This window comes from Lactuca serriola, chromosome 8 (assembly GCF_051521515.1).
Source record: "Lactuca serriola cultivar US96UC23 chromosome 8, Lser_US96UC23_V15, whole genome shotgun sequence".
Classification (NCBI taxonomy): domain Eukaryota; kingdom Viridiplantae; phylum Streptophyta; class Magnoliopsida; order Asterales; family Asteraceae; genus Lactuca; species Lactuca serriola.
This window is the reverse complement of record NC_136415.1, coordinates 29,151,575-29,223,663: the sequence shown is the minus strand read 5'-3', so window position 1 is coordinate 29,223,663 and position 72,089 is coordinate 29,151,575. Positions and strand designations below refer to the sequence as shown.

General features: G+C 39.0%; 3 protein-coding genes and 1 long non-coding RNA gene across 5 annotated transcripts; 3 read left to right on the top strand and 1 right to left on the bottom strand.

The window, feature by feature from the left end:
- The first annotated feature begins 9,121 nt into the window (after nucleotides 1-9,121).
- Nucleotides 9,122-10,408, top strand: LOC145066752 (uncharacterized). Its single transcript, XM_079014026.1, has one exon. The coding sequence runs from the start codon at nucleotides 9,122-9,124 to the stop codon at nucleotides 10,406-10,408; it is 1,287 nt and encodes a 428-aa protein (XP_078870152.1).
- A 23,127-nt stretch (nucleotides 10,409-33,535) lies between these two features.
- Nucleotides 33,536-37,476, top strand: LOC145066117 (uncharacterized). 2 transcript variants are annotated; one of them, XM_079013300.1, is made up of 8 exons: nucleotides 33,536-35,349; nucleotides 35,450-35,568; nucleotides 35,659-35,701; nucleotides 35,798-36,144; nucleotides 36,229-36,553; nucleotides 36,624-36,792; nucleotides 36,884-36,986; nucleotides 37,098-37,476. In XM_079013300.1, the coding sequence occupies exons 1-8, from the start codon at nucleotides 34,177-34,179 to the stop codon at nucleotides 37,213-37,215; spliced, it is 2,397 nt and encodes a 798-aa protein (XP_078869426.1). In that variant the 5' UTR covers nucleotides 33,536-34,176; the 3' UTR covers nucleotides 37,216-37,476. The 2 variants fall into 2 exon arrangements, with proteins under 2 accessions (XP_078869426.1, XP_078869425.1); XM_079013299.1 differs by having other exon boundaries at nucleotides 35,659-36,144.
- A 721-nt stretch (nucleotides 37,477-38,197) lies between these two features.
- Nucleotides 38,198-42,765, bottom strand: LOC145066116 (uncharacterized). Its single transcript, XM_079013298.1, has 8 exons — nucleotides 42,451-42,765; nucleotides 41,842-42,039; nucleotides 41,613-41,735; nucleotides 41,426-41,463; nucleotides 41,191-41,329; nucleotides 38,963-41,077; nucleotides 38,764-38,876; nucleotides 38,198-38,689 (listed from the first exon to the last, which is right to left on the bottom strand). Exons 1-8 carry the CDS (start codon nucleotides 42,577-42,579, stop codon nucleotides 38,458-38,460), a joined length of 3,087 nt encoding a protein of 1,028 aa, XP_078869424.1. The 5' UTR covers nucleotides 42,580-42,765; the 3' UTR covers nucleotides 38,198-38,457.
- Nucleotides 42,766-67,727: 24,962 nt separating this feature from the next.
- Nucleotides 67,728-69,644, top strand: LOC145069788 (uncharacterized). Its single transcript, XR_013689680.1, has 3 exons — nucleotides 67,728-68,065; nucleotides 68,374-68,465; nucleotides 68,592-69,644. It is a non-coding gene; the product is annotated as an uncharacterized LOC145069788 (long non-coding RNA).
- Nucleotides 69,645-72,089: the final 2,445 nt, after the last annotated feature.

Here is a 72,089-nt window from a genome sequence, read left to right as displayed (position 1 = left end):
GATTGTCAATGTTCAGGTGTTGAAGCCTTTTGCCGTGGGGAGATTCACAAACGTCAAGTTCAAGCTTATCCGTGGATCTGCAAGAACTGCTCACATGATATCTCTGGCGGATTTGCCCAATCTGAACCCTCATGATTGGATAGTCTTGTACAATATCCTGCTGACAAACGAAGCCGAATATGGTCCCCTCTTAGACCATGTCAAAAGGATGCTGGCATGCTACATCATGGAGGTGGCCCTAATGGATCAGGAGGTTGCCACAGTTTTTAAGAAGAAACTGAAAGTCAAACCTGTGGGATCGGCCAGTGATCTAAATCAAATGCAAATGGGCAAGATAGATTCGAGGCGAAACTCTGTGATGTTCACTAGAGCCGAAGGACAGAAATGTCTCTTCGCTTTAGCTGACAAACATCTTTACACCACAACTTTCTTGGAGCACGTCCTATCAATCGTCAAGCGGTGTAAAGACAATTCGGCTGATGATATCAAGTACTTCAATGATATGATCAATTGGTACATCCGGTTTAGACAGACCATCCTTTCCATAACCAAGTGTCTGTTTAGTACCGTGAAGAAGAAGGTACCAGCTTCAGCCGCCGGCCCAAGCAAGAAGTGAAGGTCTCGCTCCAAATTGACGCAAAGGGGGAGATTGTTGGGCTGTAAATAGTTTTATTTATGTTGCGTCTTTTGGGCTCGTAAATTAGCCTTGTATTCTCCGGTTTGGGCCTGTCCAACCGAGAGCCTTTTATGTATAGTATTTAAGTTAATGCTTGCATGCATATTAGGTTAAGATTCTAGAGATTATCGATATAGCGATTTATCAAGGGAACAATATTTTCCAGTAATCGTTCTTGTAATCTTCCAATCCTTTACAGTTGATGTTCTTAATCGAGCTCTTCTAAGGATTTTATTTAATCATTCGACACGTTTGATTCAAGCTGTTTGTTCTTATTTTTGCGTTCTGCCTTGTTATTAATATTGTGTTCTTGCTGTTTCATATTCATATACTTGTTCAAGATCTAATCGATCTTCATAGATTAAAAGTTAGTTTTAATCCTATCAGGTCTTTTTGACCTCATGCATGATTTAAGACCCTTGGAAATATCTTAATGGGTTGTAAAGGATTGGTGGGAGCATATGGAGCATGCAAAGGCATAAATTTGCCAACTTTATGCCTTAGGACGTCTTAATGGACTCAAATCTAAAGTTGGACATTGAAACCCCAAATATTAAGCACTTAATGGTCAAATGTGCACATCATGCTTGTACGATGTGCGTAAATTCACGTACACAACGCATACTGCTTGAAGGGATAGTACGTTGAGCGTACTGGAGGGGTACATAGGGCGTACGCACTCTAGTTGGGTTTTGGGCTTCGAGTGGGATTGTAAGCCCTTTGGGCCTTATTCAGTTCTGGGTCTGGTCATATTTTGCATTAGTGGTCCGATTTATATGTTTTGGGCCAGGGTTGTTTTGGTTGGGCCTTACTGGGCCAAGTGGCCCATTAATAAATTTGGACATGGATTTCGGGCCCATTAGCAAAGGGAAGAACCATTTGAGGAGTTGGGTCCAATTTGGAAAATTGGGCCATTAGTAGGCTTTTATGGATTTTACATTTTTGGGCCTTGTTGGTTTTGGGCTTGGGACTTAGTTATGAATGTTGTTGGGCCAGGGGTAAGATGGTCAATTTACCCCAAGTATGGATTATGGATCATGGTTTGGGACCCAATTGCTAATTGGGCATTATTTTAGTATTAACAGCTCAGGGAGTTGTTAGGGAAACAACTAAGGATTTCTTGCAGGGAGTTTCAGCATTCGAGGTGAGTCTCCTCACCATACTAATGGGTCAAAGGCACCAAGGCCAACCCATTACATGTTATGTGGAATGTTATCCATTAAATGATATGTAGTATGCTAGTTGATTATGTGTTGTATGGTATGCTAGCCATTATGTGATATGTGGCATGCTAGTTGATTATGCGTTATGTGGTATGCTAGTTGTCTATATGATACTTGCATGGAAGACCGTAGGGTAGCCCATGACACTTAGATATCAGACCATGTGGGGGAGCTCATGGCATTCCAGGTAAAGCCATGGGGGAGCCCATGACACTTGGATGTCAGACCATGTGGGGGAGCCCATGGCTTTATAGGTAAAGACCAATGGGGGGGGAGCCCATGACACATAGGTGTAAGACCTTGGGGGAGCCCACGACATCCTTATATGTTAATATACATAGCTTATGTGATTGATATGGATTATGTGATTATGTGGATTATGTGGGGTACGCTCTGGGGAACTCACTAAGTTTCACACTTACAATTTTGTTATGGTTTCAGGTATCATCGGTTTGGAAAGGAAGGGTCCGGCTTGATCGCAACACGCACACCCGTGTTTTCCGCATTATGTGATTTTGGGACGTAACTCTGATAAATGTTTTAATTAAGAAATGTTTTTGAATGATTGGATAAAGTAAAATGTGTTTTTGACTATAATGAAAAAGGAAAATTTTACCCTGGATTTTTGGGTCGTTACAAGTTGGTATCAGATCATTGGTTTGAGGGATTCGAACATACTTTTGGGTGTGTCTAAACTCAAACTGAGGATCTGTAAAGTTTCAAAAAGAAAAATGTTTTCAAGGAAAAAGTTTTCTAAGACAAGAAAGGATGTGGTGCATGCAATCAACCGAGCTCAAGTAAGTTTCCCCAGAATACCCATATATGTTATATGTTATGACTTGATTTATGAATTTGTGAATCACATGCTAGTTAGGGCTAGGAGAGATGCCTTTATACGTTGTATGAGCTGGTAGACTTGCATACTATTGTTGATTAGTCAGCGATAGATTGGCCTGATATGTGATGCTTGTAGCCGTGGGGATACTGGATGCAATGTTGGAATGGGAATGATTATTGGTATTGGTAACTGCTAAGTGTTTGCTTTAAAAACTGTATACGGTTAGGATCTTATAGCCTTAGAATAATTGATTTGGCCTTATTTCCTGTTCCTTGTCTGGATGTGGTCCTAGGGTGGAGTCTATTATTCGACAATCTATTAGATCATATTATGTGTATAATTTGCATGCATAAGGTAGCCGACAGTGAGGGTGGACTTGGATAGCATGAGTTGTGGCATGTGGGGTGAACGTCCTATGATAGTTCGTTGGACCAGAGTGCTACTGTACGAATGCTGCTTGCTTTGTGGAACTCTTGAATGATGGGAGTCGGCTACTAAGTGAATATGACGATATTCAGGAGGTGGATGGCTGGCATCATGAGGAGTTCTTCAGCAGTTGATGGGAGGGTGAGGTTGGGAACCTAGGATATGCTCCAGTGAGTTAGTGGGGCGGTTCGGTGAGGTTGGGAGCTTAGGAGTTGCTTCGGTGGGTATCGTGTTGCTGTTTAGCGGATATTTTGTGCATCAGTGGAGTATGTGACTTAAAGGATTCGGGAGAATTACTGAGGAAAGTATGGATAGGTGTGGAAGGTAGTATTGGGCCCGTACTACTGAAAGCACAGGATCCATACTCGAATCGGTGAGAGTCTTGGATAATCTAAAAAGCTTATGGGAAGGAGAATCTTGGTTATGCTTTGATAGTGAGAATAGTTTCTTTGCAAGATGAGGATGAGCACACATGGGAAGGAACAGGATTTGGTCCCGGCTTCAGTGGTGACCCAGTTAGTGGAAGGAATGATAGGGGATTTGGGTTTGTGTTGGACTAAGGAGATGGAAAGTGTTTTCTGCACTAGTCCCTACCCCTTAGGATCTAGGGTTCGATTCGCCTTGGATCTCTTGTATCGGGTAACATTGATTCATTGTGCGATATATTGTGCTTTTGGGATTGGAGACTATGTCTTGGGAGTAGTTTGTAGCCTGGTTTATAGCAGAGGTTACTTCAGCTACTGCAGTTCAGCCGTGGGCGATTGAGTTGGTGAGTGTATCAGGGTGCGAGACCCTGAATGATATGATTTCTAGAGCACGAGGGCGATAGATCGATTTTGGGTACCACATGAAGAGAGGTTCAGGTCATGTGCATTTAGTGGAGGGTCTCGAGAAGAGACTCATGACTTCTGAACAGCGTTTGAGAGGCCAGCAGGGCTAGAGTCAGTACGACACGTGCGTGAAACCGTATGATGGAGTTATCGCTCCAAGAGTATGGGTTGCTACACGTATAGTAGGATTGATTGTGTCGGAAGGTGACGTTGTGAGTGGGTGCTCGACTTTGGGCATGTCCGATCTGATGGATCGACGATAATGTTTTGGACAATTGTGGTGAGGTGAGAGTGTTGCGAAATTGCGGGGTAGCTCGTAGCATTTACTAGTCCTTAGACAATGGTAAGATGGGGGTAGATTTGTATTCGCCTTCAAATTTATTTGGTAAAAGGGTGTCTTGGGAAATGTTTAGGATCATCCGATTGGTTAAGCTTACAAGAGTATTTTTCAGGATATCCAGAGCCAAGTGATCATTGTGTTTGGCTAGCAATGGGGAGCCTGTGTTGTTCGGGGCAGGATTTAGGCGGGTCATGTATATTGATGGGAATGGATTGGGGGTCCATAAGGTGTAAGAGGTGGAAGAGCATTGTCGAGCCCAAGTGGGGGATAAACAAGTGGCTGCTTAGGCCTAGTTTGTGTTGGTGGGAGTTCAAGAAACTCCCAATCGCCGGTCGGCATCACCTTGATCATGCATAGTAAACAGTGGGAATCCATAGGGGTGACCTAAACTTCTGATGGGATATAGGATTCGGCTTGAGAGGTGCAACATTGTGATAGCTGAGTGTGGTAAGGCAATGGGTGGTAAGCATGGTTGCATGGAAGTAGTGTTAGGCCGCGATAGGATCATAACATTAACCAGTTCGAAGTAGACTATTTATGTGATGGTCACAAGCATGGAAGGGAGATCAGCTCGTGCTTTGGACACACCGGCCAGGGTTGGCAAGGAATTACTCTCTGTTCCAGGAAGAGGATCTTTGGAGTCCGTGGGCGAGCCCGGAAGATCATGGGAATTCAGGATGGAACTGGTAGAAACTGTTGAGTCAAGGGTTTGGATATTGAGTTACACGATCATGTGGATAGTCAATATGTGACGCAGAAGGGTTTAGGTTGGGTAGCCTTGATATTTGATCTCTTGGGAACCTGGTGGTTGGAGCAGGTGTGAGACTGGTAGTCTCGGGGACTGACTTAAGGGTAGTTATTTATTGGTCAAGTAAGGGATGTCGGGAAGTTATGGTGCATTATGCAAATGCGGATTCAGGGATCTCAGGGTAGGAGCGGATTATCAAGTTGGTTTCAGGTAAGATCCCGAATTGGAGTTTGCGCGTGTTTCGTGTGAGATTTTTGTTCCAGTGGAATAAGGATTGAGATATTTATACGTTGAGGGCATCCGTTACTTAGACTTCGGGATCTAAGCGTGATATTATTTTAAGCATCTGGAGTCAGCAGTGTTGTTGACATGCGGGAGGTGTTTGGTTGGTCTTCAGGAGTTGTGTCACTTTTGTAAATGGTTAGTTGTGATACACTAGCATTGGTAAGCGTTGGTCGTCAGCATATCGATCATTGGAATGTAAAAATGATTGGGAAAACCTCAAATTTTATGTGCCGAGAGGACTTAGTTGAATTTAAGTGGGGGAGAACCTCTTAGGTGTCAGGGAAGGAAGCAAGTGTGAAACTAGGATGCGTTTCACACCCCCATCGGGGGTAGAAAGGGCGGTCCACGAGATTGTTTGAATGGAGGATTGTGGGAGTTGGGAGTTAGGGAAAGCTTCCCAACAACTAAGATCACGTATGCTCAGTGTAATAGCAGACTCTTGGGAAAAGAGGTTGGAATTTCAATCAGGACTTGAGTTCATTCGGGTGTTAGACCGTGTGCGTGCTCAACGGTGGGAAATGTTGTAAGGCTACGGAGTAGCCGTAGCACTCACTAACGGCCAGATAATATGGAAAGTGTTGTACATTTGCAGGGTAGCCGTGGCATTCACAGGATTCGTTCATATGACTTAGGCCAGGGTGGGCTAGTCCACATGGTTGTGAGTAGGTTATAATATAATTGGAATCAGGAAACGGTAGGTCGAAGGAAACCGGGCATGATGTAAGACTACAGTTATTATGGTATCATTCACCTTTCTGCGTTTGATTCAGTGGCGACAGATTGTCCACCTATCCTGATCAGATGGATCAAAAGGATTGCAGGAGCCATGAATGGTGGTATAGATAGGGCAATATTGTTAGACGATGTGTCCTTCAGAGGTTACGTGGGGCGAATGTAAGGTTGCTTGTTGGCTCAGCAATCTGGCAGGAATCCGATATTTCGGATAGTGGCAGGCAAGATTAGGATCTAGGGAAGTCATGGTTGTTATGAAAAGTATCAAGTGGTAGCAAGAAGAGTCGAAGTGGGTTCAGTGACTTGGGATTCGTGTGTGGAGTTGCTTGTATTCAGGGTATATGCTAAGTTGTTTGCAGTTGGATTAAATAATCTCAGAGTGGTTGACTAGACTCTGTTGCGTAACTCTCGTCTGAGTCTAACCGTTGCAGGGATGAGTCTCCTACTCAAAGGATTATTTGAGCCTCCTTTCGAGTTGAGCGTTCTACAGTCGCAATTGATCAATAACCTTGTTCCTTTGTAAGCCTCAAGGTGTTATGGGTGGAAAGTATTTTATTTAGGCTGGTTTTCTTAAGGAATAAGTTCGATGATGGTTCAGTGTGGGCAGTTGTCGGGAAGCTAGGTCAATTTGAAGTTTCGAGTTCAGAAGGATAGAGGTGGTTTTATGCAAAAGGGTTTAGGCGGTCCTAGCTAGGTGCCCGGTGTAGCACCGGCAACACCTAGCTTCCGCCCACGAAGTAGAAAAAAATTTTAATTTTTACGTATTGTGCCACTATGTAAAAAAAAATCGTGCAACTACTAAAAAAATTGTGCAACTACATAAACTACTAAAAAATTGTGCAACTACATAAAAAAATATTGTCACTCTTTCGGGAATCACCAAACGAAAAAAAAATAATAACGAGCCAAATGTTTTATTCAATTATTATCTAATAGTCTAATTGTCCAAAGACTAAAGCCCTAAAGCCCAAAATAAAACTTAATTGGATAAATTAGCAATTGGTCTAATTGCTTGTAAAAAAGATAACCCAATCCTAATTGTAATTGTTGATCGGTACAAAGAAAGAAAAAAAACACACACACGATTACATACACAGACGACTCGACTTCCTAGCTTCAACTTCCAAAATTCATTCGATGACCGATGTGCGATCATGCGATCAATAGCCTCGACAATAGACATTCATTGAGTTGTGACCTCACAATCCTTGGACCTTGATCGATTTCATTCATTGATCGATTTCAACATTAGTCAATCACTCAATCTCTTGAAGCAAGTATCGATCAAGTTCCCTCTTCTTTGAATTTCTACTGTTTTGGTTAATAAAATCCACTTCAAAGCCCTACACTACAATGAAGCAAGTAAGTTTTACCAATTCATTTAGATATTTGAAATTGATATGCTTTTTTGAAGTTATTGATTGACTTGGGTGAAATTGATTTGTTTTGTTGAAGTTATATTGTTTGCTTAGGTTATGTTGCTATGTTTTTTATTGAATTGATTGTTTGATTAGGTGAAATTGATATGTTTTATTGAATTTATTGCTTGATTAGGTGAAAGCAACTTGTTTTATTGAAGTTATTGTTTGATTAGGTGTAATTGTTATATTTTTATTGAATTTATTGTTTGATTAGGTGAAAGCAACTTGTTTTATTGAAGTCATTGTTATGTTTTTATAGGTTAAACTAAGTGGTTTTTTTTACCAAAAGACAAAGACCTAATCCTAATGAAAGTGGTGAAGAATGTTGCCAAATACCAATCACCAATCAATCAATCCCTTCTGTTTCTAATCCTAATGCAACTCCACAAACACCAATCACCAATCAATCAATCCCTTCCGTTTCTAATGCAACTCCACAAACACCAATCACCAATCAATCAGTCCCTTTCGTTTCTAATGCAAATCCACAAACACAATGCTCTAACCAACCTAATGATAATGTTGACTTGAAAGATCTACCCAAGGACCCGGCGGATAGGCCATTGATTACAAGTTACAAACCAAATATAAGAGATGATGTAAGAAGAGAATATTTGCTTCAAGGACCGTGTCAAGTAATGGCACATAAGTTTCCTAAAAAAATAGGTGATAGATTTAGAAGATTCGTTCCTTCATGGTTTGATGACTTTGATTGGTTGGAACTTGGAATATAGTGTGAAAAAGAATAGTGCATATTGTTTATATTGTTATTTGTGTGGGGACCTCATGGGACAAAAAGGAGGGAGAGATGCATTAGTTTCCCAAGGTTTTGATACTTGGAATAAAAAAGATGCATTTCAGACTCATGTGAGTGGTGTTGATAGTTTTCACAACAAAGCAAAAGAAAAGTGTGAGTTTTTAATGAGGGAAAAACAAGCTATCAATGTAGTCTTGAGGAGGCAAACCAAAACAGAGGATCATAAATATAAAGCTCAATTACATGTTTCTATTATTATTGTTATACTTTTATTGAAAACGGGTTTACCGTTTCGTGGTCATGATGAGTCGGTTAACTCAGAAAATAGAGGGCTATACATTGAAGTGTTAAAAGCCATTCGAGAGACTAGTGAAGATATTTTCAACAATACTTTAGAAAATGCTCCTAAAAACAATCAACTAATTTCCCCTAAAGTTCAAAAAGAACTTGTGCAATGTTATGCACAATAAGTACTTTTAGTATTCGTGAAGAGATTGGTCAAGATGTTTTTGCTTTACTAGTTGATGAATCTAGTGATGTTTCAAAAAGGAACAAATGGCTATTGTTTTGCGTTATGTCGATACTCTTGGCTTTGTGAAATAAAGATTCATAGGTCTAGTGCACGTGAAGGATACATCTTCTTTGACACTCAAAAACGCCTTAAATGAAGTACTTACAAGTAATAAGTTGAGTTTTAGTCAGGTAATTTATTCTCTACTTTTTTGTTATTTCAATTTAATTTATATATATATATATATATATATATATATATATATATATATATATATATAAATTGTTTTAAATTTTAATAGTTAAGAGGACAAGGTTATGATGGGGCTAGCAATATGCGAGGGGAATTCAATGGTTTGAAAGCTTTGATATTACAAGAGAATGACACGGATTTTTATGTACTTTGCTTTGCACACCAACTTCAATTAGTAGTTGTGGCTGTAGCAAAGAAGCATGATGGTGTTAGTGACTTTTTTGAGCAAATTTCGTTGGTGGTTAATGTAATTTGTGCATCGTGTAAAAGGAAAGACTTACTACGAGAGCAAGCAAGAGAAATGGTGCAAAAAGGCTTGTGTAGTGGTGAAATTGAAACCAGAAGAGGGTTAAATCAAGAGACTACACTTGTTCGAGCGGGAGAAACAAGATGGGGTTCACATTTCAACACACTCACAATTTTGATAAAGTTGTTTGTAGATGTTCTTGTAGTTTTAGATTTTGTGAAAGAGGAGGGAGGGTCATTGGCAAACCGTCAACAAGCATCTGGAATCTTAGCATATTTTAAATCATATGAGTTTGTGTTTTACTTACATATGATGTATGACATTTTACACCTCACGGGTACATTGTCAAAGCAACTTCAAAGAAAAGATCTAGACATTTTAGAAGCGGCTTCGATGGTTAGAGGGACAATGGAGGCATTGCAATCTTTTAGAAACATAGGGTTTGCTAGCATTTTGCCAAAAGTATCCTCTTTTTGTCAAACACGTGAAATTGATACTTTGGATATGGAAGAGTTGTATATTGGTGCGAGAAACCGTAGGACTACAAAGACTAATAGGTTTCATTTTGAGGTTGAAATCTTCAAAACAGTGGTAGATATGCAACTTACAGAATATCGAGATCGATTTAGTGAAACAAGCACTCAATTACTAGAATACATAGGTACTTCGAGCCCTTGTGATTCATTTGCACAATTTGACAAATCAAAGTTATTGAAGTTGGGTAAGTTATACAAGTATGACTTTGATGATTCATATATGATAGACCTTGAAGGACAACTTGATATACTTTATCACTCTTGCATCAAAGATGAGCGCTTCATTAGTTTGAAAGGAATTTCCGACCTTTCTCGTTTGATGGTTAGTACGGGGAAGCATCGGTCTTATCCTTTGGTTTATAAGCTATTAAAGTTGGCTTTGATATTACCCGTAGCGACCGCAAGTGTAGAAAGATGTTTTTCAAAGATGAAGCTCTTGAAGACCGACTTGTGTAACAAAATTGGCGATGAATTTTTGAACGACGCATTGCTTTGTAATGTCGAGACCGAAGCACTTGCGAAAGTTGAGAATGAAAAAGTAATGGAGCGGTTTCAAAAGATGTCTGCACGAAGAGGACAAATTTAAATTTTAATAGATCGTTGTTATATTATGTTTAACCAGAAAAAAATTGTATTAGATGTTTTATATTATGTTTGACCGATTTTTTTTAATGTTTTATATTATGTGTGACGGGAAAAAAATTGTGCAACCCCTACTACTAATTTCTGCATTTACCCCCGGTTTAAGGTTCGTTCCTTTTTAGGTTGGTAAGTCCTTTTAGGGTTGGTATCGGTTGCCTTGGGAAGAATGTATTTATTCCGGATTGTGGAGGTATGACTAGATCGTTGGATGTGCTGGGGAAGGTAAAGACGAATTTCGAGGACGAAATCTAATTCAAGTGGGGGAGAGTTGTAACACTCCAAATCTGGTAGTTACTTCTTATACCCTTGAAATGAAAATTGGGGCATAATGGTCCCTTCATACGTTAGGCATACTCTTGGAGTACGCTTAGCGTACTAAGGATGGATGATAGCGGAGGGTTAGCACGTACGCGGGGCATACGTGACAAATATGCAAAACCCTAATTCTCGGACTTGACACCTATTTAAGCATCCTTAAGTCATTGGGACTAAACCCTAACCAGCCTCTAGAGCTTCATTTCGTCCCTTTACCTTAATTTTCCTTTGAGAGTGTGATTTTGGAGCATAGAAGTGCGTTGGTGGCCATTTTGGATCTTATTCAAGAAAAAGAAGTTGGTAAGCAAGCTTGGGGTGACATTGGGCTTCAAGATCCTGCATGCAGTTCACCTTGAGGAACTTATGGAGGTATAAAGTCATAATCTTGCCATATCATTCATTAGATTGAGTTAGGGTTTGCTATATTTTCCCCTTTTGTGTTGATGCATCATCTCTTGGGAGTTTGAGCAACTCTAGAGCTTATGAAGAGTACATTTGAGGTCCCCTGGTTCATTAGTACGATAAAAATGTAATCCTGATGGGTCTTTTTCACCTCATGCATGAGTTAAGACCCCTGAAAAGGTCTTAATGGGTTGTACAGGATTGTTGGGAGCATATGGAGCATGCAAAGGCATAAATTTGCCAACTTTATGCCTTATGACGTCTTAGGACTCAGATCTAAAGTTGGACGTTGAAATCCCAAGTATTAAGCACTTAATGGTCAAATGTGCACATCATGGTTGTACGCCGTGCGTAAATTCACGTACACAACGCGTACTGCTTGAGGGATAGTACGATGAGCGTACTGGAGGGGTACGCATGGCGTACGCACTTCGGTTGGGTTTTGGGCTTCGTGTGGGATTGTAAGCCCTTTGGGCCTTATTCAGTTATGGGTCTGGTCATATTTTGCGTTAGTGGTCCGATTTATATGTTTTGGGTCATGGTTGTTTTGGTTGGGCCTTATTGGGCCAAGTGGCCCATTAATAAATTTGGACATGGATTTCGGGCCCATTAGCAAAGGGAAGACTCTTGGGCCATTATGAAAGGACTTGGGCGAAGAATGTGTTTGGGCTTAAAGGGAAGGCCCGATTGAGGAGTTGGGCTAAATTTGGAAAATTGGGCCATTAGTAGGTTTTTATGGATTTTACAGTTTTGAGCCTTGTCAGTTTTGGACTTGGGACTTAGTTATGAATCTTGTTAGGCCAGGGGTAAAATGGGTAATTAACCCCCAAGTATGGATTATGGATCATGGTTTGGGACCCAATTGCTAATTGGGCGATATTTTAGTATTGACAGCTCGAGGAGTTGTCAGGGCAGCGGCTAAGGATTTCTTGCAGGGAGTTTTCAGCATTCTAGGTGAGTCTCCTCACCATACCAATGGGTCAAAGGCACCAAGGCCGACCTATTATGTGTTATGTGGTATGCTAGCCATTATGTGATATGCAGTATGCTAGTTGATTATGTGTTATGTGGAATGCTAGTTGTCTTTGTGATACTTGCATGGAAGACCATGGGGGAGCCCATGGAACTTGGATATCAGACCATGTGGGGGAGCCCATGGCATTCCAGGTAAAGACCATAGGGGGAGCCCATGACACTTAGATGTCAGACAATGTGGGGGAGCCAATGGCTTTCCAGGTAAAGACCATTGGGGAGCCCATGACGCATAGGTGTAAGAAGACCTTGGGGGAGCCCACGACATCCTTATATGTTTATATGCATGGATTATGTGATTAATATGGATTACGTGATTATGTGGATTATGTAGGGTATGCGATGGGGAACTCACTAAGCTTCGTGCTTACAGTTTTGTTATGGTTTTTGGTATCATCAGTTTGGAAAGGAAGGGTTCGGCTTGATCACAGCGCAGACACCCGTGTTTTCCGCATTATGTGATTTTGGGCTGATAAATGTTTTAATTAAGCAATGTTTTTGAATGACTGGATGAAGTAACATTTGTGTTTGACTATAATGAAAAATGAAAATTTTACCCTATATTTTTGGGTCGTTACAACATGTGTTTGTACCTTTTGTATTTGATACATTTGGATTTCTTGCGCCAAAGGCGGTGGAGCTCCTCAACAGATTCAAACGGGTCATGCATTCTAATGTTATATCTCCGAGATCCACACATGTTGTTTTCAAAAGAATTAATTTTGCCATCCAGAAAGGGCTAGCAGCGTGGCTTGTTGCCCGTTTTCCTTCCATCGATGTGTATTGAACTATATGTGATACATTAATTGAAAAGGAGAAAATCAGTTGGTATGCATGGAAAAAAAGGAAATCCATACATATGTGTTTAGTTATATGTGACTTATTACTCAAAGTATGTGTTATCATGTGTATTACATATGATCTGTATAATGGGTGAGCATTATGATTACTCACCAAGACTTAGGCTTAAAGTTGTTACTTTTTATTTTTAGTTGCAGGTCCTTCGGGTTTGGAGGGCATGGAGCTGACATTATTGTGAAATTTGTACATTCTCGGAGGGGCATGATATCTAGCTACACGTTCTTTATTACGTTATAGTTTTCAAATTACGAAATATCTTCTGCAATTTTATTATGTTTGTGCTAATATGATGTGAAAAAGATAACCTTGTATTTTACTAATGATTATGAATAAAACCTTTTGGTAAAACATATACTCTGGTTTTTCAAAATTTAAGGTTGGATTTCTGAGATGTTACACATTTAGATCAACAAAACTTTTATTTAGATTTTGTTGAAATCGTGATTTCAAATGATGGAAAGGAAATGTTTATTTGTTAGTAACCTTGATGAATCAATTGAAAATGAATTGGATGTTTTAGAGTGATTTAATAATTATATGGAATCTAAACTTTTATTTTTGTGTCCATGCCTCATTTGAGGTTGTTATTATTGTAAGTTAATAATTTGGCCATAAAATCCATCTAAAGTGGTTAAATCTTCATTACATCTAAAGGAATAATTGATGAATTACCTTTTGGTAATGATTTGCATATGTATATAACAACTTTGAACAATATTTGACAACACCTAAGTTGTTTATGCATGTTTTGAGTTGTGATGAAGGTGACTCAGTCGAGTCGCTTTGCTCTGTTAGTTTTGTGACATCCCCAATTTTCACGACAATTTTTTATGCTTGTTTAATTCAAAGTATAAAACTTAATGTGAAGTTTGTTCCCAAAACATATTATATTTTCGAAGAAACATTTTTCATTTATTTATAAAACAATACATATACATAAGCATAAACTTGTTTTATCAGGCCTTATAATAATTTATTATACTATGGCCTAATAACTCCTCAAATCACCCATCATCCTTGTGTCTTTGTATCATTACCTGTGATACAAATAAACTAAATGGGTAAGACTTGAAAGCCTGGTAAGAACATAGGGTTTTCAACCCACGATAATTAAGTTCTTTAATTATATATTTCATATCTTGTTATTCTCACGTATTGAACCGAAACTAATGATCTCAAGGGACCTACCCCGAGGATCATCATTAGCAACGGATAGACAATACTGCTTGGGGATTCCCTTAGCGATATATGTCAGTAAGACAACCATGGGGGACAAAGTACATCAAATGAACAGTAGTTCATTAACACCTACAGGTTGCGAGCCTACCAGCGTTCCACTGGACTGTTTAGAATAGTTCGTGGTTGTTATATATACTTTACTAGATGATTGGTTCATCAATGGTCAAGGCCTCTCAACACCATCTCCTCATTTCATATTTCATCACCTATCACTACCATATATATATATATATATATATATATATACACATACAACACAGATGATAGGCACACACAACATTTAATTATCTAGATACTTTATATTTATGTGTAAGTTAAAAGTAACTATGCACTCACTTGTTAAAGTGGATGACTAGAAAGTTGGGCAGTGCTTCGTTTCAAAACTTAACTTTTCATTTGATGTAACCAAGGTTCATATCACTAAGTCTTAGTTTAATATCCCTGGTGACTAATGATAGTCTCGATTCCTCAACAATCCTAGTGTCTACATCAATATCTATTAAGTAAGGAGCAACCGGGTAAGATCATATCGGATGTAGGGTCCGTTTAGTATACAAAGTATACTATTTGGAAATCTCACTTTAAACACCTCACTAAATCTAGCCTATACATCATCCCTGGAAGTAGATCAATCAGTATAATGATTTGGAATCACTGATAAATCTTATTTATAAATTCAGAACAATGACTATGAATATAAATATAAGTCACACCGAAAGTAATACAAGTGTAGCTAAACTTACAAAGATTTTCCTAACAAAAGTATGGAAATTGTGTTGGCGGAACTCCGACTTGATAGCTTCTAATTACCGGGTACTCAGGGACCTCAGAGCTTGCCAAAATACCCTAAATACTAAAGAACTTTAGGGCAAAATGGAGAGAAATTTGAGAGAAAATGTTTAGAAGGGTGTGGGGAAACAAACGAGCTTGAAATCGTATTTATAGGTTGAAAATAGGCGAGGCGGGGCGCATTGCGCCTTGGCTCTGGTTAGTAGCTCTCCTCCTGACATGTGGAGTTGGTCTATTGGTTCGATATTGCAGCTTCTAGAAGTGCGTGCCTCACTTTTTGCGTGTGGCGTCGCCTAAGTTGGTATTTGTTTTATCTAAAACATCACAACCTACCAAATTCAAATGTACAAGAGTATGACACTTTTACTCTTACATTTGACAAGTGTTTTAAATCTTTCTTTAAGATATGTCACTCAACTTACAGTCTTGGAGTATGACTCTAAGACTTTTTTTGGAATGAAGTATGACTCATCTTCTTGATTTAACCATTTTAGCAATTCTTGATTCCTCTTCTTAGCCATATGAATGCACTAAGATGTCATTAGAGGACCAATTGTGACATGGTTTCTTAATTATTAAGATGAACACAAAACATGATACTAACGTTCTCTCCCATCTTTTCAGATTTGAGAAACTTTTATCCTTCTGCCTAATTTGATTCTTCTCATTCAGTATGCCATACATTGAAAATTTTCCAATGTATCAGAATTACACTTAAACTTGTAAGTGTAACCATATTTACTAAACTTTAGTAAATCATGACGAATAGTCTAATAGATATTTTGTGGTGGACTTGATCAGTGCACAAGAATGTGTACTCGATCCCTTAGCCCTTCACTTGACTCACATATACATGTGAACAAGGAAATAGTCTTAATTTTTCCAACGCTGAAAGTTCTCATTCATCATACTGTACAACTTGTATGATTCCAAGTTTCTATCCAACTGAAAACTTGGATGATGAGAAGCTTTCCTTATTTGGTAAATTTAGACACTACCACAGATGCAAGAGTCAAATTCATATTTTCAATATTGCTAGAAACATACAAACATCAAGTTTTCATAAATGTCATTGCAAGGAGATTTAAAATAAAGTAAAACAAACTTTTATTTATTTATAAAATGTGGAAAAACTTTCCCTTACAATGCAACTTTAAATGAAAACTATGCTATTACATGTTTCCTAGCAATCTATCATAACTCCTAAGAGTGGCTCAAGAATCTGATCTTCAATCAAGCGATAGAAATCCATCTTCGCAGTCAGATTCAACGTACTCTTTCTTTAAGTTTCCTTCACTTTTCCTTTGATTCTTAAAAGATCAACATGTGACCCAGTCACATCATGTAATAAGAATCTCAAAATAGAAACTTAACCGAGTTAGATAATATACTTTACCTGAAGTAGAGTCAAACTTATTGACTTTACCAGCCTTATGATCTTTCAGGTAAATTTGGCAGCTTCGCAATCAATACCCCTTCCTTTGGCAAAACATATGGACTGTTTGGGAATGGTGCAGTGGACTATCTCAGACTTGTCGTTCTCTTTACCATTTGGTTAACAGAGTTGACTATGGTCAATCCATTTCCTTGGGAAGAGAAGGCTTTTCTAGATATCCAATGTTTCCATTGTCAATGTCCATTGGGAACTTGATCTCCTAGTCAATTTTGCTTTACTAATCCTCAAATCATTTCTGATTTAGCAGCACCAAGCAAATAGATAAGATCATTAAGGGTCATGTCATAGTCTGTTTCATAGTAATCCCAAAGGAACTCACTATGTGACTTAGAAAGTGATTGAACATCTAACTTTCTAAAGAATTTGACACCCAACTCTCCCGACTTGTCAATATGTGACTTCATCTCCAAGATGTGAGCACACATAGACCTTGCTTGCCATTAGGGCCCGAGTGACCTTGAACTTGTGGGTTAGGGAAAATAATTGGAGGAAGTGGAGGAGGTGAAGTTTCAAGAGACTTGGTAAGATCATAAATGTCTGAACCAGACATCTTTTTGGGAGATATTCAAGATAGTTGATTTAAAGTCCTTAATATAACACCTAATATGAAATATTAAGGCTAGGACCCAACACAATATTTTATAACTTGGAAGAGGGATGCCGTAGTCAAAGCTATAGAACATTTGAAGGTAGGTGAATGACGATTCACCAATTTCCACCATGAAAACGAAATGATTTAATTAGGTTTTACTTGGATTTGAAACTCCTAGATCTTTTGAGATTCATTTAACTGTTCAATGACATGTTTCAATCTCGAGTGTGTCCTTCAGGTTTTGTGACTGGGATGCCGAGGATCACAAAACAAGGTGTGAAGTAACCATGCAAATTATTTGGTACCCTTAATATTTACCCTCAATAGATGTGCCCATTAACCACATGCGCTCCACCGATGCTATGATAAATATTAAGTTACCCTTTGCCTACCTTGTTAAATCAAGCTAGTGTGCTAGTTAACCATACACGCTCCACTAACCGACTTAAGCAAAGTGCAAAGTGTAATTTCATGGATTAGCACCTTATTCATATTTTCCTAAAGTAACTAACATTGGGAATTATAAAAACATTTTAGTTACTTTATATTTATCATTAATACTTTTAATGAAGGGAGAGTTATAGTCCTTGTCCTACCTGTTTGGCTAACAACCCTCCACCAGTCAAGGAAGCGGTGGGTGAGAGTGGACACCCATTAAACTGCCATTTTATAGGCAGTAACCTTATACCCCCCTTATAGACCGGCTTCGTGAATGAGGCCTACTAATGGTAAGACGGCTTGCTCTTATACGTATATATAAGTATTATTAACTTATAATATTATAAAGTATAAGGGTTCAATTTTAACTTTTAAAATTCTAAGGGTTTAACTTGGAATTAAAGTATTCATAAGGGAAAACTTTTCAAATTCCAAAACTTGAGGTCAAGTTTTGAAACTATTCAAAACTATTCAATTCCATAACTTATGTGTTTAAAGTAGTTTTAATTCTAAAAACTCTTCAAGTTCCATAACTTGGGGAAAAGTTATGGAAGACTTTAAACTATTAAAAGAATGTGACTCTTCCTTATTCATAAGTTATGGAAATCTTTATGAGATTTATGGATCTTAAATGTGACTTTTCATATAACTTGAGGACAAGTTACAAAAACACATTTTAGAACCAACTCTTAGATTAATTTGGATTGAAAACAAAAATTTCACATAACTTTCCTATTAATCTAAGCAACTCATAAGAACAAGATAATTCAAATCAAAATTTTTCATGTAATTAGCATAATACTTAAACTAATACAAAACATGAATCTATTGATAATTATCTTTGAAATTGGATTAGCATGAACATTACCACATCAAAAACAGGTTTATAAGTTGAAAAACAGCTTAGGGTAATGTTTCTAGTCCAATTCCAGCCAAAATAGTCGAAGATATGCTGTCGGGGGGTCCAACTCGACGAGTTGGATCGTTTTTAACACTTTTAAGGCATGGACTCGCCGAGTCCGTTGTCCAGACAACAAAAAACTTCGATTTTAAGCAGATTTTGCATGTATAACAAGAAAACAAGCCTAGGCTCTGATACCACTGTTGGGTTATGAGCATTCTAACACTTCTAAGTGCATATACAACCCTAAATACCTTGGATCTATGTTTTCTCTATTATACATGAAAATATGAATATTCCAAGGTATTACCCTAACTAGCATACAATCCCTTGATACTTGGGTAATAAAATGGATATAATACATACCTTGTTGATGTACCTTGACTCCATGAAGCTCGAGAGCGTAGTGCCCCAAGTGTGACACCTTAAATGGTTCACACAACATCACCAACTCATGGAATAACCATGAGGAGAAGACACTCCATGCTCAAATCGGCTAGCCCTCACATATATATCATTGGTGCCAATTTCTTGAGCTAAAGGGGTCTTTATATAGTGTGGCCATTAGGGTTACACCATGTAACTCATGACTTTACCCATTCCTTATGCTCCATGGGTTTTAACCTCCATGGAGTATCCATGGATCACCACATGGGTTAAACCCAACATAAGGAATCTTGGATCATAAGCCCACATATATAAGAACGAATGATTTACACAATCAATCCCCGTATATTTAATTAGTCTCTTTTTGATCACTAAATTAAGTCCAAATTTAGTCTTGATCAATACTAATTAAATAACATGATTTCATATTAATATATTAGAACTTATAATATATTAATATGTCACACATGTCCTCTTCTCACAAATGGTCTATCCAAATGTTCTGATGCCATGCAACCCAAATGGACCATGCCGAGTCGGGTCAAGTACATACCAATTATAGTTATGGACTTAGACAATAACCAACAAGCTTTAGATTTGAATAATTGTTGCTAGTCGTCAGAAATGACATGAAACATTATTTCTTTTCATGGTTTGTATAAACAAGGTTTTAGATTTTCAATTAATAATGAAACTGGTTCTATTAATGCTTTCTTTAATGGTACTTTCTATTTTGAAGCATTGCCTTGTAATGGAATATATGAAATTGTGATGGTTATAGACAACTTAGAAAATGATGTGTTGCATATCGATTCTTCCAATGGTTTGAACAAATCATGTTTGTGGCATTGTCGTCTTGGACATGTCAACAAGAAACGCATAGCCCAAATCCAAAAGGATCGAGTTTTGGAGTTATTCGACCTTAGGGACGATGACACGTGCGAGTCTTGTTTACTTGGAAAGATGGCTAAGTCACCCTTCGCTGGTACTTGTGAAAGGGTTGAGGGTTTATTGGATCTCATACATATCGATGTATGTGGGCCCTTCAGATCCACCACAAGGGATGCGAGCCGCTTTTATGTGACTTTCACCGATGATTATAGCAGATATGGGTATATCTACTTAATCAAGCATAAGTCAGAAACCATTGAAAAGTTCAAAGAGTTTAAGCAAGAAATGGATAATCAGCTGGGCAGGAAAATTAAGATGCTCCGATCCGATCGAGGATGTGAGTACCTTAGTATTGAATTCCACGACTACCTCAAGGAATGCATAATTGTTTTGCAATTGACGCCGCCTATGCACCGCAGTTGAATGGTGTGGATGAGAGGCGCAATTGAACCTTGTCGAACATGGTTCGTTCCATGATGAGTCGAGCTTCGCTACGTATCTCATTTTGGGGGCATGCCTTAGAGACTGCCGTCTATATCCTTAATCTAGTACCGACTAAGAAGGTTGCCAAAACACCTCACGAGATGTGGACATGGAAAGCTCCCTCATTGGCACATCTCAAGGTTTGGGATTGCGAGGCTTTCGTAAGATGAGAACTCACAACAAGCTTGAATCTCATAGCGAGCGAAGTATTTTCATCGGCTACCCACAGAAGTCCTTTGGATATCTCTTATATAGACCGAGTGACAATGTTGTCTTCATTGCGAGGATAGGGGTTTTTTGAGAGTAAGAACTCATATGCCAAGAGGACAGTGGGAGGCAAATTGATCTTAAAGAGCTTCAAGAATCAAGTGATGAAGGAACATCTAACACTAGCGATCAAACCGAGGAGGAAACTCCTGTTGAACCGATTGATGAGTCCTTACCTCTTAGACGTTGTAGTAGAGTTAGTGTTCCACCTATGTTGTATGCTTTCCATATAACAAGTGAAGGTGATACGTTTATCAGTGATAACACACTAATAAATTTGGATGAACCTAACACCTACAAGGAAGCCATGGCAGGCCTAGAGTCTGCGAAATGGAAAGAGGCAATGGACAACGAGATCCAGTCCATGTATGACAATCAAGTTTGGAACTTGGTTGAAAATGTGCCAGGTCGTAAGATGGTCGGGTGCAATTGGATCTTCAAGAAGAATATATACCGACATGGATGGGAAAGTACACACGTATAAGGCGTGATTGGTTGCGAAGGGCTTTACTCAAACTCCCGGAGTTGACTGTGATAAGACCTTCTCACTAGTAGCGAAGATTAAATCTATAAGGGTTATGCTAGCCATAGCTGTGTTTCATGATTATGAAATATGGAAGATGGATGTCAAAACCGCTTTCTTTAATGGAAAGTTGGCTGAAGATGTTTACATGAGTCAGCCAGAGGGTTTTGTCAATGCAGAGCACCCTAATAGAGTGTGTAAGTTTGAGAAATCCATTTATGGATTGAAACAAGCATCTCGCAGATGGAATTTTTGTTTCGATGAGAAAGTCAGAGAGTTTGGTTTTTCGAGAAGCGATGACGAGTCCTACGTATATATCAAAGCTAGTGGGAATACAGTTAGCTTTCTTGTATTGTATGTAGACAACATGTTGTTCATAGGAAACGACGTCACAACCCTGCAGGAGGTTAAATCCTGTCTTGGGAAGTGCTTCGCTATGAAGGACCTCGGAGAAGCTGCTTATATTCTTGGGATAAGGATATTGAGAAATAAGAGTAAAAGACTAATATGACTTAGTCAAAGTACTTACTTGGATAAAGTGTTGAAACGTTTTAGCATGGAGAATTCCATTAAGAGGGAGTTATCAATCCAAAGCAATACCAAGTTGAGTAGTACTCAAAGTCTGAGTACCGAATCCGAGATAGCAGAGATGAGCCGAGTACCTTATGCTTCCGCAATTGGCTCAATCATGTATGCTATGACGTGTACTCGCCCTGATGTGGCATTCGCTTTGAGCATGGTTAGTAGATATCAAGGGAACCCTGTTAGAGCACATTGGACCGCAGTAAAGAACATTCTCAAGTACCTATGAAGGACTAAGGAATGGTTACTTATCCTCGGTGGGAGTGATGATTTGAGAGTGCGAGGGTATAATGATGCCATTTTTCAGACCGGCCGAGATAATTTTCGCTCTCAGTCAGGCTGGGTCTTTACCCTAAATGGAGGAGCAGTGACTTGGAAAAGTTCCAAGCAGGAGACCGTAGCTGATTCAACATGCGAATCAGAGTACATAGCAGCGAGCGCAACGTCAAAGGATGCAATATGGCTAAAGAGCTTCATCGGAGACCTTGGAGTTATACTGACCATAAAGGAGCCTATGGAGATTTTCTGCGATAAAGAAGGTGCGACTGCCTTGACCAAGGAACCGAGGGATCATGGCAAATCCAGGCATACTGACAGGAAATATCATTTCATTAGACATCGGGTAGAAGAGGGACTCCTCGTAGTAAAGAGGGTATCGTTAGAAGAGAACCCATCAGATCCCCTTACGAAGGGACTGGGTAGGGCTAATCACTTGTAGCACGTTATGAGCATTGGGCTGAAGGACGATATTAGTTTTAGTGATTAGATAGCTTTTAGAATCTTATAATAGATAAATTGTAATTAACATTTGATGATTAAATAAAGGAGTTTTATTTATAAGTAAATTTACCATCTTGTGTTAATTATTTACTATTGTTTCACTTTGCATGTTTTGACTTCCTAAATAATAAGATTATTTAAACTATCCACATTCGATCATATGTTGGTGTAACATCTGGACTCCCAGGTATTATTTTATTCTTTTATCTTTTTGTGTGTGGTGAGGAGACTCGGCGAGTTGGAGTCTAAACTCGCCGAGTAGGATCGCAGTTTTGCACGCGGGTTCGCGTCTGGACTCGGCGAGTCCAAGGGTGGACTCGACCCACACTGTTTAATGAAACCCTAATTTCCAGGGTTTGAGACCTATTTAAAGGGGCTTATGGCCGTCATTTGCGGCCACCAACCCCAGAGAGAAACCCTAAAGAGATCTTGAGCGTTTTGGGAGAGAGGGGAGGCCATTGTTAACTTTTGAAGCATTGTTTGGCAAGGAAAAGGAGATTCTAGCTAAGAGGAAGCAAGGGAGGTGGACATTCTTCGAATTTGGAGCTCAGAGCATCACTTTGGAGGTAACATATTGGTTCCCTTTTCTGTTTTTATGATGAACATGGAGGTTTAGGGTTTCTTGACCCCTTTATTGGTTAGATTTGATGTCCATTTCGTCCCTATTTGTGATGAGGCTTGGAATGGGATCCATAGAGGTCTAGAGAAGCTTTATTCCTCAAGCTTTATGAGGATTCATGGGAGTTTTGACCATGGGTTATGAAATATGGGGCTAAAACATCATATAGGAGCAAATAGATGTTGTTTGAGCATCAAGGTTTGGACTTTACGTGATTATCATGCTTGGGGAGGCCAGATCTATGATTGAATGGAACAGATCTGACCTCAGAAGTGGTTTTGAGTTTATGCATGGCATGAACTCGCCAAGTCTAAAGAACAGACTCGGCGAGTAGTATGAAGTTTGCCCGTAATCACTCAGTGAGTGGACTTGTCGAGTTGAGGGAACGACTCAGTGAGTCAGTGTGAGTCAGGGGGTCTGAGTTCAAGCCGGAACTCAACGAGTTGTTCTTGAGACTCGGCGAGTTGAGTCGTGGTGGCCCCACGATTCATGCCAGGTGGAACTCATCGAGTCAGGGAGGTACTCGGCGTGTCAAGAAAGGATCTAAGAGAGTCAGTGGGCACGTGTAGACTCGCCGAGTCGCCCTAGTGCACTCGCCGAGTCCGGTCAAAGTTGACCGTTGACCTTGTTGACTTTTAGGGTTGAGTACAGTTGTATTTATGAGTGTATTACTTTATGTGATTAGGCGGAGGCTAGATCACACTTATTCCGAGTCAGATATTTATCGAGACATCGAGGTGAGTCTTCTCACTATACATTACCTAGAGTGGTATATTGTGCAGACCAGAGGGTCTTATGTGTTATGTATGAGATTATTTGTTATGTGTTATGTGTATGTTGTATGTTGTTATAGACCGGACCGAAGGGTCCAACGATACAGACCGGGCCGGAGGGCCCAACGAGCTATGACCGGACCAGAGGGTCCAACGAGCTACGGGACTGGAGGGTCCCGCTGAGACACATCGACCGGAGGGTCGTATTATAGCCTTGAGTGGCGTATGTGTTGTATGCGGTATTTTGGGGAACTCACTAAGCATTTATGCTTACAGTTGTTGTGTGATGTGTTTCAGGTACCAGTGATGAGCGCGGGAAGGCGCCGACATGAGTCGTACACACATGAGGAGTTTATGTTTTGGGATTCTGGGGAAATGTTTTTGTGATAAATACATTTGATACAATATGTTGGTGTTATTTTGTGAATAATTGAATGTTTTGAAAATGAAAAATTTGTTTTAAAATTCACGTTGTTACAAGTTGGTATGAGAGCATTGGTTTGAGGGATTCGGATGCATCTTCGGGCGCATCTGAACTCAAACTGAGGATTTGAGAATTTTTTTTTGCTAATGAAGTAAAACTTTTGAGAAGAGTAAAAAGAGTTTTGAGACAAACAGAGCAGAGCCGTGTGTACGATTAGCCAGCGCCCGAACGGTGAATCCCCCAAAAGTACCCTTACATTATATGTTATGATATATGTTATGTTATGCATGCTAGAATAGGCTAGGTATACATATTAGGACTAGAGTGGCCTGATTTATGATGCCTTAGCCTAGGAGATTTCTGATGCTGGGATGCTTGAGAGCGAGTAGATAGCAGTTAGGAGCTCATGAGAGTAGAGTACTTGTAATCCAAGATCCAAGGAGGAGGACTTGGAGTGAATACTGATGCGGTGTGGTCAGTAGTATTGGGCCCGTACTACTGAAGACACCGGATCAGTAGACATTCCAGGTAAGAATCTTTTGGACAACGGAGGACAAGTAGGGTCGCGTCATCGAGTATTAGAATGCTCGATCGAGTCTCTGGTATTTTTTTGTTGTATTTCAGAGGCATCATGGTTGGGACTCGACACATACCTGAGAGCAGTGGTGTCAGCGACGAGGAGATACCTCGATTGATTCATGGGGAGGTGGCTGCTGCCATCCGGGCGGAGATTCCTGAGATGTTTGGGGACATCAAGACCATGTTGATTGAGACCTTTGATGAGCGGTATATGGCGCTGACTGAGGCTGCTGCAGCTGCAGCTACTGCTGCTGTTGCTGCTGCCAGACCTCAGGGGGGTGACTCTTTGTTGTTCCGGGAGTTCAGCAACACGAAGCCACCAGAGTTCGATGGGACGCAGGACCTGATGTGCCGCTATGAGGTGGATCTCCGACATCGAGGGATGTTTCTATACGTGTTCTTATCCAGAGCACTTGAGGGTTCGGTTCGCTTTGAACCAGCTCCGTCTGGGAGCGAAGGATTGGTCGAAGTTCGTGATGGCGAACTTCACTTTGGCTGAGATTTCCGAGGTGACCTGGGAGAGGTTCACCATCATGTTCAGAGATGAGTATGTTCCCCCGGTGGAGAGGGAACGGTTGATCCAGGAGTTCTTGATCCTCAAGCGGGGTCCCGATTCTGTGACGGTGATCACTAGGAAGTTTCATGAGAGGGCGATGTTTTGCCCTGAGCAGGTGTCTTCTGATCAGGCTCGCATGAGCCATTATCTGGTTGTTCTGAGGAGGGATATTCGGGAGTTCGTGGTGAACTCGACATACCGGACATTTGCTGAGCTTCAGGCAAATCCCGGAAGAGGGAGATAGAGTTGGAGACTCAGGCCAGGGAGGAGGCCGAGTCGCAGAGGGTGCATCGGCGACCGGCTCAGTCCCAGCCGGCAGCCAAGTGGGCTAGACCCGCTGATTCGAGATCTGGAAGCGCAAAGGGCCGCACTTGTGGGAAGTGCGGTAAGAGCCACGAGGGGTCATGCAGGGCAGGGGTGTGCTACAAGTGCGGGAAGGAGGGGCACATCGCGAGGGATTGCCCCAAGGGATTTTCGGTTTGCTTCCATTGCAACCAGACCGGCCATCGGAAGGCCGAATGCCCGCAACTTCTTCAGGGATCCGCGCAGGGATCTGCACCTGCTGCTAGGACTACCGAGGTTCGGCCGGTGAAGGCCGAGGTCCCGAAGGCTCGTGGGAGAGCATTTCAGTTGACCACGGAGGAGGTCCGTGCGGCGCCCGATGTTGTGGCTGGTATGTATCCTCTTTTCATATTTTATTTGAGTTGAGTTTTATGCTTATATGATCATATGCGAAGGTACATTTCTTGTGAATTATGTGCCTGCTTTGGTGTTATTTGACTCGGGTGCGAGTCGGTCGTTTGTTTCCATAGCATTTAGTCAGCATATTAGTACCTGTCGAGAGGCATTGGATCGGCCTCTGCGAATTTCCATAGCTAATGAGCGAGTTGTATATGCTTCGGATGTGATTCGAGGATGTGTCCTTGAGATCTTCGGTGTGGAGTTTCCGATAGACCTGGTCCCGATCGCGATGGGGGACGTGTGTGTGATAGTGTGTATGGATTGGTTAAGCCGTTATGGAGCTGTGATAGACTGCAAGCGTCAATTGGTGACGATTCGAGACCCTAGTGGGGGAGTTCTTACGGTGTACGGCGAGGGTACACGCACGGAGTCAACATTTTGTTCGGCCGCAAGGGCGAGGCAGAGTCTACAGCAGGGCTGTAGGGGATTTGTGGCATATGTGATGGATGCGAGGTTTGGTTCAGAGGGACCGAAGTCAGTGGATGAGGTCCCGATAGTGCATGAGTTTCCGGATGTGTTTCCAGAGGAGTTGTCGGGTGTGCCTCCGGAGAGGCAGGTAGAGTTTGGTATTGATTTGGTTCCGGGAGTTGCGCCTATCGCCAAGGCACCTTATCGCCTTGCGCCTTCAGAGATGCAGGAGCTATCCTCGTAGCTCCAGGAGCTGTTGAGGAAAGGGTTTATCAGGCCGAGCAGTTCGCCATGAGGGGCGCCCGTTCTTTTTGTCAAAAAGAAGGACGGTTCGCACCAGATGTGCATTGATTATCGTGAATTGAATAAGCTAATGGTCAAGAACCGTTACCCATTGCCGAGGATCGATGATTTGTTCGTTCAGTTGTAGGGAGCATCTTGGTTCTCCAAGATCGATTTGAGGTCTGGGTATCATCAGGTGAGGATGCGGGAGGAGGACGTCCCGAAGACAGCATTCCGGACTCGTTATGGGCATTACGAGTTTGTGGTGATGCCTTTCGGACTCACCAACGCACCAGCGGTGTTCATGGATCTCATGAACAGGGTGTGCATACCAATGTTGGACCGCTCGGTGATCGTGTTCATCGACGACATTCTGGTGTATTCGAGATCCAGAGAGCAGCATGAGGAGCATTTGAGGGAGATCCTCGGAGTTCTGAGAGCGGAGAGGCTTTATGCCAAGTTCTCCAAATGTGAGTTATGGTTACGAGAGGTCCAGTTTTTTGGGCATCTCGTTAACAGAAGGGGATATTGGTTGACCCGGCCAAGATTGAGGCGGTTATGAGGTGGGAGGTGCCGAGATCACCCACCGAGATCAGGAGTTTTCTGGGATTGGCCGGCTATTATCGGAGATTTATTAAGGATTTCTCCAAGATCGATGTGCCACTCACCAAGTTGACCCGAAAGGGTGTTGCGTTTTCTTGGGGTCCGGAGCAGCAGATCTCGTTCGAGACACTTCGCAGGAAGTTATGCGAAGCCCCAGTGTTAGCCCTTCCGGAAGGGATGAAGGATTTTGTGGTTTATTGTGACGCATCGATATCCGGATTGGGAGCGGTGCTTATGCAGAGGGGGCATGTGATAGCATATGCATCAAGGCAGCTTAAGCCTCATGAGTCGAGATATCCCACTCACGATTTGGAGCTGGGAGCGGTAGTGTTCGCTCTCAAGATCTGGCGACACTACCTGTACGGGGTTCGGTGTACGATATACACGGACCACAAGAGCTTGAAGTATTTGATGGATCAGCCCAACCTAAATATGCGACAGAGGAGGTGGTTGGACGTGGTCAAGGATTATGATTGTGAGATCCTGTACCACCCGGGCAAGGCTAATGTTGTCGCCGATGCACTGAGCCGTAGGGCGGAGAGCGCCCCATTGCGAGATGTGTGTTTGAGAATGACGGTGATGACCCCGGTTTTGGATGCTATTCGTAGGGCCCAGGCTGAGGCTGTGCAGCCTGAGAGCCAAAAAAGGGAACGAGTTGTCGGGCTGGTATCGGAGTTCGTTACCGATAGCTGGGGGCTTATGACATTTCAGGGTCGGATTTGGGTACCGTCCGTGGGCGGGATGCGTACCATTTTGATGGAGGAGGCTCATCGATCGAAATTCTTGATCCATCCCGGGGCCACTAAGATGTTTTTGGACCTGAAAAAGGATTATTGGTGGCCCTGTATGAAAAGGGATGTCGCATGGTTTGTAGAGAGATGCTTGACCTGTCGCAGGGTTAAGGCCGAGCATCAGCGTCCACATGGTAAGTTGCAGCCATTGGAGATTACCGAGTGGAAATGGGAACAGATTGCCATGGACTTCATCACCAAATTGCCAAGAACTGCGAGGGGTGTCGATGCAATTTGGATGATTGTGGACAGGTTGACGAAGAGTGCTCACTTCCTGGCCATCAGTGAGAGCTCTTCCGTGGAGAAGTTGGCAGAGATGTACGTGAGAGAGGTGGTATCGCGGCATGGAGTGCCGATCTCGATTGTCTCAGATCGAGATGTATGTTTCACTTCCAGATCCTGGAAGAAGTTTCATGAGGAATTGGGTACGAAGCTGCATTTTAGTACCGCATACCACCCACAGACCGACGGGCAGAGTGAGCGGACAATTCAGACGCTCGAGGACATGCTCCAAGCATGTGTGTTGGACTTCGGCGGAAGTTGGGACACGTATTTGCCCTTGGCAGAGTTCTCTTACAACAACAGCCATCATTCGAGCATTGGCATGCCGCCCTTTGAGTTGTTGTATGGGAGGAGGTGTCGGACCCCTATTTGCTGGGGAAAGGTAGGGCAGCGTGTAATGGGTAGTATCGATATTGTGCTTCAGACGACAGAGCAGATCCAGCAGGTCAGACAGAGGTTGTTGACCGCTCAGATTCGTCAGAAGAGTTATGCGGACAGACGACGGTCCGAGCTTGAGTTTCAGGTCGGCGACTTTGTGCTCCTGAAGGTCTCTCCTTGGAAAGGAGTGATCCGATTCAGTAAGAGGGGCAAGTTGGGGCCCCGATTTATTGGTCATTTCAGGGTAATAGCGAGGGTAGGTAGGGTAGTCTATCGTTTGGAGTTGCCAGCAGAGTTGGGTCAGATTCACGACACTTTCCACGTGTCGCAGTTGCGAAAGTGTATAGCCGACGAGTCGGCAGTAGTGCCACTAGAGGATATTCAGGTGGATGCGAGCCTGAATTATGTTGAGAGACCAATGGCGATCAGGGATCGGAAGATCAAGGTCATGAGGAATAAAGAGGTGCCACTAGTGCAGGTCCAGTGGCAGCATCGGAAAGGGTCAGAGTTGACTTGGGAGCCGAAGCGTGAAATGCGTGAGCAGCATCCAGAGTTATTTGTAGAATGAGACTTCGAGGGCGAAGTCTGATTCTAGTGGGGGAGAATTATAACATCCAGACTCCCATGTATTATTTTATTCTTTTATCTTTTTGGGTGTGGTGAGGTGACTCGGCGAGTTGGAGTCTAAACTCGCCGAGTAGGATCGCGGTTTTGCACGCGGGTTCGAGTCTGGACTCGGCGAGTCCATGCTGTTTAATGAAACCCTAATTTCCAGGGTTTGAGACCTATTTAAAGGGGCTTATGGCCGTCATTTGCGGCCACCAACCCCAGAGAGAAACCCTAAAGAGATCTTGAGCGTTTTGGGAGAGAGAGGAGGCCATTGTTAACTTTTGAAGCATTGTTTGGCAAGGCAAAGGAGATTCTAGCTAAGAGGAAGCAAGGGAGGTGGACATTCTTCGAATTTGGAGCTCAAAGCATCACTTTGGAGGTAACATTTTGGCTCCCTTTTCTGTTGTTATGATGAACATGGAGGTTTAGGGTTTCTTGACCCCTTTATTGGTTAGATTTGATGTCCATTTCGTCCTTATTTGTGATGAGGCTTGGAATGGGATCCATAGAGGTCTAGAGAAGCTTTATTCCTCAAGATTTATGAGGATTCATGGGAGTTTTGACCATGGGTTATGAAATATGGGGCTAAAACATCATATAGGAGCAAATAGATGTTGTTTGAGCATCAAGGTTTGGACTTTACGTGATTATCATGATTGGGGAGGCCAGATCTATGATTGAATGGAACAGATCTGACCTCATAAGTGGTTTTGAGTTTATGCATGGCATGAACTCGCCGAGTCTAAAGAACAGACTCGGCGAGTAGTATGAAGTTTGCCCGTAATCACTCAGTGAGTGGACTTGTCGAGTTGAGGGAACGACTCGGTGAGTCAGTGTGAGTCAGGGGGTCTGAGTTCAAGCCGAAACTCACCGAGTTGTTCTTGAGACTCGGCGAGTTGAGTCGTGGTGGCCCCACGATTCATGCCAGGTGGAACTCGTCGATTCAGGGAGGTACTCGACGTGTCAAGAAAGGATCTAAGAGAGTCAGTGGGCATGTGTAGACTCGCCGAGTCGCCCTAGTGCACTTGCCGAGTCCGGTCAAAGTTGACCGTTGACCTTGTTGACTTTTAGGGTTGAGTACAGTTGTATTTATGAGTGTATTACTTTATGTGATTAGGAGGAGGCTAGATCACACTTATTCCGAGTCAGATATTTATCGAGACATCGAGGTGAGTCTTCTCACTATACATTACCTAGAGTGGTATATTGTGCAGACCAGAGGGTCTTATGTGTTATGTATGAGATTATTTGTTATGTGTTATGTGTATGTTGTATGTTGTTATAGACCGGACCGAAGGGTCCAACGATACAGACCGGGCCGGAGGGCCCAACGAGCTATGACCGGACCAGAGGGTCCAACGAGCTATGGGACTGGAGGGTCCCGCTGAGACACATCGACCGGAGGGTCGTATTATAGCCTTGAGTGGCGTATGTGTTGTATGCGGTATTTTGGGGAACTCACTAAGCATTTATGCTTACAGTTGTTGTGTGATGTGTTTCAGGTACCAGTGATGAGCGCGGGAAGGCACCGACATGAGTCGTACACACATGAGGAGTTTATGTTTTGGGATTCTGGGGAAATGTTTTTGTGATAAATACATTTGATACAATATGTTGGTGTTATTTTGTGAATAATTAAATGTTTTGAAAATGAAAAATTTGTTTTAAAATTTATGTTGTTACAGTTGGAAGTAAGTATGAATCAAGATTGTCATGAATTGGCTTGTAGATTGTATAAGTGTTTAGGCATAGCAAAAGTTTGCTACAACGTTCATGAGTGCTTCTGAAATATGATTTGAGTATTGGACTAAACCCGCGCTCACATGAATCACTTCATGGAATTTAATCACGAGTGATTGTGAGACGATAATATCATATAGTCTTTAAACCTATATATATGAGTTGTTGTTTATGAGTTGGTTGTGCATTGATAATACGTAAACGCATCAGTAACTTGATGTTATAAAACATATTGTTGTGTATGATTTAATGAGTAAATAATATAAGCATATACGTCGAAGTTTATCTGTTCCTTTTATCCTACGAGGTTAAAAGTGATATCTTGGGCCCCTCAATGATTTTGTTTTGACTTATGTGTCGGGCCCGGTCAGGACTAAGTTGATGTGTTCAATTAAGTTCTATGTCAGACAAATCAGAGATCGAGAAACAAACTGCTGGACAATAAGTATGACTATGTTCCATGTGATTGTCCACACGATATCTTGAGAACGGAGGACTATATGATCCCTTATCTAAAGGACGTGTCAGAGTTCGACAGCGGCTTTAGAGAGCTACGATTGCTAATCGGATTTTGAAGTTGTACTTACATTTATAGTTATTAGACTTATCCAAGTGGGAGACCGTTGGATTAAGTGTCCAAGCCCATAACTATATTTGATATATACTTGACCCAATAGTAGCATGGTCCTTTTGGGTTGCCTTCACCAAAGCAACTTGACTGGAAGAATAATGAAGAAAGAGGATAAATGTGATTTATTAATATATTATGTGAATAATATATTAAAAGAGAAATTATATTATTTAATTAACATTGGTCAATAATTAATTTAGAATTAGTTTTGTGGTCAAAAGATGTTAATTGAACTAAGGGGACTGATATTGTAATTATGTGATAATTGCTAAATGGGATGTGGATCCCTAGGTCAAGGGATGGACGAAATCCTTGTGGAAGCCCATTAGATTTCGTCCATAGGGTATTCTAGAAAGATCATATGGGCTGCTTAGAGCCTAAGCAACCGGATTAGGTCTTTGACTAAAACCCTAATTCTTCAGCTATATAAAGACCCCTTGGCATCATATTTTTTCGGCTACCAGAAACCCTAAAAGGATCCCTAGAGCCGAAATTAGCCTCCTCCTCCTCTCTCTAACATTCTCCAATTGCTTGTGGTGTTTGTGATCGATTAGAGGTATTACATTCGTGATACTAAGCTCTCAAGGCAAGGATCTTTAAGCTACAATTGAAAGGTAACATTCTTATTTGTATTATTTATGTTGATTTTGATTTCTATATGATAGATTTAGGGTTTGCAAGCTTTGGATGATTATTGCATGTACTTTAGAAAAACCTAGATCCAAAGCTTTAGGGTTTGCGTGTGCACCATAGGATTGATATTTTGCTCATAACCCAACATATATATCATCAGTTATGCATTTGTGGCGATTAAATTGAACTAATCAACAGTTTGCACAAAGCCACTAGAAACTTACTCGTTGTGAGTAGCAGAAGCACCAACCGGAGACATTTCTTTATGTTATTTTTTTGTGCTCGTAGTTGAAAAAAAACAAGTGCATAGGTCGTGGAATAACACAACGCTATTGGGTCGTTGAAGCTTTAAAAATGCTTCGAAGGATGTGGGCCGGAGACAACGACTACTAGCAACTTCAACTGGGGAAAGACAACCAAGCCAACAATGGAAAAGACGGATAAGTGGCAACTTTGTGAAAATGAATAGCACTTTTAATCTAGGGCAGAGGCGATGGGTACGACAACCGACTAAAAACAATTTTTCCCCACAAGTAGGACGTAGATGCAGTAAAGACATAAAGCAGGATTTGGAAGAAACATATTGACGAAGACGACAGTGCAAAAACACATGGATGGAAGACGCAATCCACTGCAAAGCACCCGATTAGAGAAAGATATCAAAATTTCCATTTGAAGATGATGGTGGTGCTCTAAATTCAAGCCGACTCCAAACCATCTGGTATTGAAGCTGCAGCTAAACCACTAAATGGCAACTCAATTCTTGACATTGTTCATAAGCCTGAACAATTAATATGTATAATAATAAGTTTTCAAAATCAAACTTTTATTAAAAATTAATATATATATATATATATATATATATATATATATATATATATATATATATATATATATATATTTTTGTTGGATTTGTGTCTAAAAAATCTATTGAGGTGGCAAAATTTATATGGTTGTTGTGTGAAAAAATATCCCCCAAATGTTTTTGCTAATCATCCTATTGAATGTGTCATGAATTATGCATAAATTACAAGTAATAGTGGGTCACCCGGATTAGGTTGTCAATTCAGCAATTCTGATGCACAAAGATCGGGTTTAGGTTTTTAGTTCATCTCAAAACCAAAAACCAAAAACCAAAAACCAAAAACAATCACTCACTTGGAAACAAAACAAGATTGATTATGTAAACCCAAAATTCTCTCCCTGTTATTTCTTTATTTAATCTTTGCAAAAACTATTACTTTTTTGCTCTGAATCTGTCGTGGGGTTCCTCTTAATCGAGTCGAAATTCCTTTTCTCTGGTCCAACAGAATTTTAGGGTTGTGTTTTTTCCCGCACACACTAACTAATATATTGAAAAAAAAGCGCACTCATAGCTTCAGAGGTACGTCTTTCCCTCTTTCCCAATCTGTAGTTTGGATTTTGCTGTAAGTTTATTGATTGATTCATAGGTTATTGTTTCATAGTTCGTTTTCTTTTTACCTTCTTTGAATTATGGTGGATCTCGATTTCATTTCTTTGAATTTCCTATTGAGTCGTCTCGTTTACGATGAAAACCACAATTTTGATCTGGTGTTATTAATCTGACTGAATTGCGTTCCGTAAATCGGATCAATCGTTGATCTCGAGGAGAGGATAGGGTTTGATTGTGTTTACAAACGATTGGTGAATTTTGTCCTAGTGGGTGTTTGTTGGTGAATTGAGGTGGGTAGGGTTAGTGAGAAGATGACTGATGTTCGACCACAACTGCTACAGAAGCCTGAAAGCACCACCGATGCCTGTTCAGATTTTGAGAACGACGGTTCTGATTTCGAGAGGGGATTGGAAGAACTGATGAGAGGGCATTTGGATGATTGTATGTCATTCGCATCATGCAGCTCTCCTCATGGGGACGATGATGAAAGCGAAGGTGGTGATCAGCTAGTGAGAAGAAGAAGAAGGTCAGATCTTGAAGGCGATGATCTGGCTGAAACTTCTGCTGCTAGAAGACGACAATCACGCATCTTAAGCAGATGGGCTGCAAGACAAGCACAAGAGATGATCACCACAATAGAAAGGAGAAACCGTGAGTCTGAATTAATGGCACTTGCAGGTTTGCATACAGTTTCCATGCTTGATTCCTCCTTCTTAAGCGAGTCTCAATCCCCTACCTCAAGGAGACAAGGCAACATTGAAAGACCAAGCACCCAAGCTTCCTCTATCCTCCAAATGTGGAGAGAATTGGAAGATGAACATGTTCTAAATCGTGCTCGTGAAAGAGTAAGAGAAAGACTCAGACAACATGCAAGTGTGGATTCCAATACCATTACCAACATGTCAGAAGGTCAAGAAGCAAGTGAACATCAAGGCAGTTTGGAAGAAGATGTTACAGAAAGTGAGAATGATTACAGAGCTTGGTCTAATGATCAAATGGAAGCTCAAAACGAACTCCAAGAAACTGAAACTTCAAGCCGTGAACAGTCTCCTGATTTAGGAGACAACGAAAGAGAGAGAGAAAGAGAAAGAGTTAGGCATATAGTTCAGGGATGGAGGGAGACAGGTGTCACTGATCATAATGCATCTAATGGTGTAAGAGCAGAATGGCTTGGTGAAACTGAGCGTGAAAGGGTGAGGATCGTGCGTGAGTGGGTCCAGATGACTAGTCAACAGAGGGGCCCACGTCCACGTGGCATTCATAGGGAAGAACAACAACAACAACAACACGTAGCTAGTCGTGAGACTGTTGTTGACCATGATGAAGGTCAACCGGAGCATATCAGAAGGGACATGTTGAGGTTGCGTGGAAGACAAGCTTTACTTGATTTACTTGTGAGGGTAGAAAGGGAAAGACAGAGAGAACTTGAGGGTTTAACAGAGTATCGTGCTGTTTCTGATTTTGCTCATCGCAACCGAATTCAGGTCACTTTATGACAGTTTTTTTAGTGCACTTTTTTTTTTTTTTTTTAATACTTTTTACTTTTTGTTGTATTGAAAATTGAGATTGTGTTGATGATATCAGTCACTACTAAGAGGGAGATTTTTGAGAAACGAGAGGCCTGTGGAGGAGGAGAGGCTTCCATCAATGGCAGCAAGTGAGTTAGTCCAGCTCAGACAACGCCACACTGTCTCTGGTCTTAGGTATACATTTTAAAGAAATCTTTTGAATTGTGATTATTTGATATCATATATATAGAAATATAATTTTTGTTTTTTTTTTAATATAATTAGGGAAGGGTTTCGATCAAGACTAGAACACATTGTTCGAGGGCAAGTAAGCAGCCAATCTGAAAATTCATCTAACGATAACACTAACAGTAACACCATTGATTTTATAAGTAGTGATGCAATTGCAAACACCACTCAACAGGAGATTGAACATGAACATGAAAACAATCAACAGACTCGAATTCAAGAAACCAACATTCATCAAGTTTCAAATCAGAATCTGGAAAGTATAACTGTTGCAGCAGCTCTACTCCAAACCACAAATCAACAAACAAACATCAATGAAAATGAAGGTCAAGATTGGGATAACCAAGGTGTCAGTAATGACAATGATCAAATTTTTCAAGAAAACAATTCAGGTAATCAAGAAACGGTTTCTGATATTATTCCAAGAACACGGCGTACAGTTCCTGTTAGAAGATCCAACAGATTTCACGCACCTGAAGATGATAACGTGTACAGTATGGAATTAAGAGAACTTTTAAGCAGGTAATTAATATAAACTATAAACCTTCTTTTCAACATTTCAACAATTTAAATAACAAATTGTTTTTTTTTTAAATTATATTATAGGAGAAGTGTTTCTAATCTTCTTCGAAGTGGTTTTCGGGAAAGTTTAGACCATTTGATTCAATCATATGTGGAAAGGCAAAGCAGAGCACCAATCGATTGGGATCTTCACAGAAACATGTCACCAGAAGTAGGTGATCAACAACAACAACAGGGTGGTCTTGGTCTTAGAGATGAAGACAATGAAAACCAAAATGAAGCCACCACCGCCACCATTGGTAGCAGACCATCACCATCACCGCCAGTTCCACCGCCAGTACCGGTTTGGCACCACCATGATTTGAATCATTCTAATTGGTCCCGCCACGGCATCCACCGATCTGAACTCGTAAGCATTTTTGTGAATTGTGATTTATATCTTTCATTTCAGTTTTTAATATTTTTTGTTACGTATATAGGAATGGGAGATGATTAATGATTTGAGAGCTGACATGGCGAGATTGCAACAAGGTATGAGTCACATGCAGAGGATGCTGGAGGCTTGCATGGATATGCAACTTGAGTTGCAACGTTCGGTCAGGCAGGAAGTGTCTGCTGCTTTGAATCGGTCAGCGGGCGGGCAGCAAGGTACACAAACTTTTTTATTATTATATTATTGTTATTGTTATGTAATGAAAAGTGAAGGATAAAGGAAAATAAGGAAAATGTTTTTTTGTAGGTGTTGATGGAGGGAGTTCTGAAGATGGGTCGAAGTGGGTCCATGTGAAAAAAGGAACTTGCTGTGTTTGTTGTGATAGCCAAATTGATTCACTGTTGTACAGGTAGTGTTACATTATTAAGTAAAAAAAGAAACAGTTGATACTTTTATATATAGATATATTATATTATATATATAGGTGTGTGGATTAAGCAAGTGATGATGTGATGTGCAGATGTGGACATATGTGCACGTGTTCCAAGTGTGCAAATGAGTTGGTAAGAGGAGGAGGGAAATGTCCCTTGTGCCGGGCACCCATTGTTGAGGTAATCCGAGCTTACTCCATACTCTAAAAAACATTTATAAAACTGACCCAAGAAGAAGAAAGAAGAAGAAGATTTGGATCATCTACTCTACTTGAATTGAAGTAGGTTTTTTCATGTTCTTCTTCGTGTTCTCTCTCGTATGTAAAGTGTTGATTTTTTTTTCTTTGTAATTTATTACATGTTGGATGCTATGCATTTGTAAAAAACTCAAGGACAGTTGGCGCGTTTTGATTCGTCGGTGTCACGTAAATAAAATTCAACAGGAATATTTTTTTCTGTTTTTTAGTATGTTTCCAGTTCTGTTTTCTTATGCATTTGGTGTTTGATGTCGCTATCGTAGTGGTTGAGATATAGCAATCATACATCACACAATTTGATTGTGGCATCAAAATATCAATTACTTGTATTGCAAGACTTGTCAAGTTATACTCAAGGTCATTTATATCTTCTTATCTTTTTTTTTCTTATTGTTTTATTTGACCATTTAAGCCTCTTCCATTAACAACAATTATCAAATTACTACAAGCGTCTTAACTTTGACCAATAAAATGGTATAATGGTCAAAACACATTTGTTTATTTTTTGGGCCACTTGAAATTAAATATTTGTTTTGTACCGTTGTACGTTTATTCAATCTCAACAAGAGTTTACAAAATGAAAACTTCAATCAAATGACGTCTAACTTCACACAAATGAATAAGATTGAAACCCAATGCTTATTTTAAAAAATCAATACTCTACTCCCAAGTCCTAACTACTTTTCAAATGAAAATTCCATAAAAACTATTACAAAGATATTCTGTGAGGAAAAACCATTGATTATTAATAATTTATTCATTTTAACCTACCAACATTAGTTAACATGTTACAAATACTTATATGGACACATTCCTGTGTCAGAAAAAAGTCTAGTCCAAAACAGAAATCCAAACTAAAAAACACTCGAAACATGTGTATCTTACTTATACAATGTTGAAGGAAGGTTGAGATTGGTCTGTAACAATCTAAGTAAAGATCAACAAATGTTCAATAAGATATACCTTAAGTTGAACTGGCACATGGTCCTCTTCTCTCAAAAACAAAAACAAAAAAAGAAAAGAGACATGATATTGCCTACCTCACCAATTTTCTATTTACTCATGTTCTTTCCATCAATGACATATAATAAAATCAGTTTTCTTCCTCGTATAGAATAGAACAGATGACCATGAGTTGTTGATGCAATTTCATGAAAATAATAATAAGTAGAGAATTAAAAAAAGGAAGATTTTAGGAAAACCAGCTCCTTGTGGGACCAATGTTCTTTAACTTCAAGACAAGGTCTTCACGTTGAGCTTCTACTTCTGCATATTTGAGGCTCATGTTGAGGTAACGTTCTTGAAGTTCATTTAACTCGGCCTTAAGTGAATCATTATGCTTATGTTCCTCCTTCATTCCTTCATCTTTAACCTTCAACTCCATCAGAATATCCGATTCACGCGCTTCTTTCTCAGACAACAAACTGAAATTTCATCACATAAGCATCACTGACAAAAATCAATTAAAAAAACAATTTTCATGATTATAATAACATACCTCGTAAGCTGTATTTTATACATTTTATTGGCCTCCAAAGCCTCATCAAGTGCAAGCTCCAGTGATTGGATTCTAGATGATGACTCGTCATCAACTGTACCACCTTCCACATCCTGTCAAGGGGAAAAAAAGTCAAAAAGTCAACTTCTTGACATGACTTTGTTATGACTAAAAAGAAGAAAGAATCTGAGATTTGGACCTCAGCAGTTAGATTTCTTTCAAACTTCTTATGTTTGAGCTCCTCCAACTCAATCACTGCCTTCTGCATGCTAAAGGATTTCTCAAGTAACAAAGTTTTCTCTTTCTTTAATTCCTCATAATCTCCAGACATCATTTCTAATGAAGCTTCAAGTCTCTCATTCTCATGTTTCACATCATTAAGCGAGTTCTTAAGGGCCACAATCTCATCCAGCAACTCTGTAATTTTCTGCAATTGGACCTCAGCATTTGAATTTTCTTCTGTAAATTGCACATGTAAACTTTCAAGTTTTGAATCAAACATTTTCTCTTTTGACATGATCTCATGGAGCATTGTTGATAAATTTTCTTCTAAGTCATCCAAATTCTTTGATAACTTCAAGAAATTATCTTCTGACTCTCTCAATTTTTCTTCCACATTTGTGCAGTGATTATGCAGCTCTAATTTTTGCTGTCTTAACTCACTATTAGACTTTTGAAGTAAACTACACTCTTCCAGAAGGTTCTCTGTAGTAGCTTGTAATTTGGGATTTTCTTTTTTAAGATTCTCACATTCTTCTTGAGCTTCCAACCACCGTTTTTTCATATCCTCCACTTCATTTTCCAGTCTTTTGATTTCAATAACATGCGATTCTGAATGCTCTGTTTCTACACAAGTTGACTCTTTAGCATCGGTCAAACTTTTCTCCAACTGACTGTTGACTATTTGCAACTCAGACAATTGAGCCTCAAAGTCTTGTAGGCGATTACATTGAGACTGAATCTCCTCTTCCTTAAGCAAACATTCTGATTTAAGCTCTTCAATCTCAGAGGTTTTGGTGAATAATTCTTTATTCAGATCCTCAACTTTGGATTTTAACTCTATTATCAAATTGTCAAGTTTGCCATTGATGTCTTTTCCACTGTATTCCACTTCAGAAGCACCATTTGTTGAGAAATCTTTGCCTGATTCTTTAAGTTTAAAGAGGAGTTCAAGATTTTCATCAGTAAGCTCATTACAATCTCTTTCAAGCTCAAGAATCTTATCCTTTAAAGCTCTAACTTCTTCAATGAGATCAGGAGTTTCTATTGTCTGTGACTCGGTTTCCTTCAGAACTGGTAATTTTGCAGCAAGAGCTTCTGATAATTTTGCTTCCAAATTCAAGATTTGTTTGTCTTTCAAACTTAATTTCTTTGTCCATTCTGAGTCAATGTCCAATAAAGTTTGAGTCTTGAGGTCTCTTTCTAGTTCTATTTCTCTGTTTTTTTCCTCAAGGGTCTCCTCCAAATGAAGGATTCTACTTTCCAACTTTTCTTGTGATTCCTGAAATTTCTGTAGTTCAAGCTCAAGTCTACAGTTGTCTTCTGTTGTGATTCTTGACACTTCTACCCCTGTATGCTCTTCTCCATTGTCTTCATCAACTGCTGATTGTTCTGATGCCTCGAGACTATTTATCTCCAATTTCTGTTTTTCTATTTGTTCTTCCAGTTCCTGGAGGATAGAAACTAGCTCAAGATTTGATTCTTGAGTTTTATTCAATTGTATACTCAAATTATTATTCAAATCTTTCTGAAATTTTATTTCTTCTTCAAGTTCTGCTTGGATACCGTTTTTATCTTGAACCTGAGCTTTTAGATTATCAGCATCCCTATCTTTCACTTCTGATTCACCTAGGAGAATTTTCAGGTGTTTGATTTCGTTTTTCAGATCATTACATTCTGTTTGTAATGCAGAAAGCTCCATAGTCACATTTTCCAGGTTCCTTGTTTGATCACTAGTCACCTTCCTTGATAATTCAAGATCAACCATTAACTTTCTAGCATTTCTTTCCCATGTTCTTGCTTCTGCACGAAGTTCTTCTGTTGCCACATCATCATCCAGAGCATATTCAGAGGATCTAAAAGTTCTTAATGGTGATGCGGGGATATTATGTGAAACTTTCCCAGAATCTTGTCTTCGATTCAGAAGATTCTTTCCAGAACTAGGAGAATTATAAACATTGACCATGGTATTGGTAGTTGACCCTGGTTTTCCAATCAAATCGATTGCAGCATCACTTAGATTACTATGAGAGCCAAAAGAATCCTCCATTGAATCAAAGCTGTTATGTGATCTCACTGTTGCAAAGCTTGTCTCCTGTTGAACAAACAAAAGGTATCCTTAGATGCACAAGGATGTCAAGGACAAATTATGATTCTAGCTATAGTTTAAGAGCAAAAAACCTTTTAGTAGAGTTAGGTGAGAAATACCCTGCTACCAAGTGAATTAGATGTATCCCGAATGCTATTGCTTGTTGAAGTTCCTATAGGTTTGGTGTCAAAACCATTTGGTGCATCAGATATGTTATCTAGATCACTGCTGTCTGCAAAAGAGTTGGTGTCACTCCATCTGTGTTCATGAAACATGCAGCAAGTAACAAGTTACACCCTCTGTAAGGACTGGAAGAAAAAACATGAAGATTGATTCTCTTGTTCAGGATCAAACCTTGAATTAGGTCGAGGAGTTAAGCACTGAATAGCGACCTGCAAACAGAGAATCCAAATTCTTCCTTCTAAGAGAGCACAATGTCACAAAAGCACATAAAAGTAGTAACTATACACAATTGAAATCCAGAAAAAGTGTTACTCCATAACTTTCAAAAGTAAAGCTTTGTAGCATCTGCTTGACTGACCTGTAAAATTGTCCCATGATCACACTTCTTTAGAGGTAGTGCAACAGGAAGAGAAGTTTCAGAACTCATGTAACTTGACAAATTAACAGTAGCCTCTCCAAGGATGCCAGATCTAGTTGACCCCTATCAGAAGGAAATAACAAGTGATTAGTAGTGAAATAACTAGACCATAGCAAATAAATGGCTCATGTGTAAACATGAACGAAATGAGTGAAGATAGGCATCATACCTTTAAAATAAGAAGCTTATAAAGGCATTGCTGAAGCTCTTTTGAAGCATCATCATGAGAGAGCCAAATGGATTCTGACAAGGTCTCTGTCCATCGACAATTTCCATTGCATACAGATGCTTTACCTGTTTTGGCAACGGTTTTATCTGTTTCTATGGAGATGAGAGAGATTGAAAGCTTATCCCATCCTGAGGGTACCTGAATATACAAAACAACAATGAACATGAATCCTTCGCAAACAAGAAATATTGGTTACAACTAAAACTGACAGCTACTTGATATCTAGCATGAGCCATCATGTCATTACATACTCACTTCAGTCATCATATCATTTTATCTGGAAATAGGTTTGAGTAATTGATATAACAAATTTATCTACATACGTCGACATGTTTCCTAATCAAGCACTTATCGTTTCAAATATCTCTCCACTTTGAAAGCTGAAACACAACAAATAAATAGACCGCAGAGATATACATCAAAATCTTCACTACTAACTTTACGGAACTTGCTAAACCTTACATATCTTCCTGAAGCTTAGACAATCCATCTAAAGTAACTAAGAGAAACAGATACCAGTTGTGTGTATTAAAAACGAAAGAGATAGACCTGAAGAGCTTGAAGACTAGAGAACTTGAAATCGAGTTTTTCGCCTGATTTAAAATCAACAGATGAAGCGGAGGAGGAATTCCGCTTGTGAAACCTATTCATCATCTTCTGCTTCATCATCTCCTTCATTCTGATACTCTTGAGTCCTTAATAATTATTTGATCCTGATTTAGATTGAAAAACCCCTTTTACATGAGAGAGGAGAGAGAGGATGTTAGCTGTATTTCAGTTGCGGCTCCCAAGTAGTAGTGCTGCTCCAAATTTTTTATTCTTCGTCTTTTCCTTCGATAGACATTACTTCCCGGACAAATTCTACACTTCGTAAATTCTTATTTAAGAGAATGTTTGGTTATTATTGATCACAGATAAAACAAGATATAGAAATTTGTGAAATACTATTATTGATATGATTATTAACATATAAAGGAATAAAATTTGTTAAAAATAGGAGTTCAAATAGTATTGTATTTATTGTGAAATAAATAAAAAGGTAGTTATAAATATATTCTTTCTATATTTTTGTTGCCCATTCTTCACGTTGTTCAAATTCCATTTTTGGCAATTAATATCATCGTTGACGCAATAATTTGTTTGTCCCAACTCTTTATTTTTCTACTTTCCAAAAGTTTTTTTCATTAAGTAGATTTCCCTAGGCTATAATGCTTTGCTATTGATTTTAAGAACTTGATTTTTATGCTCTTCAATCATAATAATTAATCTAGTAATAGCATATCTGTTTTTCCTTTTAAGTGCTACCTTCTCAAATACCCCGCTAATTAGAAAAACATATTTAATGAATAATAAATAAGACGAGAGCAATAATGATCCTTGTGATATTTGATTTTCTATTTGATTTTCTTTGGATTTAGTCCAAAATAATTAATTTGCATTGGTCCAAAATCATATATTTTTTATGATTTTTGTTCCGTTTCTGTCCCTTCTCAAACTTGATTTTTTTTTTTAATTTTATCCATACCAAACTTAAGATACTACTATGCACGTAAATAATTATCTTTTAATATTCTTTATGTTTTTATTAATAGAGTTAAAAGGTAAATTAAACAAATTGTCCCTCTTGCATGTGTTAAAAGACACGTTCAATCATTATTTTAAAAAATTAATTCGGATCATCCTTATATCGTTAAAACTTACATGTTTTGTCTTTGCTATATATAAAATGAATATATTGCCCCTTTTTATTATTTTATTAAAAAAAAGGCCCATTTCACCGTCTACTATCATCCCACCTACCCATTCAATTCTTAACCATTCTTTATTTTCTACCGGTGAAACATTATCAACGACCCCCTTAAGCTTTTCCGACGATCCCATCTCCACCATCACTGAACTCATCAGGCAAAGGATGAATTGTGCAAATTTAAACTAATGAGGGACGAAACATGCAAACTGAAAACAAACGAGGGACAGTACGAGTCAATTTTTGAAAACAAGAATCAAACATGTTTTTGACACCAACACGAGAGACGATTCATGTAATTGACTGTTGTTATCATTAAAAAGGATTATGGTCTCTTTCTAAAACCAGCAACCAAAATCTATAGCACCATCATCGTCGCATGTTGCTTACTCTTTACTGTATATCTAATATGGTGTGCCTTTAGAAATTCATGCCCCAAGAATACATAAAATTGTTAATTTCATTTTCCTTCATTCGTTATAACCCATGCCCTTAATCTAATAGTCTCACCGAAAAGAAAGCAATGAGAACCAATTGACGGTTTAACTTACTTTTCTCCCCACTTTGAAGTTGCTTTCCATCGAACCAATTGAAGCTTTAAGGTTTTACTTCCATTTGCTCTACAAGAAGCATCTAAATTGTGCATGTAAGTGCAACTCCAGCATGGTTCTAGCTCATCGTACCACACCAGAAAAACAAGTGTTTCCTACCATACAACCTACCATACACACTCTTCACTTATCATCATTAGAGTTGTTAAAAAATTTAGGGTTTGTGGTGACACTAAAATCATCAACAATCCTCCCCCATTTTAGTGTAACCCTTGAACAAACATAACCTTATCAAAGAAATCAAAATAGTACATAATGAAAATATCGAAACGATTGAATTTCCACTTAGTATTATACATTTGCAAATACTCAAGAATCAGGGTGTTCTAAGAATTGAACCCATCAACCCATTTGAATACCAAAAAGTAAAATACAAACTAGTTTATTGAATTTCTAGCAAAATACAACTTGACAATATTATAAAGTCGTGTGACCCAATCCTCTCATGATCGTATCAAGGTCAAGTCCACAACCTCTTGAAATGCGGCTACACTTCACAATCATGTAGGTAACCCCTTTCCATGTATCTGTACATACATTTATCAAAGGATTTATTAATAAGTTAAACTTCAACCTGGCTAACTTGCAGAAGCGAACACATACCTGGGATGAATACTTCATGTGTTTCAATCCATAAGTATTAGTTTTCCACATTGAATTCAACTCCCAACATTATATTAGGAAGGAATTGAGTGTCTCGTCATTATAGAATTAAATGGACTTTAATCTCATCCTGATTACAGACTTGTGCACTAAGTCTCTTGTCAGACCTTTAGTCAAGTGATCTGCCAATTTTTGTTGCGATTTCACAAACTCAACCGAAATCACACCATTCATGACTAGTTCTCTAATCATACTATGTCTAACACCTAGGTGTCTAGACTTGCCATTATAAACCTGACTATATGCCTTAGCCAAAGTGGTTGCACTATCACAAAGGATAGAAATAGGTGCTATCGGTTTAGACCACAAAGGAATCTCATAGACTAAAATCCTTAGCCACTCTGCTTCTTTACCAGCAGTTGGTAACGCAACAAATTCAAATTCCGTTGTTGAGTTTGTAATGCAAGATTGCTTATTGGAAGCTCAAGAGATGACACATCCCCCAAGCAAGAATACCCAACCATAAGTTGAGGAATGGTCCTCCATGTTGGTTATCCAACTTGCATCCGAATGACCTTCTAAAACCAAAGGACTTCCCAAATAACTCAAACCATAATTCATGATTCCCTTAAGATACTTAAACACTATATTTACTGCTTTCCAATGTTAATCAATGGGATTACTAGTGTACCTGCTCAATTTACCCACAACAAAAGCAATATCAGGTCTGGTACTTGTCATGACATACATCAAACTACCAATAGTCTCAGAGCATTCCAATTGTGAAATGGGAACACCATTATTTGGCATTAGTTTATGATAGCTTTATTTTATTACTTCTTTCCGTAGTTTATTTTTAGTCAAAACCATCCCATTTTAGTTAATCATCATGCATATTTTCTCTTTTTGTTATTTTTCTCCTTTACCGGGTACTTTCCAGTCTTTTGAGCTTATTTGCAGGATTTATCGAAGACTTTTTGTTATTGGTGGCTTAGAAGGGTGCGAGACCTATAGATCTTGTGGTTTGCTTATGGATTTGGAGTGGTGCGATTGGGCTTGGTGCTTGCATAAAGAAGAAATCAATTTGGACCTAATTTGTGAGCAAGGATGATGATGAGACGATGGGAATCGAGCTACAAGAAAATTTAAGGAGTATTGGGTCAATCATTAGAAGGCTTTGGAATGCCACAAATGGGCCCTAAAGAGTTATGATTGTGGGCTGAAGTTGAAGAATTGAAGATTGGGCTAGAATGCATGATTAATGGCCCAAGTCTCACATTCAGCGTGACCCATGCGGTCCGCGTGGACTCTTACGCGGTCCGTGTGAATTGTTCTGAGCTGATTTCGGGTTTGACTTGTTGACTCTAATTGTGGAAGTTTGGTGGGTGGCTTTTGGCACTTTTTTGAATCCGGAAATCAGCCCCCTTTTGCTGGAGATTGGAGCCGTTATTGAGGGGGATGACTTGAAGAACAAACACCATATTCTCTCTCAAAAGCCTTGGAAGATTTGAAGAATTTTTGGAATAATAGTGTAATTTCCTTTCATCTTGCATCAAAGACAATGTTTGGTACCACTAAACTATATTGTTTTTCTTTTACTTTGGCCATGCTTGGCTAAGCTTTCATTTGGTTGATTAGGATTTAACCCATGGATGATTATTTGCTTTTAAGACTTATCATTACATTGTGTTTGAAGTTTATGGGAATATTTTCTAGTTAAACAACTTGTTGTGTATATTTATCTTTGATCATGAGCTTGGATGAATGAATGCTTGTATTTGCTGACTAATTTCTTGGTTAAGTAATGGACCTTCAAATTAGTAATCAACAAATGGTTTATATGTTTGTTTTCATTTCATTTAGACCATGGAAATATTTCCTCCATAATGATAATGTAAGCATTTGATTATCTTGTGGACTTGGTAACTCTTACAACTTAAAGCTAATTGATTTTCACAAGGTTTTATGCTTCATTGATTTTGTGACTTCAATTAAGGAAATGTGTTTAGAGCTCCTCTAACCATTTTAATTTCTAAGAAGAGTTGAGGCAATTTGTGCTTATGAATTGCTATAGCCAAGTTAAACCAATTCACAAGTGTTATTCCATTAAGTCTAATGATAAGTCAATCATAGCATCCATGAAGTGTACCCCAAAATCAACCAATTCCACTTCTTTGAATTTAATCAAATCTTGTACTTGTTTACTTGTCATATTTTCATTCTAGCTAGTTTTAATTTTTGTCAAACAATCGAAAGATTAACCCCCCCCCCCTTTTTTTTTTACTTTTAGCTTTATTTTGCAAGTATTTTACAAAGAGATTTACATAGAGATTTAAATTGAACCAATCTCCGTGGATATGATCCCTTTACCACTATACACTATGTTAGTGTAAAAGATTTAGGGTTATTAATTTTGTTGGCCTCGATAACCACCAAATTTTGGCGTCGTTGTCGGGGATTGGTTTATTTTTAATCAATTTGTTTCTCTATGCCCAGATCTCAGCGTACAGGTGACTTGATTTACAATCCAAAAATCGAAAAAGAAGCAAGGAGTTTGGCGAAGGAAAAGCGAATTGAACGTGGTCAAACTTCTAATCCTCACGGGGGTCCGGAGGTTGAACCCACTTCATCAAGTGATACGGAACTCGATTCTAGTCCCGACCCTCGCCAAGAAATTCCCGAAACACAACCCCTACAACAAAATCCACCCATTATTGAACCAATTGCAATGGCGGACGGATGAGAAGTTCCCGAAAGAACTTTGAGGCAAATGATGGAGACCGGTGTTACACAAACTCCAACCGGTATCAATTACTCGGTTTTGGAAGGAGGTTCGGAGTTGAAGTCAAGTTTAGTCCATCACCTCCCAACTTTTCATGGATTGGAGAACGAAGACCCGCATAAGCATTTGAAGATGTTCCACATTATTTGCACTAGTATGCAGCCACAAGGGTCAACCGATGACCAAATCAAGCTAAGGGCATTCCCCTTTTCGTTGGCCGATAGAGCAAAAGATTGATTATTCTATCTTCCATCGGGGTCGATCAACTCATGGACCGACATGGCAAGAGCTTTCCTTGATAAGTTCTATCCCGCTTCAAGAGTCTTAAGCCTTAGAAATGAGATTTGTGGAATCCGCCAAGGTCAAAATGAGACTTTTCATGATTATTAGGAGAGGTTCAACAACTTGTGCCATTGTTGCTCACAACACCAAATCCCGTAACAACTCCTCATTCAACACTTCTATGAGGGATTGCTACCAATGGAGAGAAGACTAGTTGATGCCTCAAGTGGTGGAGATGTCTTTAGTAAAACTCCACAACAAACAAGACAACTCTTCAACACCATAGCCGCAAATTCACAACATTTTGGCCCTCGTCAAGATATGAAGAGAGAAACTCAACAAAAAGTCAACGAGGTGGGAACATCAAATCTCGAGTCTCAAATCAAAGATCTAACCTCCGTTGTCCAAAAGCTAGCCATGGGACAAACTCCACAAGTGATGGTTTGTGGAATATGTGCAACAATGGGACATCCTACGGATATGTGCCCCATTCTTCAAGAAGATGTGGAACATGTAAATGCTACAGGGGAGTTCCAAAACTATCACAACAAGCCATCCGGTTACCAAAATGCATATAATTCAAGTTGGAAGCCAAATCCCAACATGAGCTACAACCCAAGACCATTGCCTCAAAATGCATTGGTTAGACCGTCCTATCCACCACCACAACCTCATTACCAACATCAATAACCACACTATCAACCCAAACCACACCCTCCACATCATCATCAACAACCTCCTTAATCTCAATCAAGTAGCTCCAGAATGTCTCTTGAAGACATTGTCAAATCCCTAGCCACTAGTACCCAACAATTCCAAAAAGAGACAAGGACTAGTATCTCCAACCTTGAAGCACAAATTGGAGATATAGTTACATCCATAAGCAAGTTGGAATCTCGTGGTAAACTCCCTTCTCAAACCGAAAAGAACCCAAATGTCAATGTGGTGACCTTAAGAAGTGGCAAACAAACCGGAGAAAATAGTTCGAAGAAGAAGCCAAGGGAAGAAGAGGAAGAAATAGAGATCATTCCCGTTGAAGAACCTATAATCAAGAACGATGCATAAGTCGAAGCCCCAAAGAAGACTGCTCCTCTAGTGCCACCAATAGCCATTCAACCACCATTCCTTTCCCGATTTGCAACTTCAAAGAAGAATATGGAGGATAAAGAGATCTTGGACACCTTCCGAAAGGTGGAAGTAAACATTCCTTTACTTGATGCAATCAAGCAAATTCCGAGATATGCAAAATTATTGAAGGAACTTTGCACCAACAAGAGAAAGTTGAAATGAAATGAGAAAATCTCGATAAATGAAAATGCATACGCGGTTTTACAAAGGAATCTTCCACCCAAGTGTAAAGATCCTGGAATGTTCACGGTTCCTTGCAAGATTGGAGATGTCACTTTTAGTAGTGCTATGCTTGATCTTGGCGCCTCTATCAATGTCATGCCCTACTCGGTGTATGAATCATTGAATGTCGGACCCTTAAGTGAAACCAGTGTCATAATATCTCTTGCGGATAAATCAAGTGTCTTTCCTAGAGGTGTTTTGGAAGATGTCCTAGTGCAAGTAAACCAATTGGTCTTCCCGGTGGATTTCTATGTGATTGACCTAGATGAACAAGTATCCTCAAAATCGGGTATAATCTTACTTGGGAGACTATTCTTGAAGACGGCTAGAACAAAGATTGATGTGTATGCGGGAAGCTTAACAATGGAATTTGATGGTGAAACAATAAGTTTTAACATTTATGATGCTATAAGGTATCCTAGTGATGTTTCATCTTTGTGCTTTATAGATGTTTTCGGACCATTAACTCAAGAATTGTTCGATTTGTGTGATGATGACATGTTGGAGATGGTTTTGAGCAAGGGGTTTGATTGTGCAAAATTAGCCATGAAATTGAAGCTCTACTCGCTAGACCCCGAAATTGAAAGATTAGTCAACAATTTGGAGATCAAGAAGACCACCCAATTTAGTGTGAAGCAAATTGAATTACCTCAAACTCACACGAGATTGCCACCCTCCCTTGTCCAACCGCCAGAATTAGAATTGAAGGTCCTTCCTCAACATTTGAAGTATGCGTACTTGGGAGACAACGAGACTCTTTCGGTCATCATTTCAACTCACCTAACCAAGTGTGAAGAAGAACAGCTCCTCAAGGTGTTGAGGGAACATAAAGAAGCAATGGGTTGGACAATTGTGAATATCAAGGGTTTGAGTCCCTCCACTTGTATGCACAAAATCTTAATGGAGGATGAATGTAAGCTGAGTAGAGATGTGCAAAGAAGGTTGAATCCGCCAATAATGGAAGTGATCAAGAAAGAGATTTTGAAGCTCCTAGATGCGGGAATGATCTATCCAATCTCGGATAGCAAATGGGTGAGCCCCGGTTCAAGTCGTGCCAAAGAAGACGGGAATCACGGTGGTCGAGAACAACAAAGGTATGATGGTCCCCACCCATGTGCAAAACAGGTGGAGAGTATGTATTGACTACCGCAAACTCAATGCAAGCACACGAAAAGATCATTTTCCACTACCTTTCATTGATCAAATGTTAGAAAGGTTGGACGGGAAATCCCACTATTGTTGTCTCGACGGGTATTCCGGTTTTCACCAAATCCCAGTGGCACCGGAAGACCAAGAAAAGACAACTTTTACATGTCCATTTGGCACTTTCGCATACCGTAGAATGCCATTCGGATTGTGTAACGCCCCTGCCACTTTCCAACATTACAGGGTTAGTATCTTTTCAGAATATGTCAAGAACATAATTGAAGTTTTTATGGACGATTTCATGGTATATGGCAACTCCTTTCAAGAGTGTTTGACCAATCTCACCAAAATTTTAAAAAGATGCATTGAAACAAATTTGGTTTTAAATTTTGAGAAATTTCATTTCATGGTGAGTCAATGTCTCATTTTGGGTCACATTGTGTCAAAGAAAGGAATTGAGGTAGATAAGGCAAAAATCGATGTTATTCAAAGCTTACCTTACCCGACTTGTGTTAGCGAAGTTCGTTCTTTTTTGGGCCATGCAGGTTTCTACCGACGATTCATCAAGGACTTTTCGAAGATAACATGAACAATGTGCCAACTCTTGCAAAAGGATGTTGATTTCGAGTTCAACGAGGCGTGCAAAGAAGCTTTCGACAAGCTCAAAGAGTTGCTCACATCTGCACCCATCATGCAAGCACCAAATTGGGATCTCCCATTTGAGATTATGTGTGATACAAGCAACTATGCAATAGGCGCCGTTTTGGGTCAAAAGATTGGGAGGGCCTCCCATGTGATCTACTATGCATCAAGGACACTAGACAATGCTCAAAGCAACTACTCTACTACGGATAAGGAGCTATTGGTCATAGTGTTCGCCTTGGAGAAATTTAAACAATACCTACTTGGTACCAAGGTCATAATGTATTCGGATCACATAGCATTTAAGTACTTAATGACGAAGAAAGATGCAAAGCCTAGACTCATCTGGTGGATTTTATTGTTACAAGAATTTGATTTGGAAATCCGGGACAAGAGCAGATGCGAGAACCTTGTTGCCGATCATTTAAGTCGGATCACTTCAAATGAAACTCCTCTCCCATCGGGACGAGTTTCCGGATGAGCATCTCTTTTCCCTCACTCAATCTACTCCTTGGTATGCCGATATCGTTAACTTTTTGGTCACGAAGAGGTATCCCGACACATTCACACGTGCTCAAAAAGACAAGCTGAAAAGTGATGCAAAATACTATGTGTGGGATGAACCTTATTTGTGGAAACATTGTCCTGATCAAATCATTAGGCGATGTGTGCCCCAACAAGAGCACCAATCCATTTCGCAATTCTGTCATGAATTTGCTTGTGGGGGACACTTCAGACCTACCCGGACTTTGAGAAAGGTCCTTGAGTGTGGATTATTTTGGCCAATCATGTCACGCGATTGTTACTTGTTTTGCAAAAGTTGTGAGCGGTGCCAAAGGACGGGAAACATTTTGCAAAAGAACCAAATGCCCCAAAATCCAATCCTCGTTTGTGAAATTTTTGACGTATGGGGGATTGATTTCATGGGCCCATTTCCCGTCTCATTTGGCAACATTTATATTTTGCTCGCGGTTGACTATGTTTTTAAATGGGTTGAGGCCAAAGTCACAAGATCAGACGATGCCAAAACGGTTATTGAGTTTTTAAAGTCTAATGTTTTTGTGAGATTTGGTGTGCCTAGGGATTTGATTAGTGATTGAGGGACGCATTTTTGTAACAAGATGATGGAGGCCTTGCAAAAAAAGTACAACGTGACCCATCGTGTCTCTACCTCCTACCACCCTCAAATGAATGGTCAAGCGGAGGTTTCGAATCGTGAAGTGAAGTCTATTCTAGAGAAAACAATGAATCCGACAAGGAAAGATTGGATTTTGAGGCTTGACGATGCCTTATGGGCCTATCGGACCGCTTATAAGACCCTGATAGGAATGTCGCCCTTCAGGTTGGTTTTTGGTAAACCAAGTCATCTTCCCGTCGAATTAGAGCACCGTGCATTTTGGGCCGTCAAGCAATGCAACTTCAACATTGACGAGGCGGGAAGGCATAGGAAGCTTCAACTTCAAGAGCTAGAAGAATTGAGAAACGATTCCTATAAAAACACAAGAATTTACAAGGAAAGGACAAAGCTTTTCCATGACAAGTCCATTATCCGCAAACATTTCGAGCCGGGACATAGGGTTTTGCTTTATCATTCATGATTGAAATTATTTCTTGGAAAGTTGAGGTCAAGATGGATAGGTCCGTTTGTTGTGCTAAAAGTCTTTGAACATTGAGCGGTTGAAATTCAAAGTGAAGAAACGGGGCAAATCTTTAAAGTCAATGGGCATCGATTGAAACCTTTCTATGAAGGTTTTAATGCAAATGTGTTAGATGTCATCCAATTGGATGCCCCGGTGTACTGAAATCAAGAGGAAAGCACGTCTCGTCAAAGACGTTAAAGAGGGGCATTTTTGGAAAACTAAACGTTTTTTTCTTTTCTAGTTCCGAATAAATGTCATAGATGGTTCATTTTTGCATTTAACATCTCTTCTTTTTCCTTTTTGAGGTAAAAGAATGTTGGAAATGAAGACTCGGTGTTCGTATTGGTCAAAGAGCTAAAATTGAGAAAATTGGCAAAAGAACTCACGTGGACCGCTTGTACTCAAAGTCCCATCCGCGTGTTTATTAACACGGACCGCGTATTATCCCTCAAGTGCCCGCGTCCATTATCAGCAAACAGAAGAGTTTCAGGGCAACTCACGCGGATCGCATGTACTCAAGGTCCCGTCCGTGTGTTTATTAACACGGACCGCGTGCCATCCTTCAAAGTGTCCGCGTCCAACGAAAGCAAACAGAACAAGTTCAGTACAACTCACGCGGACCGCATGTACTCCAAGTCCTGTCCGTGTTTTTATTAAAACGGACAACGTGTTATCTCCTAAGCTGTCTGTGTCCCATATCGTGGAACAGTAGGGCATCAGGTGAATTCACGCGGACCGCGTGTACTCGCGTCCGCGTCCGCGTGAGCTGTTGACCAACGTTGACTCGTTTTGACCAGTGTTGACCACGATTTTTAGCCAATAAACTCAACAACGGGCCCTTTTCCCTCCCTTATTCTTCTCCATTCTTCTCCCTTAACCTCCATTAGAGCACTCATTTTCCTCCACTAAAACTCAGTTTCCCGTTAAACCACCGGTCGGAATTTCGCGAGACCACCACCATTCTTCTCCAAATTCAGAGCTCTACAAACCCCACTAAAACAATGGTCCGATCTGTTGTTGTATCTCGGGGCGCCACCACCACCCCATCGCCACTTTCCGGCCGATTTCCGGCCAACTCCGGCCACCTCTCGCGATTCTGACACCACCACTGTACTCCTCTTGGACAAGGCTACAAAACCCACCAAAAATATTTCCCAAAGTTCGTCGGAAAATTTCGCCGGAATTTCAAGCCATTGCCGGATTCGTCGGGTTTTCGCGGTAAATTGCTTCTCCCGGGATATTGAACAAAGCTTAAAGCTTGGGGTGGAGAGTTTCAAGATTTTCAAATCCTGAATTTCCGTGCGCAAATTTTGAACTTTCAACAAAAACGGGTACTTTCTTTCCTTTGTTTTAATTGATGAAGATGCATGTCCGTTCATATGCTATTGCATCAAATGAATTTAGGAATTATTTCTTGCTTTGATTGTTGAATTGCTTTAGAATTCCATAGGGAGTTAGTTGGTGATTTGGATTGACATATTGTTTGTTGAAATTGTGGTCTGTGTAGTGGTTATTTTTCGTGCAGGAAGTCCATGTCCACATCTAGGAAGCGCTCAGCTGCTGCCCAAGGCAAGGCCCCGGCTAGAAATCAAAGCGATGTTCCCGATATCCCAAGATTTCGGGATGCCAATGCAGCCGAAAACTACACAAAGAGCTTGCCTAGAAAGGTTGCATCCACCAAGTTCGTGTACAAGCCCACGCTCATATCGTTAGGGGTTCTTGAAGGGGTCACCCAATTGTTCCGTAACATTGGGTGAGAAAACCTTCTCAACCTCATGGCGCACACTTACGAGCTCCCCACTAGAGAGTTTCTTGCTGATTGCGGGTACGATAGCGAAAAAAAAGAAAGCCGCATTCCAACTTCTAGGGGACCGAAGGTACATTGATTTTGCAACGATAAACGACATCTTGGGCTTGCCTTCTTCAAACACATCCACAATTTTCGACGTCCTACCTGCTGATTTCAATCATGAGACTTTTTGACGAAAATCACCGAGGGTATCTTCTCGTGTGCCGGTCAGGATAAAGCAACCTATATCATCCACCCATGCCTCCGCATTGCCCATCGCATCTTGGTGTGTATAGTTTTTGCCTGCAAAGAAGTCGGCCAGGTCACCAAAAATGAGCTCTTCTTCCTTTGGTGTATGACGAGGCGTGACAGGCCACCAATCCTGGACTTTGCTTCATTCTTTTTCCACAAATGCGCACACATGAGATCGAAGACGTTCGGTGATATTTACATTGGGGGATTCTCCACACTTTTGGCTTGCGGTCTTGACATCGAGCTCCCTGACGAATACCAGCCTGTTGACAACAAAAAACTTTTGGATGAGCGCGCCCTCATAAACATGCACCACATCCGTCGCAGGAACAGGAACAGCTTCACATGGTATTGTCCTCAAGGGGTCGGGTATCTCGTTCTTCCCAACCCTCGAGTCACCAATTTCATCTTCCACGATCGCACTCAGTGGAGACTCGCGAGGACCATCACTCAGTCAGTCAACGAGGATGTGCTCCAGGATCAAGATGATGACGAGATGCCTATGGTTGACGAGCCCGACGATGAGCCCACCCATGGTCCATAGCACGCCTAGCCACAAGTCCCTCCTAGGTACTACCCGCTCCCTCCCCTATTTTTCCGAGCGGTTCGAGGCGCTTTGTGTCTCAAACCAAATCATGTCCCAGCAAATGCACCATATGTGGGGGTGGCACCAATCCCAAAACCATTTTGAGAACGTCCCACTTCTGCCTCCCTATCCATACCCTCCACCCACCCATCCTTATCCCCCCCACCTTACCCTTACCCCTACCCCCAATACCCGTATCCTCCTCCCGATCCCCCCGTTTAGGTACTTTCTCCTCGCCCCAAGCATTGAGGACAATGCTTATTTCTAAGCTTGGGGTGGGGTATTCCTTTTTCTTTTCAATTTATCATGCATTTTAATTAGGTTGCATAGCTTTTTAGTATAAATTACATTCATCATAAAAAAAGTGATTTTATTTTCTTATTTTTCATCTTTTATTTTTGCATGACATTTAGCTTTAGGGCATTAGCATTCATGCATTTTTGTATTTGTTTATTCTCACCCCTCTTGGATGTCATGGAACAGGTTCACAGTTATTGTATCATTATTGGTCCAAGATCTTGTTGCTATCTCACCCATCGAACCGGGACCACTAGCTGCAGTTTGGGATTTCATACTTGGGATCAGATGTTGGTAGCTTAAAGGGGTAAGTGATCATGGCCATGTAGTTTTCATGAAGAATTATGCATACAATACTAATGACTGTAGTATATACTATAGCAATGGATGTCTTAGCCTTGCGGTCACTACCGCCGAGAGGATCACACTTGATCATGTTAGAACCGTTAGGATGAAGCATTGGTGCTTGTCCCCGAGTAGAATCCATATCTGGCCTCTTTACATCACCATATCTTTTTGCGATTTCCTTAGGATTTTAGAGAGTCTTTTAGTCCACATTTGGACATTTTCATCATTTTTGAAAAAATCACAAGTTTAAAAAGGAGCTTACATTACATCTTTATGCTCCACACATGGTAATTTTCACACTTAGACCATTCAGATTATATTACTACCCTTTCGGTTCCACCTACACACCTGTGGGAACCAAATTTTGATTCAAAGGGTTTTCTTGTTAAAAATTTCGATTGTTAATACATTACCTTCAAGTATGTGTAAAAAAATAATAAATAATAAATAAAAATAATAAAAATAAAAATAAAAATAATAAAAAAAAATAAAAAAATGTGGCATGCAAATTTTCAGCTGCAACTATCTTAGATAGGTGGCCGATTCAATTATTGAACAAATTTTCCAACATTTCGGTCACCCGACGTTTGATATTCATTTGTATAGGCCTGTTTTATTGTATATAGATCGAGTTGTTTTTTGCAAATTGGTGATGTTAGGGAGACTGTCGAGTTGGATACTGCGGGAAGTTTGGGCCAACACTAAGTGACCCGATTCCTACAATGGTGCCCGAGCGATTAAACCTAGTTACATATGAGAGAAACCGACAGACGTGAGATCAGAGTGTGCACTTAAAGAAGAGCTCCACCCGAGCCCATCCAGTTGCTTTCTCCCTACTACAGATGTTATTCATTGTATGCATGTTCCATTGAGGCTGCGACTGACCATCCCTCCTTACTAGGGATGAGATTTAGAACCGGAAAACCGGACCGGAACCGGAATCGGATCGGAACCGGAACCTTTAGAACTGGAATATGTAGAACCGGGTCCGGTTACGGGTTTAAAAATTGGCTTTATCCGGGTTTTGGGTAATCTGGGTTTGGGTCCATCGGGTCCGGGTAAACCGGGTCTAAAAACCGGAACCGGTTTTTGGAACCGGAACCACTTTTAGGGCCAGAACCGGTTTTTGTGAAACGTTTAAAAGATGCATATCTTATTCGTTTCAACTCCAATTGACATACGATTTTTTCCAACATATAGTTTAGAGTTTGTACATGAGTTTAGACTATAAATTTGTCATTTTTAGTTTTATATTCATTGGCTTACAGTCCTCCAAAGTCGAGATATCAAAGCTGGATGTTTTTAGTTTTTCAGTTTTTTTGTATTCGGTGAAAGTTTTAAAGCATACATATCTAATTCGTTTGAAGTCGGATTGACATGTGGTTTTTTCCAACTTCTAGTTTACAGTTTGTACATGAGTTTAGACTATAATTTTGTCATTTTTTGTTTAATATTCAATGATTTACAGTCCTCCGAAGTCGGGATATCAAAACTGAAAATTTTCAATTTTTCAGCTATTTGTTTTTGTACTTTGTATTATGTGAAAATATTAACACAAGCATATCTCATTCGTTTAAAGTTGGATTGACATGCGGGTTTTTCCATAGTGTATTTTAGAGTTTGTACATGATTTTAGACTATAATTTTGTTAATTTTGGTTTCGTATTCAATGAGTTACAGTCCCCCAAAGTCGGAATATCAATATAAAATTTTCAAAGTTCAACCCACTAAGTAGTAAGTAATTACCAAAAAATTCCGGTTTTCTGGGTTTTTCGGTTCTAAACCCACTTTATCCGGTTCTAACCTACCCACTTTGATGTTTCCGGGTTTTCCGGTTCTAGACCCACTTTACCCGGAACCATACCCGGAACCGAACCGGAACCGGTTCCTATATACCGATCGGGTTTCCGGTTCTATAAAATCCCGTTAGCCGGTTCCGGGTTTTCCGGGTCCGGGTCCATCCGGTCCGGGTTTGGACCCACTTTCATCCCTACTCCTTACTCACCTAGAGGAGTTGTCCTGGCTGTGGTTTATGGTCCCATTGTCATCAGATGAAAAAGTTGTGAGATAGCAGCGAGATCAATTCTGGCCATGTTGACTAACGTTGAATAGGTTCCATGGCTATATCAATTCTTTTTATTTTTAGGGTAGTTCGTCCCAAGTTCATTTTAGTCTTGTCTTACTTGAGGACAAGTAAGGTTCAAGCTTGGGGTGATTTGATAGCTTCATTTTATTACTTCTTTCCGTAGTTTATTTTTAGTCAAAACCATCCCATTTTAGTTAATCATCATGCATATTTTCTCTTTTTGTTATTTTTGTCCTTTACCGGGTACTTTCCAGTCTTTTGAGCTTATTTGCAGGATTTACTTGTTATTGGTGGCTTAGAAGGGTGCGGGACCTATAGAGCTTGCGGTTTGCTTGTGGATTTGGAGTGGTGCGATTGGGCTTGGTGCTTGCATAAGAAATCAATTTGGACCTAATTTGTGAGCAAGGATGATGATGAGACGATGGGAATCGAGCTACAAGAAAATTTAAGGAGTATTGGGTCAATCATTAGAAGGCTTTGGAATGCCACAAATGGGCCCTAAAGAGTTATGATTGTGAGCTGAAGTTGAAGAATTGAAGATTGGGCTAGAGTGCATGATTAATGGCCCAAGTCTCACATTCAGCGTGACCCACGCGGTCCGCGTGGACTCTTACGCGGTTCGTGTGAATTGTTCTGAGCTGATTCCGAGTTTGACTTGTTGACTCTAATTGTGGAAGTTTGGTGGGTGGCTTTTGGCACTTTTTTGAATCCGGAAATCAGCCCCCTTTTGCTGGAGATTGGAGCCGTTATTGAGGGGGATGACTTGAAGAACAAACACCATATTCTCTCTCAAAAGCCTTGGAAGATTTGAAGAATTTTTGGAATAATAGTGTAATTTCCTTTCATCTTGCATCAAAGACAATGTTTGGTACCACTAAACTATATTGTTTTTCTTTTACTTTGGCCATGCTTGGCTAAGCTTTCATTTGGTTGATTAGGATTTAACCCATGGATGATTATTTGCTTTTAAGACTTATCATTACATTGTGTTTGAAGTTTATGGGAATATTTTCTAGTTAAACAACTTGTTGTGTATATTTATCTTTGATCATGAGCTTGGATGAATGAATGCTTGTATTTGCTGACTAATTTCTTGGTTAAGTAATGGACCTTCAAATTAGTAATCAACAAATGGTTTATATGTTTGTTTTCATTTCATTTAGACCATGGAAATATTTCCTCCATAATGATAATGTAAGCATTTGATTATCTTGTGGACTTGGTAACTCTTACAACTTAAAGCTAATTGATTTTCACAAGGTTTTATGCTTCATTGATTTTGTGACTTCAATTAAGGAAATGTGTTTAGAGCTCCTCTAACCATTTTAATTTCTAAGAAGAGTTGAGGCAATTTGTGCTTATGAATTGCTATAGCCAAGTTAAACCAATTCACAAGTGTTATTCCATTAAGTCTAATGATAAGTCAATCATAGCATCCATGAGGTGTACCCCAAAATCAACCAATTCCACTTCTTTGAATTTAATCAAATCTTGTACTTGTTTACTTGTAATATTTTCATTCTAGCTAGTTTTAATTTTTGTCAAACAATCGAAAGAATTACCACCCCCCCCCCCCCTTTTTTTTACTTTTAACTTTATTTTGCAAGTATTTTACAAAGAGATTTACATAGAGATTTAAATTGAACCAACCTCCATGGATACGATCCCTTTACCACTATACACTATTTTAGTGTAAAAGATTTAGGGTTATTAATTTTATTGGCCTCGACAACCACCAGTTTCACACTTGGATCCATATGAGTACTCACATGAGAACAGTCGGTAAAATTAAACCGCTTGAGAATTTTCTCAATATAATGACTTTGAGTCATTACCAAACCTTTATTCATCCTTTTAATTCTTACTCCAAGAATTACATCAGCCTCTCCTAAATCTTTCATGGAGAACTTAGATGATAACAATTTTTTTGTTAAATGATATCCATAATTATAATTATCTTTTTGTAGAAACTAATTAAATTCGTCATTAATGTCGGCAATAACATTTTTCAAAATGAATTCGCATCTAGATTTTCATGTATGTGTTCGTGTTTTGTTTATGGACTCACTCACTTAAAATACAACATAGTTGCATGGAATTGAAAAATGAGAGAGTATTCTACTAGAATAGACTTTCATTATGTTAGAATATACTCTCATTCTTTTGGATTAAACTCTCATTCTGCTAGAATACATTATCGTTCTCCATGTTTCAGACAACTTTTTTGTATTTTGAGTGAGTGGATCATGAAAAAAAATACGAATACATACATGAAAACTTAGATGTGAATTCATTTTGAAAAAAATATTATTGTTGATATTAATGACAAATTTAATTAGTTTCTATAAAAAACAATTATAACTATAGATATTATTTAATATCCATATAATTATGGAAATCATTTAATATATGTTTTTATTGAAAATTTAAATTGCTTCCTACTTTTTATGCATAGAAATGCTCCTACCCAATAAAATTAGGGTAAATGGCACAAAAAACACTCTTTTTACACAGAAATTCGATTTTGACACCGTGTTTTCCAATTTGTTACAATTATGACAAATATCATCATTCCATATTTTTTTTAACTAACTCACTAAGGCTATGTTAAGAATATATCAAATAAAATTAAATTGAATGGTGATTTGTTATAATTTTAGTGTGTAAGAATAATTGTTGGAATAAAAGGTAGGAGGTAATTTAATTTCTCATTTTTATTTTATTAAATAATAATCAAGTGATAACTATTTGTTGTACATGAGAGTGAGAATGACTTTGGAGAGTCCGATTAGAATAATCAACTATTTTAGTGATTCTATGGTGAATTAAAATCTTCTATAAATAAAATGATTTATTTATGGATAACATTTTATTTAGTTTTTTTATCATAATCGTTAATTATTCCAATATGACACTCCATAATCATTCTCGCTCTTTCACCTAACAATAAGTTGTCGTTTAGACTTTTAAGAAAGATAAGACACCCATCTTCGTATTTATAACCAAAATTAAATTTTTTTTTGTTTTTGTTTTTGTATGTCCAACACTCAGGTGTAGAGATGGAAACGAGGGCTCATTTCCCAATCGAATATTAAGGTGAGTGTGAGTCGATATTAGTTTTGAACTAGTTTTTTTTTTTTTTTTTTTTTTTTTTTTTTTTTAAATCAGTTTTTTTAACAACTGGTTTTGTCTAGACTAGTTTTGCTTACAATCGATTACATTTTTTTTTCTGTTTTTTTAAAGTGAAATCACATTAAAAACCCGGTTCTATTCGGTTATAGTATAAAAATCGATAAAAACTAGTTTAGGTATTTATTAAAACCTCTTACTAACCGACGATTCAGTTTTAACCCAACCGGTTCTAAAAACTAGTTTGGTTTTTCCTTCGATTAAAAAAATCGATTTGAAATGTGCACCTCTATCCAAGTTTGTTTTCACAATTTTGAGTCTGTTGCCCAAAAAGCTATTTTCACAGTGTTTGGTGTTATGTTTATTTTAATAGTATACGACAATTTTACAAGAACGTTGCTATTTTTTACCTTAAAACTCATTTTGCTTCAAGTATTTATCAATATTTTACAATGAGTCATATTTATTTGGCACTGTATGTATGAATTATCTAAGACATTAGCTTCTTTTTTTGGTAAGCTTCAAAATAAAATCACATCACTTCGATACTGTATGGATGGAGGATCCATACATTAGCTTCATGCTGGAAGTCACAAAGGTGAAAAAAAATAGCTAATGTATTAGATCCTCTATACATACAGTGCCAAATAAACTTATTACTCATTGTAAAACACTGATAAATACTTGAGATAAAATAGACTTAGGGGTTTAAAAAATAGCAACTTACTTGAAAAACTGTCCCAATACAATATTAAAATAAACATATCATCAGAACTTATAAAAATAACTTTGGGACCTCATTTGAAAACATCCATAATCTTGTAAAAACAATCTTAAAACAAGAGGTAAATAGATATTTCATTCTAGTATTTCTTATTAAGTTAATGTTGATACCTTGAAGAACTTATTTCACGAGACTCATATAATAATAATAATAATAATAATAATAATAATAATAATAATAATAATAAATGTGGCATATGGTTTTAGAATCGGTTATCCTTTTAGGTGTTCAATGCTTAAGGTGCATGTGAGTTAGGTGAATATTTTTTTTAATTGACAAATCTAATTTACTCCTAAGCTAACACCTAATTTCACATATATCCACGACGGGACTTGAACCCTAAACCTCAAAGACAGATGACATTATCTGATATCGTTGGGCTAGAAATCTTTTTAGTAGTTAGGTGGGTATATGGTTGGCGTTGATAACTAACTACATTGATAAGATAACAATGAATAAGTTAAAATTGAATTTATATTGAAAAAAAATAAGTCTAAAATGGAAAGAAAAGTGCAAAATATCATGTTTTTCTATTGAGACAAAAAAATCAATTTACCTATTTGCAACTTGTTGGAGTATGCAAATAACAATTAAGACCATTTGGAATGGTCATCAAGAGAGGTATTGGTGGTCTACATGGCCAATAACCACGAATGTCAACATCATTTGCAAGTGTCAGTGGTAGAATATTTGTGTGGTTGTTTATGGTGGGAAGAAGAGACCATCACACTCAATCATCTTCTTTATGTTTCTATTTCTCTCTATCTCTTTCTATATATATATATATATATATATATATATATATATATATATATATATATATATATAATTTTAATAATAAAAAAATAAGAGGAATATAATAGTAGATATCCCAATCTTTTAGTGGTTGAATGTGATAATGAGTTGACACTCACTATTATATATATATATATATATATATATATATATATATATATATTAAACTTATCCTCCCTTAGCTACAGTAAACTCCCTGCTTTTTTGTTTATTTTGGGCCTTCTACTTTCCCTATTTCTTACTGTTCGTCGGTTATATCTTTCGTCCTTCCAGAACTCTCTCTATTCCTCCGGTATAGTCTACTATCCACAGAAACCCACCGCCTCATACCACCTCCTTTCTACGGTATTGTCTACGCTTAAGAAATCTTGGGGCTTCACACCTTTCTCATTCAGTCGGCAACATACGTGTTCCTCTATCCTCATCTCTTCTCTTCACCACCTCCCCATCCATTTATTCCTTCATCTTTGGTGTCCGTCAAAGGTTTAGACCCTTCGCCCCTTTATGTCACCGTCTCAGAAAAGCAATCCCATTTCTTGACTTCAGCCTCGATTTGCACTGACAGACCAGTTGATCTCGAACCCTTGAAATTCTTCCACCGTCGATCCATACTCATACTCCCTCCCCCTTTACCCACCCACGTCTGACACCTTTTCAGCCCTAAATCAGTTGAACGAATATCCTCAGAATTCCCGTTTGGAGGTGAACGGAGACCACAAACGCACCACCGTCGGTCGCCCTTCGCTTCTCAACTGCTCCGAATTCTCCATTTCTGCTTCTTCATACTTCCTTCACCAGCTTCATTTATACGTCTCTCCGTTTTTTGGTTTTGATTGGGGTATGTTTGTTGTGGTTTGTTGTTGCTTTTGAAATACCTTCTTGTAGACTCCTCTCCCTGTTTGTTATATATACGATTTTCAATTGAGGTTTGCCTACTGCAAATTATGTGTTAATTTTCCTTTTGATGTGATGCATCCTAATCAGCGTAAACGGTCTTCTACGTCCTCCTCATCGGGGGCTTCTACTCCAATAGATAGAATTAACCAATTTAGTTTATAAATGGTGTTGGTGATTTGTGATCATCAATGTTATTTAAGTGTAATGAGATTACTTTGTTTGACCAAAAATGATCTTGATAAATATTAAACAAGTAAGGAAGGTGTGGAGTACACACTTGTTTAAGTTTGATCAAGTTTCAAAGTACACTGTCATTTAGGGGTGAAACCCCTGAACGAACGGGGGTCCGGGGGCAGCGCCCCTGGGAGCGGGGTCCAAGGGGCGGCAGCCCCTGCCGGGGTCCAAGGGGTAGAGCCCCTGGCTGGTGTGACCATTGGTTTGACCATTATCCATATATCCATTTTTATGACAGTTTTTATGGTTTTATGACAGTTTAAAACTATCATATGACAGTTTTCAGACAAAAATATTAAAGATGGTTTTGGTCTCATTTTCTAGTACATACGAAAATATCATCAAACATTCTCTGTTCTTGTTTGAGGATTTGGGAGTACCACCCAAATACTTCGATTTGAAAGTGATAATCACAATTCTTAGAATTTCCAAGCCTTTCTACACCCAAATTTCTAACAAATGGTTCAACCTTGCTCAACTTCTGAATATGACACCTATCTGAGTTTTAATCAGGTAAAACTTTGTGCTTTTTTTGTTTTATATATCAAGTTACAATTAAAAAATTATGTAGGCTTCAATTTTTTGTTAGACTTTAACCACCCACCCTTGTAGTTTACCAAACTGAGCATTTCAAATTTCCCATTTCATTATTTTATACATGTCTGTTTATTGTGCTTTTCTTATTACAGTGACACTAGTGCTACAGAAAGAAGACACAATGGTTTTATAATTTGGAATCCAATGATGGTTTACAGGGCTTGCTGAGGTTAAATAACAATTTTTCGACAAATTTATATCATACTTGGTCATCACTCTTAATATAGCTCTACCTAATATTACCATCTGAACAGATAAAGGCTTGGAATGACGATTATCTAGACAGGATTCATAGGAAGATGATAAAACATGCTTATGACTTGATAGAGAAAAATGACCTGTGTGAAGAGTTTCCACAAGTATATAAAATGGGTAAAGAAAGGTATTTTAAAATTTATGGAGTTTTATAAACTACAATTTTTAACATTCTTTATTCGTGTTTATATCTTTTGGTGATTTTATTATATATTTGTTAGATTTCCTTGATGATGAAAACTTTCTTCATGCAACAGATACTTATATCAGGCCTCTCTTAACAAAGGTACTCATAGTTTTCCTCTTTTTAATATCAATTCCATTTATCATCTTTCTTTTTTATTTAAATTTTAACTTCTGTTAACAACAAGTGTAGGGAGTCTTATCACCGTTTCTGACCGCTCTCCTCTATATTATCATCCTAGCAAACTTTGTGCCTCATTAAAGGCTTTAAATTTTAATAATTTCTTCCATTATTCTGACATCTATCATTCACCTTTTTTTATAGGCTAATATTCTTGAAATATTGGTGCTAGGATTAGAAGAATCACTTAAAAAGACTGGTGGATACTCTAGAAAATCAGAAAAAGAGCCACCTTCAACACTTATGTGGACATTATTTTATTTTGCTCAGGTTTGTTTCTACTATAAATGAGTTTGGACTTTTATAATTTTACTCTAAATCATCTGATTGTTTTCTCAAATTACACCAGTTGATTGTTGTTTTGACAATTTCTGAAGATGGTAATATTGATTGATTTGCTTCTGTATCGAACATTTTTAACAATATTGAATTGTCAAATTTTATTACCTTGTCTAATCAATTGCTTTTTTAAGGTGACATCAACAGACAATACGCTAATCTTCTCCAGTTGTACCCATCTAAGTTAAAATACATTTTCTGGAAGGATATATTGGACAGTGCCTTGAAACATATGAGTTTGTATTCTAAAATCCCTAAAATACCCTTTAACGATTTTGTTATGTTTTTCGTTTGTTGTTTATGCCGATATATATTTGACATCAGAGATGGTAGCTTCTTTAAACCAAACTTTTTTTTTTTTTAAATTTACCAACCGAAAAAAAAAGTTTGATTAAATCTATAACTCAAAGGTTTTTTTTATAGGTATACATATTGATTTTAACTTTGACTTTCGAAAACGATTGAGAAACACCAAACGCTTCATTCAAGTTAATGACTGCTTCTGATGGACCTCCGTTAGTATGACAACCCCGCAAATGTCTTATTTCTTTTTTTTTTTTTTAATTTCTTTTTCCATTTATTATAACAAAAGGATTTTATATTTTTCAGATATGTTGCCATTATGATTTCATTTTTTTCTGCTCAAAGGTCAATGCTACCTATAGACCCATGTGTTGTTGGGTCACAATATTCTGCATTCCTGCAACATGTACCCCCATTGTTGAGTAAATTACCAATTTCTCCTTATGTTGTTCTATATTTCTGTTTTAGACCCATCTCTTTGCAATTGCAGTCCTGTTTTACTGGAAATGAATTGGAAATGAGAGACAAAGAATTTGTTATTCAGGACGGGAATCCCGAAAATATCCTAATGCAACGGGGTGTTGTCGCCCGACCTCACCACCACCACCAGCAACAACAGCAACATGTTTACCTTTTTGAGGTAATTCTTTTACGCATATTTTTTAATCATTATATTGTGTTTACGGAGCAAAAAAAGAGTTTAGTTATGTCATATGTGATCTTAAATTCCATATGAAGTTAGGTCTAACAAAATGCAAAAAAATAGCAAATTTTTTATCAACGTATTGTATTTTGAGAATCAAATTCAATTATAACAACGAAAATCGCTTTGTTTTTTATGGCATTATTTTTAGTTGGATGGATTTTTCGAAGTACTGTGTTGCATTAGGAAGAAATGAAAGTATAGCGTAATAGAAAAAATATTAACAAATATACAATGCTATTTATTAGATTTAACAGTTTAGTTATTTTTAGTATGTAAGGAAAAAGGAGAGCATTGTAGTCACCAAGAGATTTTACTTTTGAGCACTTTGTCTTTTTTTATTTTTCGTGTTTAGTGGTAAGTAAGAGGCATTACCAATTGGAATTCAATTCCGGTCAATTCCTAATTTTGATTACAGAAGGGTATGGAACCGAATTGCATGGGAATTCAAGAAATACTTGCATTTGGTATATTTATTTTCTTATAAAGCAACTTATTACAGATTTACTATAGGCTTTTCTAATTCACAGGATGCTTTTTTTTTGTAAATTGAAATGTGCTTTGGTCTCCCTTATTTGAAAATCTTATTTACAGATTTTTTATTTTATTTTATTTTATTTTTACTCTTTTCTTGGTTATAGATTTAACCAAACTTTTTTTTTTTAATTTCTGTTACAAAATCAGCACTTAAGGGATCTCAAAGCTGCAAGAGCTTATCAAGATTTAGATAAAACTGCCAAGTACTTTTGTAACATCCCAATTTCAGGAGTGTAAATACAGGGTTCAAAGTGTAAGTATGAAAGGAGAACTCGGCGAGTCCATGGGTGGACTCGGCGAGTAGGGTCGCGACTTGGTCGCGTGTTAAGTGGACTACTCGGCGAGTCGGAGGCTGGACTCGGCGAGTAGGCGCTGAGTGGAGAAAACCCTAAACCCGGAGGATGAGCCCTATTTAAAGGACATTATACCCTCTCCCCAGCCTCTTTACCCCTTGTAGAAGTCCAGAAAGCCCTGAGGCGCGATTTTGAGGGATTAGAGTGCATTTGGAGCTTGGAGAAGTGATTGTGGAAGAAACCAGGGCCGGCCCATGGGCCTGGGCAAGTTGGGCGACCGCCCCGGGCCGCCAAATAGTAAAGGGCCCCATATTTCTACATGTTATTGGGTTATACTAGTGACAACCCAAATTTTTTAAGCCTTATGTACATGGCCCAATACTATCGGTTACGAAGCGCCGATCCAAATTGAAAAGGCAAGAGTAATCTCTTCAATCTCCGTCTTTGCTTGAATCGCTTCCATGGAAAACCCAAACGACACCATCATCCATCTCTCCCGATGCAACACCCTAATGTTTAGTTCACATTCTTCTATTTCTAGTTTAAGTTAATCAATTCTTCTCCTTTTTCTGATTCTCCGAATTCGCATCCCAATACTCAAAACTCTTTCTTTCTCTTCTAATTTCTGATTTCATTTTTCTGAAGTAGTAGTAGCAGCAATCTAGATTAGTGGAAAATGAATTTCTTTTGATAGTTGAGAGTTGAGACTCGAGATTAACTGCAACACCAATTAGATTTCTTTCAATCTTTCAGAATCGGAAGTTTTTATCTGGGTAAGTCTGTAATTTCTGAATCTGTGGACTTGATTTCCTTTTTTTCATTAAAATATGTTGGATGTAGACTGCAGTGGACAATGATTTTGTTTATTCACTTTTGATTCTACAACTGCCCAATCTATCTATGGACATTGATTCATTGAAATAGAAATAGAGTTTTCTGATTTCGTATTTTCATTTAGAATCTGCATAATCGATTTTGTTATGAATCATTGTTCATCATTAAAATATAATTTTCTGATTTCGATTTTGTATGAATCATTTCTTAATTTGATTTCTCTGTTTAACTGTTTTTTAAACTTCAGAATTCTCATTTCTTTTGGGCTGCTTAAGGATTATTAGTTTATTAATAGCTAGGAGGCAAGACTAAGACTCTAAGAGAGAAACTAAGCAGCAGGTTACAAGTACTCTCTTTTTCATTTTTTTTTGTTAATATGTGTTTTGTGATTTTGAATAATTCGAAATTTCTTAATTTTAAAGACGATTTTGTTTTAACTTGATATCTTTATTTTCTAATCTTCAGATTTCTCACTTCTGCTTTGAGCTCAATTGAATGTGGATATAAACAACCAAAAGAGAGTTGAAGTCTGATGTGCATGTAGTCTCATCTAATTTTATTTTATTTATTTGTTTTTTATTTTGATTATTTGTGATTGATTATTGATATATCTTGATTTTTATAGGTTAAAAATGTCTCCAAGAAAATATAATTTAATGAAGATCAAAAAGGAACTATGAATAAGTTTGTAAAAAACTTAATTTTTTCTATTGTACAACATAATGTTATCTTTTGTTTTTCTTTTCTATGTATTTTCTAACGTTTTTATTAGGGTTGAGAGTATTTTCTAACATTTTTATTCTATTGTTTTAAATTAATAGTTGTTGGGTTGTTTGGTTTGTGGCTTTTCCTGAAGCCTTTTTTTCATAGGTGGGGAGTATCCGGCCTTTGATTGTATTTTTTTTAATCAATAAAAAACAGCATTTGATTTTATTTTTTTAATCAATAAAAAACGGCGAAGGTGAGTCCCTCCCTTACACAACAAAAAATTCTAAGGGCCCCAAATTTTTATTTTGCCCTGGGCCCCAAATTATCTAGGACCGGCCCTGGAAGAAACCTTGAAGGAGAAGAGATTTGGGTCAAAGGGCTTTGCAAGGATTCAGATTAATCTTCTCTTGGAGCTTCCTTTTGAGGTATTATTTCATTGTTTGAGCTGCTATTATCTAGATTCATCATTTTGGAGGTGTTAGAGATCGTATCTTTTGATGTATTGGAATTTAGAGGTTAGATCTGAGGTTGCTACCTCAGATCTGGAATGGAGAAGGGTTAGGATGCATAAAAGTCCTTGTTTCTGAGTGATTGGTGGAGCTATCTTGTCCCAAGCCCAAACCCTAGAGTGAAAATGCCTAGATCTCCTTGGATTCACGTAAAGTTTGCCACTTTACGTGATGGATGGCCTTAGGAAGGGTAGATCTATGGGTTGGATCATCTGCATGGCTTGGAAAGCCTCGGTATGGATTCAGACCCGGTGGTACTCGGCGAGTCACATGGATAGACTCGGCGAGTTGCTTGAAGATAGGCTGGAACTCGGCGAGTTGGATGAAGATGGCCTGGAACTCGACGAGTTGGAAGAACAACTCGGCGAGGAGGTTGAAGATAGCCTTAGACTCGACGAGTCTGTTCTTGGACTCGGCGAGTCTTGTCAAAGAGTCCCAATCTTTTCTGGTTGAGCCGAGAATCGGTGAGTCAAGGGATGACTCGGTGAGTTGTGTGCGAGTGGACTCAGAGTTGTTGGACTCGGTGAGTCTCGGGGTGACTCGGCGAGTTGGGTCGCGGATTGAAGGAAATGCTGGGCATAGGGACTCGGCGAGTCATCGGGTTGACTCGGCGAGTAGAGTCAGTCAGGGGTTGACTTTGACTTTGACCAAGGGTTGACTAGTTGTTTTCCAAGGGTATTTTGGTAATTATTGGTAATTATTGAGTTCAGTGCCTTGGTGTTGTTCAGTGGAGGAGTTCGTGTCGGAGTTTGGAGCAGCGGGATCTTATCTTTTCAGCCGGCAGTTTCAAGGTGAGTTATCCTCACTATATCAGCAGGGTCTAAGGCACCAAGGCCGGCCCCTTATCGGATTGAGATCCGAGTATTTATTGTTATGTTACTGCTTTGATATGTTTGCATCCTGGTAGTTAGGATGGTATATGTTAGAGACCTGGTTGAGGTCGGTATCCTGTTATGTAGGGAGATGCTATGCTAGTGACCGGTTAGGTCGGTATCCTGGTTAGGATGATGATATGTTATGTGATCTACTTGATCGGCTTGCTGACTGTGATTTGTTATATGCTTGTATGTTATGTGCACATGGTTGTTTGGACTGGAGTTGGGTTGAGGCGGGTCCTGCTTTGTGCTGTAGGCCAAGATACCCAGGGCGGACCGGTTGTCCCGAAGGCCTAGCGAGCGGTCCGGATAGGCTGTAGGCCCCAAGAGGGCGGACCAGACGTGCCGAGGCTCGGAGAGTGGACCAGGCCGACTGAAGGCCCGGTGTGGGCGGACCAGTCATATTGTAGACTCAGAGAGTGGACCGAGTGGATTGAAGGCCCGGTGCGGGCGGACCAATCACATTGTAGACTCGATGTATATGGCTAGACTCGGAGGGGGGACCAGGTGCACTGTTGGCCGGTGCGGCGGACCAGTCACACAGTAGACCCGAAGTGCATGGCTGTTCTGTGATCGGATATGTTATGGCATGATTATGCGTGTATGGTATATGTGGTTGGTATTTTGGGGATATCTCACTAAGCTTTCGGGCTTACAGTTGTGGTTTAATGTTTTTCAGGTTCTTCAGGAGACCGTGGCAAGGCGAAGGCGTGATCGTACCGCTCCGCATGTTTATGTTGTGATGTGATTCTGGGAACACTCTAAATAAATTGTATTGAAAACCTTTTTGTAATAATTTAATGAAATCGGGTTGTTTTTGAAAAGTTTAAATTGGTTGGACTTTTTCGGTCGTTATAACTTTGCAGTCCTCACACTCCTGGGCCATGAACAATTATGCTTCTGGCTTTCAATCGTTGCAGCCAGTTTAGTCATCATAGCACGTCTAGCAATCAACCAGTCTGCCCGACTGCATAGAAGTTAATAACAAAGAATGAGGTCCATGAAATGCATTTTTATGCAGTCCAATTTTTTGAAGGTATATTGGTCATTTTCTTATATGTTTTCTCATTCTCCTTCATTTATAGATTCCATTGGGTTTGAAGCTACAAGGGAGACCTGATAAAGGTCACGGAGGAGGAATTGGAGCAGTACCCACGAGAGGAAGCAGTTGGACTTGTGCTGCCTTAGACTAAATTTGGTTAAATTAATTTTGTACCCAACATATGTGTTTTAAAAAAAGAATATATCTCAGTTTGCTTCTACTTTACTTCATTTTTTAAGCATCATACTTTCATAGTCAACCAATTATAACATCCTACTTCTATGACAAACGACTTATAAACGATGACACCATCTTTAACGTAATGTATTCCATCAGTTTTCTTCGACATAAGTGTCGAATCCAACCCTCGCGAAGCGGGGGCTTCTTATCTAGTTATGATTATTGATGAGTATTGTGGATGATCTTTAGACAAAATTTGAAAAAAAAAGTTATAGAAAAAGTCTTACCGGTCTAAAAAAGGAAAAAAATATTAAAAAAAAACCATATAATAATATCGTAAATTTATTCATAATATATATTTTATTTTTGTTTTTTTGTTCACACATCCACGAACACCCAAAAAGGAAAAGGTAGGTGTACCAACAAAGTCTTATCTCATGCTGACATGTATTAATTCTAGACTTCGAAGAGTTATTAAAAAATGATAAAGAAAGAAGAAAAACATTTTTCTTCTGTATTTTCTCTTGGACTTTTAGGAAGTTTGATTTCTCGTCTTATAGCATTGTTTTTACCTTGTTACCTTGAATTGTATAACGACAAACAAAATTGTTTGACTTTTGTCGGAAAAATATTTTCAAACTTTTTGACT

What these genes read in the sequence shown, in the direction of transcription:
- LOC145066116 (XM_079013298.1), bottom strand. Translation starts at nt 42,579, where the DNA reads ATGAAGGAGATGATGAAGCAGAAGATGATGAATAGGTTTCACAAGCGG. An exon ending in ACTCCTCGACCTAATTCAAG is followed by an intron (nt 41,330 to 41,425) that starts GTTTGATCCTGA and finishes TCATGAACACAG; the next exon opens with ATGGAGTGACACCAACTCTT. An exon ending in TATAAAATACAGCTTACGAG is followed by an intron (nt 38,690 to 38,763) that starts GTATGTTATTAT and finishes ATGAAATTTCAG; the next exon opens with TTTGTTGTCTGAGAAAGAAG.
- LOC145066752 (XM_079014026.1), top strand. Translation starts at nt 9,122, where the DNA reads ATGCGAGGGGAATTCAATGGTTTGAAAGCTTTGATATTACAAGAGAAT.
- LOC145066117 (XM_079013299.1), top strand. Translation starts at nt 34,177, where the DNA reads ATGACTGATGTTCGACCACAACTGCTACAGAAGCCTGAAAGCACCACC. An exon ending in CTCATCGCAACCGAATTCAG is followed by an intron (nt 35,350 to 35,449) that starts GTCACTTTATGA and finishes TGATGATATCAG; the next exon opens with TCACTACTAAGAGGGAGATT. An exon ending in GTCAGCGGGCGGGCAGCAAG is followed by an intron (nt 36,793 to 36,883) that starts GTACACAAACTT and finishes GTTTTTTTGTAG; the next exon opens with GTGTTGATGGAGGGAGTTCT.